The 60,948-nt window shown below is 31.1% G+C and overlaps 4 protein-coding genes across 11 annotated transcripts; 3 read left to right on the top strand and 1 right to left on the bottom strand.

Annotated features, from left to right (window-relative positions):
* The first annotated feature begins 2,807 nt into the window (after positions 1–2,807).
* On the top strand, positions 2,808–7,479 carry LOC124830671 (Tetratricopeptide repeat (TPR)-like superfamily protein). 6 transcript variants are annotated; one of them, XM_088095783.1, is made up of 4 exons: positions 2,808–3,405; positions 4,529–5,802; positions 5,902–6,886; positions 7,016–7,479. In XM_088095783.1, the coding sequence occupies exons 1-3, from the start codon at positions 2,930–2,932 to the stop codon at positions 6,195–6,197; spliced, it is 2,046 nt and encodes a 681-aa protein (XP_087951909.1). In that variant the 5' UTR covers positions 2,808–2,929; the 3' UTR covers positions 6,198–6,886; positions 7,016–7,479. The 6 variants fall into 6 exon arrangements, with proteins under 6 accessions (XP_087951909.1, XP_087951908.1, XP_087951906.1 ...); XM_088095782.1 differs by having other exon boundaries at positions 4,529–6,397; positions 6,684–6,886; XM_088095780.1 differs by having other exon boundaries at positions 4,529–6,521; positions 6,684–6,886.
* Positions 7,480–8,741: 1,262 nt separating this feature from the next.
* Positions 8,742–11,319, top strand: LOC124830670 (chaperone protein dnaJ 6-like). The gene is made up of 8 exons (XM_047304451.2): positions 8,742–8,893; positions 9,544–9,642; positions 9,727–9,828; positions 10,054–10,113; positions 10,204–10,310; positions 10,394–10,476; positions 10,729–10,819; positions 10,901–11,319. The coding sequence occupies exons 1-8, from the start codon at positions 8,810–8,812 to the stop codon at positions 11,106–11,108; spliced, it is 834 nt and encodes a 277-aa protein (XP_047160407.2). The 5' UTR covers positions 8,742–8,809; the 3' UTR covers positions 11,109–11,319.
* A 14,754-nt stretch (positions 11,320–26,073) lies between these two features.
* LOC124830669 (uncharacterized) lies at positions 26,074–34,344 on the top strand. 3 transcript variants are annotated; one of them, XM_088096241.1, is made up of 14 exons: positions 26,074–26,221; positions 26,378–26,675; positions 27,061–27,127; positions 27,972–28,037; positions 28,197–28,243; positions 28,721–28,766; positions 29,017–29,097; positions 29,174–29,216; positions 29,308–29,357; positions 29,550–29,631; positions 29,723–29,772; positions 29,877–29,950; positions 31,933–31,984; positions 32,058–34,344. In XM_088096241.1, the coding sequence occupies exons 2-14, from the start codon at positions 26,572–26,574 to the stop codon at positions 34,140–34,142; spliced, it is 2,847 nt and encodes a 948-aa protein (XP_087952367.1). In that variant the 5' UTR covers positions 26,074–26,221; positions 26,378–26,571; the 3' UTR covers positions 34,143–34,344. The 3 variants fall into 3 exon arrangements, with proteins under 3 accessions (XP_087952367.1, XP_047160404.2, XP_047160406.2); XM_047304448.2 differs by having other exon boundaries at positions 26,088–26,221; positions 26,384–26,675; XM_047304450.2 differs by having other exon boundaries at positions 26,206–26,221; positions 26,554–26,675.
* Positions 34,345–47,240: 12,896 nt separating this feature from the next.
* LOC124830668 (Peptidase S41 family protein) lies at positions 47,241–52,631 on the bottom strand. The gene is made up of 12 exons (XM_047304445.2): positions 52,217–52,631; positions 51,474–51,555; positions 51,171–51,301; positions 50,853–50,939; positions 50,387–50,465; positions 49,936–50,015; positions 49,625–49,660; positions 49,359–49,478; positions 49,068–49,154; positions 48,808–48,957; positions 48,205–48,312; positions 47,241–47,689 (listed from the first exon to the last, which is right to left on the bottom strand). Exons 1-12 carry the CDS (start codon positions 52,505–52,507, stop codon positions 47,435–47,437), a joined length of 1,506 nt encoding a protein of 501 aa, XP_047160401.1. The 5' UTR covers positions 52,508–52,631; the 3' UTR covers positions 47,241–47,434.
* Between the last annotated feature and the right edge of the window lie 8,317 nt (positions 52,632–60,948).

The raw sequence follows: 60,948 nt of genomic DNA, 5'->3' as shown, positions 1-60,948 counted from the left end.
ATCATAAAAATGCATCTAGTATAAGGTACTCGTGATCTACATCTATTATTAACTTATGAAAGACCGTTTGCTGCTTTGATATTTTAAAACATTCATTTTTTCTTTGTATTAACGTAATATGCATCTACTTTACTAGATGTTTAACATTCTAATCTCCTAAATTTCTTTAAAGATAGATGTTTCAATAAAACACCTCGTTTTGAGGAGAGAGAATAGTGTTTTTAAAATTTTTTCCCAAAAAATTTTTTAGTGAGTTTTATCGGGGTTAGACGGTCTGCAATAACTATTAGACGCTTATGTGACTAAAAGAACTTTTTGAAAACATTTATAAAACAAAGTAATAACACACAATTTTTGTACTGGTTTGCTTCAACTCTTTCTGAAGATCTCTTAAGGAGTTCCACTAAAGTTTAAAAAAGATTACAACGAGTATCAACCACTTTTGGTATCAACGAGTATTATCAACCACTCCTAGTATCAACAAGTAGCATCAATCACTCCTGATTTTAACACTAGTCAACCTGACTAGACCATTTAGTTCACCTGAACTTAACAAACAAGTATTTTGATTCACTTTTGAGTTTACAAAAACAGTCAAGGTGTTTTTGAATACAACTACAAATTCAAATAACTCTCGAAGAGAGGATATATTAAATACAATGAGATATGAATACTTGAAAAAACTTTCTCTTTTAAGTGAAAACGTTAGGCAATGTAGAGAGATAATGTAACATCAAGCTTGTTTATATGTACGTATTCTTCTTGTCTTCTCTTCATGAATCATCTATATATAGTTTTCTTTAAGAGAGATTCGTTAGACTGAGAGTTGACTTCCATGTAGACTTCATAGCCTTTTTAGGTGGACATTCAAACTCAGGTATACGTTGTAGAGCTATAGGGCTTTATTAGAGCTTTTACAAAAGCAGCTTGTACGGTTCTTCAGAGCTCAAAGCTTTAAGGAAACATTCTCAGCATTTCTTTTTATCTCTTAACGCCTTTATCCTTCTTGTGCAGGAATTTGAGTAAAGGTCTTGTACTTTCATGATCTGCACACATAAAGAGAGCAAGACATACAAGAAAAAAGTACTTTTTCGTATGCAATAAATGTTTTAAACATTGATAATCGTTTAGTTATATTGCGTGTTTAAAACATATTGGCATATGTCAGCTTGTTTGATAAAAGCATCATTGAGGAAGCAAAGCCTTTGATATATGATCTTTAGACAATATAAAACGTTAAATGTTTACTCTATAAAATTGTTTGTAAGTTTCATTACATCATTTAGCAAACTTTTCATAGACGTTTCTTTTTTTAAAACATTTATCTGTTCAACACTATTTAGATATAAGATCTTAAGTTTCAGTGTTTTATAAAACGAACACTTAGACGTTTTTTTTTGTTAGACGTTGTTTGTTAAACATTGTTTGTTAGACAATATATGCTGGAAAACGTTATTTTCATAAAACATTATAAATGTTTATTTCATTCAAAGTTGTTTTTAATAAACACATCCTTTAGACGCTTCACTTAATGAACAATATTTTGTTAAATATTGTATGTTAAATTTAAAACATGAATTGCTAGATAGTTTAGTCTCTCTAAATAATCTTGTCTTCTTATGATTGACACTTTTGTTTAACTTGTATATATTCTTCTTTAACATGTCTCCATTATGAGTTTGTATGATATATTAACATATTTATTTTAAAAATTATAACAGAATACGATAAATTATATATATATATATATATATATATATATATAAAATCATTTCTAAAAATAATATATATTAAAGTTATTATTAAAATAATATATTTAAATTCAAATTTAAATATTTCATTGATAAATATTAATAAAGTATCGTAAAATATTGGAGGCTAGGCAGTTCATGGTGACAAAGGAAAGCTTTGGCCCCAAAACTTATTTTTATATTTATATAAATTAATATATTTTATATATTTGACATCTCCAAAATATTTTATTTATCTATATAAAAATTTTAACACTCTTAAAACATTTGTTGATGATTTGCCACTATAAATACATTATCCAAATTGAAATATGAGCTCATAGTAAGTTTTGACAATAAATTAAATATTAAAAATATAAATATTATTAATTAATGAATTAAGTGGGTTGACAAATTGAAATTAAAATATATAGAAGATTATTAAAAGCTGAAAAAGAAAATAAAGAACAAAATTATTTAATTATAAAGATTGTTGTTAGTTGTGTCCCATGAAATGTAAATATTTTATATAATTATTACAAAGATAATTGACAATTCAATACATATAAAATTAAATAGTTCAAATTTTAGATTAATAACATGTTAGAGACTCGTATCACTGTACAACTAAATAACATAAAATATCATTACATCATTTTCTATTAACAAAAGAAAGTTATTGTTGTTCAACATGAATTTCTACAACATTGTTAAGACAAATATGAATTAAGTTTTTATAAGATGCACATCTTAATTTTATGGTCTTATTATTGATATAAAAACTTTTAATTATAATAACCAGGATAATTTTTCGTCTAATTTAAGTTATTTAGTGTTAAACATATATTAGACAAAACTAAAAAAGTGATACTAAATTATGAATGAAGCAAAAGGTTTGAGACATGATGCAAGTAAATCTTCAAGCAAAATGCATCACATGAAAACATTAATTTTTTTTTATATTATTAAAAAAATGCGCGTGAATATACACAATATTAACTTAAATACAAATGAATTTTTCACAGTTAAATATTATTTAATCCTCAAAATTTAGTTACAGAAAGTTTCATATTTTGCAAAACATTAGTATTACGAGCATTGTGTTCAAGAGGTTGCATGAAGAAATTGTTTGGTCTGGTTACCATGGTACCCTTCCTTTCCTTCTTCTTCATCGTCACTGTTTCATAAACAAATGAGAAATGAAAGGTCTGCTGAAGCTGAACCAAATGCTGGCAGACCTCATTCGTTCCAACCACCACACCCAATCCTTCACCCTCTTCGTCATCGCCCACTCCACCTCCACACCTGACCACTACACCCTCTCCGCCGCCCTCACCGCCGCCGCCAACGCCCGCCACATCACCTTCGGCGCCCAGCTCCATGCGCACGCAGTCCGAACAGGGCTCTGGGCCCACTCCCACGTCGCCAACTCCCTCCTCTCGCTCTACGCCAAGACCCATGACCTCGCCTCCGTCGAACGCGCGTTCACCGAAATACATTGCCCCGACGCGTATTCGTGGACCACACTTCTCTCGGCCTGTGCCAAACTGGCCCCTGTTACCCATGCCCTTCAACTGTTCGACCAAATTCCCAAACGACACGTGGCGGTCTGGAACGCTATCATTACCGGGTGTGCGGACAAGGGTCATGAAGGTCTTGCTTTTAACTTGTTCAGGTGATCAAAGTTAGGTTAGGAACTCACTTTAGCGGGAAAATAAGCAATATCAATACTTTAGCTGGAAAATATATAAAAGGTATCATAAAATGCTAGATGGATTGTAAAAACAGAGGTTATTGTTCTAATTGGATCACATCTTTTTCAAAATTTTTACATTATACCAAGTTTACTCTAATCGGCAGATTTCATAAGAAGCTACTCTTCTATACTGTTTTCTATTTACTCTTCACTCTTTTACAATTTTAAATTTTAATATAACTTTTGATATATCTATTTTATTGTTAAGACATGACTTGTTGGAATGTATTGTAAACAATGAAATTAAAACAGAGTCATTAGGTAAGATGTCAAACCCGCCAATTTGTTTATTTAAAAAGAAATTAGCCAATAGTAGATGATGTATTAAAAAAAGTGTGTTAGAGTGTATTACTAACCTTTCTCAATAAATAGTCTAGTAGTATGGAATTTTTACACTCATTCTACTTGTCACGTTTGATAAGTATTTTTCTTTTTTTACTGTAACAATTATAAGAGTCATGCTATAATGATTTTTTATTGGTTGAATGTCGAATTTTTTATACTAAATGCATAGAAATTAATCTTCCTATGAAATTAACAAGTGATATTTCATCACATTCATTATTTGCTACATTCAACTCCTCCAAATAACAATAATGTAAATAATATTAATTATTGATGAGAAAATAGGAAATAGATATTACATGCACATACATAATAAATCGTGAATGTGTTGAAATATAAACATTAGCAGCTGGAATTGTTTACTTTTTTTCCTACCTTTTTCTACCATTATCCTCTTACTTATCATGGAACGTGTGGATCAACTTGCACATAAATGTTTCAGCGTAGTCAGTTGAATTTAACCCTAAGGAGGCAACTCTATTGAATACTTGGAGGGAGAGTTTAGTTGCGTATAATATTCCTACTGAATTGGGTAGAATTGCCTCGCACATGGAACATCTCTTTTGCCTAATACAAAAAAAATATTCCTCTTACTTTAATAATTTTTTTCTCATTTTTATTTAAAAGGTTAAAATTGAAAAAAGTGAATGTATGTGGCATGCCGTGATATTATTTGACTGGAAATATTGTGTTTCAGGGACATGCAAAAGATGGGTGTTAAGGCTGATAAATACACTTTTGCCACCGTGTTGAGTCTGTGCTCCTGGGAGCTTTTGGATTATGGAAGGCACGTGCATTCGGTGGTTATCAAAAGTGGTATTTTGGGTTGGACTTCTGTGGTTAATTCTTTGATCACTGTGTATTTTAAGTGTGGGTGTGTTGCGGATGCTTGTGAGGTGTTTGAGGAAGCAGAAGAAGGTGGCACGTGTGATTATGTTACGTATAATGCAATGATAGATGGTTTTGCAAGTGAAGAGAGAAGTGAGGATGCATTTTTGATGTTCAGAGACATGCAAAAGGGCTGTTTTGGTCCAACGGAAGTTACCTTTGTGAGTGTCATGAGTTCCTGTTCATGTTTAAGAGCTGGTTGTCAAGCGCAGGCTCAAGCTATCAAGATGGGTCTTATTGGTTGTGTTGCTGTGAACAATGCAATGCTGACAATGTATTCTGGGTTTGGGGAGGTTTATGAGGTTCGAGATATTTTTGAGCGAATGGAGGAAAGGGATGTTGTTTCATGGAACATAATGATTTCAACGTTTCTACAAGAGAATCTCGAGGAAGAAGCAATTTTGAGCTATTTGAAAATGAGAAGGGAGGGAATTGAACCAGACGAGTATACTTATGGAAGTTTGCTGTTTGCTACAGATTCGTTGCAAGTTGTGGAGATGATCCACTCCCATATATGCAAAAGTGGGCTTGTGAAAATTGAAGTTTTGAATGTGCTAGTTTCTGCATATTGCAGACATAGGAAGATGAAGAGTGCTTTTCAAATCTTCTATGCCGTTCCCTATAAAAATTTAATATCTTGGAACAGTATCATATCTGGGTTTTTGATGAATGGACATCCGTTACAAGGGTTCGAGCAATTCTCTGCGTTACTTCGTGCACAAATCAAGCCAAATGCCTATTCCCTCAGTCTTGTTCTGAGCATTTGTTCTAGCATGTCAGCCATGAGTCATGGGAAACAGATTCATGGTTACATACTAAGACATGGTTTTTCTTCAGAAGTTTCTTTGGGTAATTCCTTGGTCACAATGTATGCCAAATGTGGATCTTTGGATGGGGCTTTGAGAGTATTTGATGCAATGGTGGAAAGAGATACAATCTCTTGGAATGCTATAATATCTGCTTATGCACAGCATGGACGAGGGAAAGAAGCTGTGTCCTGTTTTGAGGCAATGCAGACCACACCTGGAATCAGACCAGACCAGGCTACCTTTACTTCAGTTCTTTCTGCTTGCAGCCATGCAGGTTTGGTAGATGACGGTGCCTGTATTTTTTATACAATGGTAAAAGCTTATGGAATTTTGCCAAGTGTGGATCATTTTTCTTGCTTGGTTGATCTGTTAGGTCGCAGTGGATACCTTGATGAGGCAGAGACCATTATTAAAGATGGATATTTGGGAGCACATTCTAATATGTGCTGGTCAATGTTTAGTGCTTGTGCAGCTCATGGTAATTTAAAGCTAGGAAGAGCAGTTGCAAGACTTATTCTGGAAAGAGACAATGACAATCCATCAGTTTATGTGCTTTTATCAAATATCTGTGCAGCAGCAGGTCAGTGGGAAGAAGCAGCTAATCTTAGAGATATGATTAGAGAGTTTGGGACAACAAAGCAGCCTGGCTGCAGTTGGATCAGAACCTAAGACTTACTGGTTATATGTTCTTGCAAATTATAAGCACCAGCTGAATATGATAGAGGTCCTACACAGATTCCAATTTTGAATAAACTTGGCCATAGAGTATGATGTGATATGCAAGAAAGCGGAATTCATATTGTAGCAGAAAATTTGCTATTAGTATCCCCGGGCATGTGGTTTACAATATTTATTTTCTCCAAGTGAAGGTAAAAATGGCCAAAGTTTGGGTATTTTCTACATAGAGACGGTGCTTAGAGGAGCTGAAAGTAAGATGAGTTTGTAGTATGGTTTTCAAATATCTGGGTGGACTAGCAATGGAAGCTCCTAGATGTAGGTTTCACTGTTAGGAAAGGAAAATAATTTTTTTTTTCCGAATGTGAGATATTTCTTTAAGTCCATATCATAATTAGGAGACCATTCAATTATACCTGTGAAGAGATATTGCGCATACTAATACAGACATTTTTTCTTTTTTTTTGTGCTGCTCAACAGTTTTCTTGATACCTATTTTTCTCTTTTCTCCATGTGTGTGGGAGAACTAAGTGGCGCTAGAGCCTACAAGAGATCATCAAATATACAATTGGAAACAATTATCTACACGAAGAGGAGAGCAGGAACAGGACCATGTCTCTGACCATCCAGAAGATCTGACAAGTTGGGTATGGACCCTGCTTTTTTTACCAGTCAAAAGAAAGGTCTGACAATGGATTTGATAGAATGCATGTTGTTGACGTATGCATCATTTTTATACAGCTTGTTTTGTTTTAAACTGGAGGACTTTCAGCAGCCTTTTAACCAAATGCAGAAAGTTTGGCTTGTTGCAGGACTTTGCTAGTGACAAGAGTCAAGGTCAGGTTTAAGACATCGCCAATTTGTTTGTGAACCTCTGTTATGATGTAATGTCACTTGTTCAAGAGTCTCGAGCAAGTGGCTGTGACTGTTGACTAGAGGATTAAAGATCCAAAGTGATACCTAAGGCTGCTAAGGAGATTGTTGCTTCCTTGAAGAAGTACAAGGCATGGTAACTTTGAAGCACCAGTGACTTCTGCACCAAAAGCAGTAAGTCTGGCCATCTACACTATCAAAGATCACCTGGACTATCAATTCTTAGAGGATGAAGCCTAACAAAGACCCTTTTGTTCTATATGTTTTTTTTTCTGTAGTTTGACACTTATAATATAGTCTGCATGAAGATTAATAATTGGAAGAAGATGAGTGAATCATTGTCACAGTAAACTTATCATGTTTTTGTTATTTTTTTATAATTTAATTTATAAATCCATGTTTACACATATAACAACAATAAATAAAAATTTATTTAAAAAGCACAGTAAGCAGAAGTTAGACTCATTTAGCCAAATCTAGCACTGGTCTGATTGACATTAAGATTAATTTTTTAAAATAGATATGGACCAGAATTAAATGGTTGATGGTAAAGTATAGCTTCAACCAAATTAGGCTCCGTCAGGGTTAATTAGGCTAAAGTTGGATGTAATGTAAACATTTTATAATTTAAACTTTTGTGCGATGATAATGGAGTATTTTTCTTGTAGTGAATTTAAAGAAATTAAAACATGGTATGTTCTATTATCGAAACAGGTAAAATAGTTCTACATAGAAACTACTTAGTCAAAGAGACTCAAAATGAAAGCGTCTAAATAAACTAAGAAGTGAGAATAGTTTTAATCTTTTCTCTTACTCCTAAGTGCATATAGGTGCATAGTCTAACCTTTTATTAGTTTATTAATAACTTACAAAAGAGTTAAACCTTTTTTTCCAAGAATCCTAAGTCGCATTAAAATATCGTTTTCACCATAAATTATTTGTTCTTGAAATATAGGTTATAAGTCATATATATATATATATATATATATATATATATATATATATATATATATATATATATATATATATAGATAGATATAGATATAGAATAATTGACTTTGACGGCGGATTTGCATTTAATATTAGTTCTTTTTTTACAATAAAATAACTATAGAAGTTTTTTATGTAACATTTTCTTAAATTAGTTAGTATAGATGGAAGTGTTGAAGTAAAAATATACTTATGGTTTTCATCAAGTAAAAGAGTAAAATTGACGTACAAAAATAGTAAAACCAGTATAAGACTTGGTCAAATTAGTTTTAAAAAGTTAATAAATTATAATTTAAACTTTTACAAATTTGAAACTTATTATTATTAATAAATATTGATGTATATTATAAAAATTTTATATTAAATATGATACATACATTATGTTTAAATTTTTATATGTATTTCAAATACATATTATAAATATATATATATATATATATATATATATATATATATATATATTTTTAATTGTTTGTATTATAAAATTACAATATCATATCTTTTTTAATTATTAAAATACATTTATTAATTGCAATTGTGTTTGTTTAAATGGGATTGAACAATTTTATACATAAAACAAATTCCGGCCGGAGAAAAGACTGAAACCACAAGGCAGATTAAATCTCGATCTTTTTTTATTTTCTTCAATTTCTAGTTATATATATATTTTTCTTTATTTATACTTAAAAATTCATTTCAACCCGAACTCGAAAAACAAATTGACATCACACGGTTAAAAGGAAATGGGAAAGAAGAGAAGTAGGGTTTTGGAGGATGAGGAATTCGAAACCCTCTCTTCTGATCAGAACGAACACGCCCTCTACCAGGTTCTTTACATTATTTAATGCTTCAATAGTTATCGCTATCTAATATACCTATTTTTTTTATTTTTTTATTTTACTTTGAAGAAAGATTGAATATAATGTTGTTAGTTGAAAAACCAAAACATATCAAACTTATTTATCTATTGAGTTTCATACAACTTAGGTTGATTTTTTTGGTTTGAGTGGAAGGACATGGAATTATTAGACATGTAGTTCAGGTTCTGAACTAATTTTCAGATACTAGTCTCTTACTTTTTCGATGGGATATACCAAGAATCATGGAAACAAGGGATGCTAGCAACACATTCTTATATTATGTGGGTGTGAATGAGTCTCACTTATGATTTACATATTATGAGTACAGTAGTGAGTGTGAATGAAGTTTCCTTCATGAATTTTGTACTTTTTATAACTTTTAAACAATTGTAAAAGGATTTAGAGAGTATGTTACTAGCAATCTTTGAAATCATCCTCATCATCCTATGTAATCACCATTACAAAAAGAAGAAATCCGTTTTTCCATTGTTTCCTATTCTCTTGCGCATTTGACACACTTAAAGCTCATGGGCATTCTTCTAATTAGTGTTCTATTCTTGGTGTTACTGAACAAGGATGTTTTGGGTTAGTGACCTTTTGCTTGATTTTTCTGTTAGGTTCTTGGAGTGGAGAGAACAGCGTCTCAACAGGAAATAAAGAAGGCATACTACAAGTTGGCATTAAAGCTACATCCTGATAAGAATCCCGGTGATGAGGTATTATGTCTTGCCTTCCGTGCTGTTCTAACTGATTTATTAAAATGATAGATATCTTAGGTTGTAATTGGTCATCTTTTACAGGAAGCTAAAGCTAAGTTTCAGCAATTGCAACATGTTATCTCAATTCTTGGTGATGAAGAAAAGCGGGCTGTATATGATCAGACTGGATGTATTGATGACGCTGTAAGTGTTTCAGTAAAGTCATAATATAATTGATTTGTAATTTACAGTGTTTAGATACATTGTTTATTATTTCTAACCCATTGGAGATTTTGGGGGAACCTGTTCTCTTGTTATAACAATATCACTGTATAACACTACAACAAAATAAAAGATTGGAATTTCAGGATACTTTAGCATTGTTCTGGATATTTACAACTTAACTTCTCACTTATTTCTCAAAAACAGGAGCTTGCAGGGGATGTTGTTCAGAATCTCAAAGAATATTTCAGAGCAATGTACAAGAAGGTACATGTTTTAGTAGATGATTCCTTTTCTTTGGTATGCATTGCAGAATACTTGTTTTCATCCATGTAGTTTTGTAATATTTGCCAATAGGTCACTGAAACCGATATTGAGGAGTTTGAAGCAAACTATAGGGGATCTGACTCTGAGAGAAATGATTTGATTGACCTCTACAAGAAGTACAAGGGTAAAATGAATAGGTAAAGACCTTGTGATTAGCAAGAACGTTTTGTCACATAAAGGATTTCAGCTTGATATCTGATAAACTTCCCTTTCTTTGCAGGTTATTCCATTCAATGCTTTGTTCAGATCCTAAACTTGATTCACACCGATTCAAGGATATTCTTGATGAGACTATAGCTGCTGGTAAGAATATCACTATCTATTTTTTGTCCAAGTTTATACCAGACTTCTGATGTAGACGTGGGTTTCACTGATAGAAAAGAACTGTATTGAATTTTGTATATTTGGGATGGATCTTGAAGTTGATAACATAATGGGAGACTGTGCAGTTACCTTTATTTTAAGCAGAGATATTCAGCATATTAATACAGACAAATATTTTACTTGGGTTGTTCACTTTCCTTGACGCTTGTTCTCCTCTCTTCATTCATGTAGGAGAACTAAAGGAAACAAAAGCCTACAAGAAATGGGCAAAGAAATTATCAGAAACCAAGCCACCTACTAGTCCCATAAGAAGGCATGCAAAGTAAGTTTATCAGCAGGGTTTGATTTTATCTTTTTCTGTTGCGCTGTAACTTAGGCATACTGATGTTTAAATCTTCTACAGATCATCAAAGAAACAATCAGAAACAGATCTGGGTGCCATCATATCACAGCGTCAACATGAGAGGAAAGACCGCCTTAATTCTATGTTCTCATCTCTAATTTCAAAGTATGGTGGGGATCAAATGCCAGAGCCCTCTGAAGAGGAATTTGAAGCTGCACAGAGAAAACTGGAAAAACGTAGGTCCTCAAAAAAGTCAAAGCAAAGATAACCAATTCATTGTTATTGAAAACTCTTCTTTTCTGCTGAACGATAGTTATTTTGTGGCTAGTTACTGTCAATGCTGCAACATCAGGAACTTTCCTAAAAGTGTTAGGCTTTTATTTATCGTCTATCAATTTTCTCTGTTCCATTTTATCACTGTTTGATTTAAATGACTTACCTTCTTCAACATTCTCAGAAAATTTTATGCATGAAAACAACAGGGTGTAAAAGCTAGTTTTTGATTCAGTACCCCAGGATAATTTAGTGAGGTATGACAGAGTGATTGTTTCATTATATGATATTGCATCTTCAGGAATATTATAACCGGAATGATATTCTTAGATATATCTAAACTAAATTGTGTTTTCATGGAAAGAGAAAATATCCTATAATTTATTCTATAACCTAATAAATATTTTTACTTTCATATGTTTGAAAATGCAAAAAAATATCAGTTGAATAATTGCTTCCCTAAGTTTGTTTTATACTCTGCTAATTGGAAGTTTGAATGCATTATGGGCTTACACGAATTTGCCATTTCGTGATGCAATTTTTTTATTTCATGAATATGTTTTTCAGGAGATAATCTTGTTCAAATAGGATAATATGATTGAATAGTAAAAGATTCTTCAAATATAAAATATAATTGCATGTTAAAAATTTAAATTTCACACAGAAATTTGTGTTATTTGATCTTGTGCTACTTGATCTAAATGCTTTGATGTAGCTAAAAAGTGCAGAACTCTAATATATTATGGATTAATCTATTTACTGATTCATTTTGGAAACACATGCACAGAGAGGTGAAGTGAAGGGTTGATAAAGGCATTCATTTATAGATAAAAAAGATGGAAGCTATTATTTCATAGCTGCATGTGATGTGTTTGATATCATGTGTCCATTAATTATTTGATGACCGTTATAGATTCATTCTAAATCATAAGTATGCAATCATGTCATGTGACATTGCTGAACCTTTTTCTTTGTTTCTTACCGTTTAATTGTCATGGAGTTTTTATAATGTGTTAAATATCTTTCTATAGTTCCTAAATTTAGAAATTAAATTTATTTTAAATTTTGATATATCTTAATTTTTGAGTTTTGAAAATGAATAGATATAATTTTTGAAGTCAATGAAAATTATTTTTCTTTTTGTGTTTAATGGAATTTTATATTTATATAATTTATTTACATCATTTAACATATTTAACTCAATGTCAATATTTAATTTGAGAATCAAAATTGTCAAAGTTTAAGAATTTTGATTTATACAAGTTTAAGGTTTAAGGATTGAAAGTAAATTTGGTTATTTTATTGTTTATATCAATTTAATGCATACAATTTACTTCTTTATCGATAATACATATATTTAAAAATATCTAAAAGTGATAAATGGGTTTGAAAATTTTGACTTTTACAATCACACATCTGTTTCTGCATTTTCACTAGAAGTCATAGTCAGATGAAGATTTTAGGACTTGTCTACTAAAAATTTAAATATGATTATCATGTTGCATTTTTATGTTTGAATATATTAGGTTAGTTTTAAAAGTAAACACAACTTTTGAAAAACAAAATAATTTAAAGGTTTGGTCCCTAGTTTGGTTAGTTGTGTTCAAAGTGGTCATCTTATTTTTAAGTTGTTTAGAGTTGTCAAAATGGTTCAAGTTGGTTCTTTTTGCTGACTGCGTTAAAAACACTAACAGTGTAATGTCTATCACCTTATTCAATAGTTAATGAGTTGTCCAATTATCATTACGTGGCAAGTTCAGGTCAATTGACCTATAAATGTTAAAAGTTAAACTTATTGATGTGGAAAAGTTAAAATTAAGGTTACATATTCCAAAAACTTCAAAACTGTAATATCATAATACAAATTGCAGATCATCCCAAAACGTGAAATTAGAAAACAAAACCCCAATTCGAAAACTCTAACCCCAAAATCACATTAACAATCTGCAGAGGAGAAACAAGCCACAAGAAATTCCCAAATTAAAACCTTCAATTCCAAACGAAAATCTAAAATTCCCAAATCACAATATCACGAAGAACTCCAACCATTGTGCCACCAACCTGTAGAGAAAACAAAACAAAAACTCAATCCAAGGAAGGAAACCCAACATCGTAGAATCTCAAAAATAGAACCCTAATTCGGAGCCCTAATAGGAACAGAACAAGAAGAAGGAAAGAAGAAAGGTTCCCTACGATGCCAACCTAGAAACAAGAGAGAGGAAGGAGGAGAGTGTCTCCTTACGTGATGACGAGGAACCCACGCTCCTGAGTTTGGTCGAGAAAAAGGAAGTTCCATAAATGGAAGACAAGAGTTTCTAAAACTCTGATTAAGGTAAAAGGTAAAGTAGAATTTGCAATTTGAACTAACAAAAAGAAAATTAATTAGATGACGAAGTTTGCCACCTAATAAATAACTGAATAGATCATTCATTTTTTGTTAAAGTGAACATTACAGGGTTAGTATTTTAACACCGTCAGCAAAATGATCAACTTTAAACAATTTTTACAAAACATTATTTTTTGTTAAACTGAACATTACAGGATTAGTATTTTAACACCTTTCAGTAAAATGATCAACTTTAAACAATTTTTACAAAACATAAAATCACTCTGAAAAACTCAAAAATAGGATAATAACATAGGGACCAAAATTGATATTAAACTTAATTTAAAATATGCTTAAAAGCTAAACCATTAAAATGTAAAAGATATAAAAACAAGAGTTAGTGTTTCCGATTACAACTTCTTTGTAATAAAATACTCTTTCAAACACAATTTACCGACTTTCATAATTTTTAAAACGATATTATTTTTATAATATAAATAGATAAATTTCATCTATTGGTTAAAAAAAACCTCCTAACAAGTTAATTAAATTTGGCATTTGAGTTAAAAACACTGTGGGCTTGTTCTTCATATCACACTATCTGGATCCTGCTGGTTTTGGAAACTAAAAACAATATAGAGATAAAAATAAATAAATAATAAAAGGTCAAATAATACGCATTCATAGAATGGCCTTAAATGTGGGTTTTCGTTTATTTTAAAATATTTTTGAGCAATTTTTTTAAAATATTTAAGATTTGTTTGATTAACTTTTTTATTCATTTATCTGAAAAGCTATTTTTCTTAATTTTTCTTAAAAAAATAGTAATAAATTAGGATAAATAATAATTAGGATAAATAAAACTTAGAAGATTATACTAAAAGATAAAAAGAATTAAATATCGAAGTTTCTTTTATAAAAGAATATTAAAGTATCTAGAGTATAAGTATGCTATTACTTTTAAAAAATATATATGTAAGGACTAATTGTTTTGATATTTTTTTTTTGTTAAATATATTTTTAGTTAGTTAATTTTAAGAGAAAATTGAAACTAGTTTCATTTCAAAATTTTGATTTAATTTAATCCTTTAATTTTAGAAATGTTTTCAGCTAAGATTGAAGTAGAAATATATCAAACGAATAAATAATTCAAATATTATATTAAAATATGTTTGATACGATAAATAAACTTAACAAAATTTGGTTAAAATGACTAAATTCACACATTTATAGATTAAATTGACTAAAAATTTGAAGAGAAACTAATTTTAATTTTCTTTAAAAGTTAAGAGATAAAAACATATTTAAGTTGTGTTTTTCCATATGTTACAATATAAATAAACAAACAGTTACCCAAAAATTAAATTTGTGTAAAAGAAATTAAAATCCAAAATGACAAATAATTAAAACTGAAGTATTAATATTATGAAAAAAAAAATATTGAATCCTAAACTATTTTATTAAGAAAGAAAAATATTATAATTTTTATGAGCTAATGTTGACTATTTGTTTTGAATATTAGTTGGTGGTTTTATTTATTTTTATTTTATTTTTTTGCATAGTGATCTATATTCAATATTTGAGACATCCCTAATTGATTATGTTTGGTTAGCACGTCCCCACTATCACAAACAAAAGGGATTGTCTAAGGTTGTGGTGTCAATGTTATTCTATACTTGCTTAATTTTAATATTTTAGCCATTACATATAAAATTTTATTTCAAATTATAATTTATACGTTTACATGTTTGTACATGGTTTTGGTCTTTTAAATTTTTAAAATTTTAATCTAACTCTCTAAATTTGATGAGTGTATCTTTTAAGTTTGCTAAATTCTAATTTGGCGTGATGACATCATCGTATCGTATAAGTGCGTAAATAAATTTGAACTAAAAAGACGAAATTAGATAAGTACGATACTGAAAAAAAAACTAAATTAGCGTAACTAAAATTTAAAATATTGAAATTGCATATTACAATATATGAAATATTTGTATAATAAAAACTTAGCAGACATAATAAAAACCCATTGTTGAAATCTAACAAGTACAATTAGAACCCTGTTTAAAGTAGTAAATGGTGTCACAAAGAAAATGATATATACAGGAAATAGCATAGTACATTAAGAAAAACTGTACTATTAAAGATAAAAACAAATAGGTATTTTTTTTTCTATTAGGAAAAATGAGATTTTATTACCAATAAGGAAAAATGTTATGGAAAAAAAACTCTTTAAAACATGCTATAAAATTTAAACACTTTTTTAGTCAACTTTGTGACAAAGTGAATGATTTACAAAAATAACCATTTTTGTTTTATGCTTAATAAACTATTTTAATTATTAAATATAATATAAATAGATTGCCTAATAAACAATAAAGACAGTGACATTTCTTTTAAAACCTTCATTTTTGTGAAGCAAGTTCTCTTAATAATTAAGGATAAGGAGTGTTGATATTTTATATTTTATAGTTCAGAAAACAAAATGAACTTTAGCTGAAAACATGGAAAAAAAAATATTGCAAAATGAATTTTGATTTTAGTTTATAAAATAGTAAATTTTAATTATTTTATATGTTTCTCAATTAGAAATTTTTTTTGAAAAGTCAAAAGCTATGGACATTAAGTTTCCAACAAAAGACGTGATATAAATGAATGGAGAAGAAAAGAAAGAGAGAATGAATGTGAGAGTAGTGTTCAAAAAAGTAATTGAAGAAACACATTAAGAAGTTTTAAATGAAAAAACAATGAAAGAGAAAGGCAATAAAGACTAATTAAAAGTTGAAAAACTAATTAAATATTAATCAAAGACATAATAAGATGTAGTGCAATCCACCAAAGAGTTGAACCGTCCAATACTTACCAACTTAGGGTCAACTTGGGAAATTCACTTTCTTCACCAACCCTTGAAACCCTACAACTTTTTTTGGGAAAAAAACAGTATAGTCCAAAATTTGATCACTTTTAATTTTCTTTTAGGATACCAAAAGTTGTCAACATAATTTTGTGTTGTTCTTATTATCCTTTGTTGAACTTGATTCTCTCTCTTTTTTTCTCTTTATGTAAATTTCGTTAAGCAGTTTTAACTATGTAACATTTTTGTTAAATATTAGATATTTGTTTAGTCAACCGATGAACCAAAATTGTATATATTAATATAATAACACTACAAAAATACATGGAATTACCGATGGAATTATTTTCGTCGGTAAATGATGCATTATCGACTGATTTTATCGACGGATGTAAAAAATGTAATTACTGACAGATATTTGTTTTTTGGTAATTATCGACAGACAAAATCTGTCGATAAAGTCTTCGGTAATTACCGACGGCCAAAATTCGTCGGTGAAGCTTTCGGTAATTACCGACGAACAAGTTTCGTCGGTAATCCATCAGTAAAAAGAACGGCAAAATTCCTGCCCATTTTTTTCTCTCTCTGCGCGAAGAAGACTATATTTTTCTATCTCGCAAAACACTTTCGTCATTTTTTCTTTCCTCTCATCTCAAGACCATTTCTCACCTTCTCTGCAACCATTTTTCTCTCTCGTGCAACCATCTTCCCACACTACCACTGCTACCGTTGGAGAGTGTCACCACTGTCGTTGGAGAGCGCCACCGCTGTCATGGGAGAACGCCACCACTGCTGTGGTAGAACCACGCGGAGCGCCACCGTTGTCGTTGGAGAGCGACACCGGTGCTGTTGGAGAGCGACACCGGTGTCGTTGGAGAGCGACACCGGTGCCGTTGGAGAGCGCCACTACTGTCGTTGGGGAGCGCCACCGTTGCCATGGGAGAATGCCACCACTGCCGTGGGAGAACCACTGTCGTCGGAGAACCATGCGGAGTAGTGCTACCGTCGGGATGCTCAAAAACTAATTGGGAATTTTTCCCAATTTTAGGGTTTCTAAAACAATTGGAGAACCTAAGTAGAGCCTTTGATTTTGGTTTTGGAATGAATTGGATTGTTGTTTTGATTTAGGAATGAAGAAAGTTTGATAAAAAAAATTAAAATCTGAGGAAACCGAATAAGGGGAAAGATGAACCAGATCGAGATATTTATCGACGGACTTAGGCCTTCGGTAATTACCGACGGATTAGACCTTCGGTAATTACCAATAGTCATAATATTCTATCGATAAATATTACGGATAACGTTATTATCGACGGACTAAACTCCGTCGATAAGCCATAAAAAAATGACATTATCGACGAATTTTGGACGTTTTCGACGGATTTTGATCGTCGATAATAATTGTTTTTTTTAGTGTAAAGACTCCGTTTTCTTAGAAAACGGAAGAACCAAATATGAGATGTGATAATTCAATAAGGACAAAAAGATATTAAATAAAATAATTTTATACTTTTCATTAATAATTATATTATTTCATTAAGTCGTGATTATCTGAATTGGTGTTAAATTGAGGATATGACCATGTAAACAAATTGATATATATTCTAACGATAAAATTGTTTTTAAACTAAACATTAAGTCAAAACGTTTTTTCTATTAGTAAAAATTTCTATAACTAACTTGAGGAGTCAAATTAAAATTAACGATTCTATATAAGTTACAAGAAGTTTAAAATGTATAATTTCAATTCTTAATGGACAAATTTCATGTTCCAACTATTTCAACCCTTCAGAACTCAATATAAGTTCAATTAGATTTAATCATCAAATCGTACTCTCAGCACTTAATTTTGTTTGATAAAAATATGTTTTTAATTAATGATAGGTAAAAAAAGGTGAAATAATATTTTTATATTTTCAAAATTTAATTCTAGCATAAAAAGAATAAATAAAATACAATAATAATAATAAAAATAATAAATTTTAAAAAGAAAGAGTTGAATTTGTTTTTAATTATCTCATAACTTTTCATTAATTCAATTTTATATATATCTTCACTCTTACTATTTGCTCTTTATATTCTTTATAAGATATGTCACGAAAATCTATGATTTTAGAGAAAGACATGAATTTAATAATTCGAAACAATATTTCTAAATAATAACTACAATAATATCTTGATATTATGTTATAATTGGATTTCTATAATATACTGAATCCAAATTTTTCAGTCAGAGAAAATATTATTCTAATAATTAAAAATAATATTTTTGATAATAATTATAATATTTTACACCTCTTTATGACCTAAATAAAAAATATAGAAAAGGAAGCATAGAGGAATGAGAAAAAAAGAGGTAAAGGAGAAAAGAATGTGCAGTGTAAGAAAAAGAGCGAGACAAATAGAGAAAAAGGAAAATAAGTTTGCATTGAGACAGTAAGATGTTTTACTATTTCTTATTTTGACGTTTTTCATCCCTCTTAATAGTTTAAAAATTTAAGAGAACAATGTTTTTTATTTATTTGTGTCACTATTTTGAAACAGGAATATATGTTTTTCATTCTTTGCACACGAATATGCTATTTTCTCTTTTTTCTTTTGATTTATATGTTCTCTTTTTGCATCATATTTTTGTTTTAATATTCTACACTTTTTGTACACTTAACTTTAATATTTTCTTTTAGATTTATTATTTCTACTATTAATTATTTTCATAATTTTTTATTTCATTTTAATTATTTTATGATAAAAGAGAAACATACTTGTATACATTTATTATTTTTTAATTTTTAGTATTGATTCTTTAATACAAAAAGGAAAATATTTTTTTCTAAAAAAATATACTTTTCCTCATGTGGGATGTATTTTCAAATAATTCAAAAATATCAAAATAATATAAAATTTTCAAAAAATTAAAATCAAACATTTTCTGCTATGGTTTTATTAAGAATTACGTCACATTTATTTCTTATGAAGACAAGTAAGAACAAGCAGTTATTTTTTGGTTCACTTTTAAAAAAATTGTTTTCCAAATAGTTTTCAAAACAATTTTCTTATTTAGAATTAGTTGGTCCATGATTTTTCATTTGATTGAAAATATGTAGAAGCGGGATCATTCTTGTTGTAAGAACCTAGAAAATAGAGTATTAGAATTAGTAGGTGTATTAAAATAATGAGATCGAACATTTTATTATAAAATAACTTTATAGTATAAATAGAATTTTCTAAGCTTGTCTCATTATCTAAAATACAATCTATCTCTCTAAAACTCGTTCTCTTAGTTTTCTCTCGCTTCTCTCTACAATTTCTCACTCTTGGATCATCTGTTCGACGATCAGGAGGTGTCTAGGCGATCCTTGTGTTGAGGGCTACCTATCTGACCGATTAATTGGTTGATTTGAGCAAGTGTTAAACCCATTTTTCCTTAGTGTTTAGGGTTCTTGATCATGTAACGTGGTCTGTTTTGCATTAATCAAGAATCTCTCTCCCTTGATTCTTGGTTCGTTTGTGGTTCTAAGGTTGGTCTTCAATCATCAGTGATTTGTAGGTTTTCTATAAATTCCTTGTGCTGCAAGAAATCTGTGGAGCGTTTAGAGGTTTTGGAGCTGTTGAGTCGAGGTAAGGGAAGCTAGATAATTGTTTTAATTTGAAATATGTAGTGTGAATTTGAGGGTATGTGACAAATAAACTGTTTGGATGAAATATTTTGTGGTATGTTAGTGATAATTGAGATAATATGGAGAAATTCATGAATTTTATGATGGTGAATGGTTTGAAATAATGTTGAATCTGTTGTAAGTAATATTGAGGTTGGTTGTGATGTTGATAAAGTGAATTTTATGATCAACTTGTTGAAGGAAAGAGTTACTCTTGGTTATATGTCAATTTTGGTGTAAAAAGATAAGGTCTAATGTATGTCAATAGTGAAATTGGTGGGTGAGATGATTTGCTGAAGTTGGGATGGGTTATGAACTTGTTTGAGTCACGTTTAATACTGTGAAATGTTAGAGAATTGAGTTAGAAGTATGGAAGGGTAATAAGGTAGAGTTCTACTTAGTTTAGAACTCAATTTGAGGAAGTGAACTAATGAAAACTTGAGTTAGAGGTTCTGTGCTCAAATAGTCAGTTTGAAGAGTTTTGGTAAGTCATTTGAGACTTGTTAGAGCCTCTAAGTTACTTGAAATTGTACCACAAGTGGTAGAATTCAATTTAAGTCTTTAAGTTGAGCTTTTGTGAGTTTTTGATTGAGATCTTGTAGCTACTTGCTTAGATTGATGTTGGTAAGGTATAGAAACAGTTGTACAAGTTAAATTAAGTATATAAAACAATTTAGGAGAGTTAGAAGTTGGGAAAAATAGTTAGAATTGGTAAAATTGGTAAGGGTTGCGCAATTCTACAGATTTGGTGCTGCAGAATTATGCAGACTCGCTAAGCGAATCCACTCGCTCAGCGAGTAGTGATAGAGGTGAGTTTTCTGTCTAAGGACATTCGTTGAGCGAATTGTTGGGGTTTCGGAGCACTGTCAGTTTTATTCGCTGAGTGAACAGTGTGCGCTGAGCTAGTGAGTTGAGGGTCTAATCCACTGTTTTGTGGGTTTCGCTTAGTGAATGGTATGCGCTGAGCGACTGGTCCAGGTTTTAGTTTACTCTTTCCTTCTTTGTCCTTGATTGATTTGAGTTATGTTCTGATTCATTGTGGATAATGTATAATTATTCATGAGATTATATGGTCAGTGATAGTATGCAAATGTAGTATGGAAATAAGTTATGAATGTGATTATGGATGAGATGTGGTGATGATGTTTGAAACAATGTGTGAGGTGTGGATTTCAAGTACCATGTGAGAAAGGAATTCCAAGGAGGAATATCCTAAGTTGGTTGTGTTGTTATATGTATTGATGTAGGGACTCCTGGATTGGGGAATGATCCTGACACTTTCAATAACCTCATTTCATGTAGAGATGAGTGATTATGTCGTGGAAAGTAGTAGGATGTCCTAGTCTATGGTCACTGGTTAGGGCCATAGATGTTTGATGGATTAACCTCGGTGTATGATATTATTTGTAGTGGTTGAGGAGGTGGTTATTATTATTTCTGATCTAGGTTGCTCCACCATACACAGGTGCAGGTTCCCCATGAGTCCAATATCAATGCATCTATTCGGATAGTAAAAAGTGTTTCAAGTGGATTGGACAAGTTGATGTGTTGTTTGATTCATAATGCATATGTATATTGTTATTGTTTTAAACAGTATGTAAAATCTTTTGATACTCTAGCTTACCCTTGCTTTTCTGTGGTTTGTTTTTGTATGTTTGTTTCTCTTTTGCAATGATCACCTTAATGGTGTGAGCTTAGAGATGCAGTCTTTTCAGTTGGAGCAGCTGAAGGTGGGAAGTGAAGCTTATAGTATAGTATAGGTAGTTATTTTTGTTCTTCAGGTGAAAATTCTTTTATTCACTAAATGTGTAGTTATTTTTATATCATTATATATGTAATGTTCAGTTTAGTAGTTTTATATTACTAAATTTGGGATGTTACACTTATCGGGTCCAAAAAGTTAAAAAATATATGTTGTTTCTTTCGTAACGTCTTATTTCTTGGAAAAAGAATAAACATTTAGAAAAATCACATCATTTTGCATATTTAATAAAAGGTATCGTCTTTGGACGAGCGTTATAGAATGTTGACACCTCCTCTACAAGTAACTAACTCCTCAAACCTAAAATATAGTTTTGTAGACTATGTTTTTATTTTTTACATTTTTTATAGTTTTTCATAACAAAGACGACTCCAAAGTGTTTTCAAAATTTAATTTTAATTCATTTTTTTATTCGTCGTCCTGTTATGATTTCGATTGCGACACATACCTCAATTCAAAGAAAAATCTAATATAATCTTCATAATGAGTTTTAAATCTCAATTTAGTAATATTCTTTATGCCAATATACATAAATATTTAATTAATAAGGTGACTATTACAAGAGAGGTTAAACCAATAGACAAAGAATCATCATGTATAAATTAAATATGTTACAACATCGTACTAAATAAATATAAACAGTTATGAACACACAATCCATAAGATAAAGACTCTTATAGACTTAATCATCAGGATAAAATACATTGATTTCGAACAACTTTGAAATCATGCTATCGCGATGGAAAATCTTCCACTCAATGAGGTTAATCCTTTTTCTATCATAAGAACTATAAGTTGTTCTTTCGACTAGGATGTAAGGACCTAGAAAATGATATTTAGAATTAATAGTGGTTTAAAAATAGCGAAACCCAATTATTTTAATATTAAAAGGATTTAATATAAATAGTTTTGTTATAAATGAGTTTCATTATTTTAAAACATATGATCTCTAGAAGTTTTCCCTTTCTATTCATTTATGTGATGATCAAAGATCGCTTCAATGATCAAAGCGTCGATTTTTACAAGGGTTGCTGATCAAAATCTCCAATAAAGTGTTGGTCCTTTACCTTTTTCTCTTCGCTTAAGTTTGTTTTTCTTGCATGTAAGTTTTTTTCCACTTGCATGTGTTCTTTTAGTCTTTTATATGAGTCCCTGCTTGTTAGTGATCATAATAGTATGTCCTGATCATTCTTGTAATGCTTTCACGTGTAGATAGAACATCTTGTGGACTTAAAGATGTTTTGGTGTTTTTAAAGCTATTCGAGCTAGGTCACATGGGAGAAATTCTAGTTTTAGTTATTCTATGTTTTAAATTCTTTAATTGACCAAATGTGGTTGTGCAATTGTAATAATATGATTAATTATCATGAATTGTTGAGTTGAGTTATGATTTTAGAAGTAGGATCTCTATTTGCATATTTATGTTGCATAACGAAATTTGTAATGTTTCATGAATAATATTATAAATGTAATTAATTAAGCTAGTTGGTATGTTATGTGATTTGTATGCAGCATTGAATTGGTTTGGTATGGTTGGAATGATATGAAATTTGTAAGCTTTGGTCTTTTCATTATGCAGACTTGTTGGGTCGTTGGGTGACATCAAAGTCGGAGAGCTCATTGACTTGGTGGTCGTTGGGCGAGTATATTCTCTTTGAGTGACTCAAAAGTCAAAGAATGCACTAACTTGGTTGTCATTGGATGTTGTCAACAGTTGTTGGGTGACATATAAAATCTTGGGAGCTCCAAAGGTGCTTTCACTAGGTGCATACTTGGCTTGCTAGGCAAGTTATTACGAGAATTGTTCCAATGCTAAAGTCGTTGGATGAGACATACAATCATTGAGCGAATGGGCCTTGGTATCACCCAATGAGAAGAAGCCTCACCCATTGATAGTCAACTAAAAAATGTCATTGTTTAAGTGGTGCCCAAAACTATCACTAGTGCTTGACAGTATTAGAAAATCTCAACTTACTCTTTTAATCTTGATTTTTTGAAATTTGATATTGTTTGAGCTAATTCTTAATGTTTAAACATTTCAATGATCACAAAACTTGTGTTTCTTAGATCAATCAATGTCATATTACCCAATTCATTCTCAAAGATGCATTCTCAAGAACAAAACAAACTAGAATTTCATACTTTACATCACTACAATACATGTTAAACAAAATTATCCACATTTTCAACATACAACACGAGCTCAATCTTAACTTAACAGCTCAGTCATACAATTCATCATAATAAAGCATAAAAATACAAACTCACAACTTAAAACACCAATTTTTTAGTTTATAGCACCAATTAACAAATCTCAACATGCAAAAGCTATAATTAGCTTCCCTCACCTTTATAGGGCATCCCCAGACAACTCTAAGAATACCACACCTCTTATAATTTCACATGATTCTCTATCTACACATAGAAACATCACAAAAATGATAAGGACATACCATTATGATCATTGACCAACAGATACTCGTATAGACGATTAAAATGACACATGCAATCGATATAAGTTCATGTGCAAAAGCAAGACAATTTGGATAGAGAAAAGAGACAAAAAAAACAACTTATTTATATTGAGAAATTGATAAGTTAATCTTGAATAGCTCATCACCAAGAGTAATCCTACAATCTCAATTCTTCAAACAGACTAGTAAGGAGTGAGACAAGTTAGAGACAAACGAGAGAGTCTAAAAAAATAGTTCTAAAGAGATAAAGTGTTTTAAAGTAAGAAAACTAATTTACAAAATCTCTTTTATACCTAAGCTCTTTAATATTAAAATAATTGATTTTCATTATTTTTAATACATTATCAATTCTAAAATACTATTTTCTAGATTATTATAGTTTGTCTATGTTTCGGTAAAATATAAACTTTATCATGAATTTGATATGGTCCTCTATATTTTGTATTATTTTATTTATTTTTTTAATAAATTTTCAAAGTAATGATAAATGATTGATAGACTTTGAGATATCAAGATACATGTATAAGTTTATAATAATGCATAACATGACCTTATTTAGAAGTATTAAGTAGATGTGAACTTGATTTTATGAGAATAGAATAGATTAAATCATTCTTAAAATTATTTTTTTGAAAAATAATATTAATATTTTTAATCTTTTTTAATATCTTAATATATTTTAATCACACAAGAGAAAATCTCTAATGAATATGTGAAATTAAATAATTAAGTAAAAAAATTGTTGATGAATTTTTTTAATTAATATATTTCTGGAAATATTAATTACATTAATAAAATAGTGATTACATTATGTTACAATTAACTTAATTATATTTGCCAAAAAAAACGAATTAAATTAGTTTTGGAAATTATATGAATTAAATATAATTGAAATGAAGTAATTAAGCTATGTAAGGAAAAGTCTACCGTTACCAGTTTTATTTTTCCTGTAACATTTAATAAAACTTACTTCAGTGTTTGTGTAACTGTAGTGCGTATTTTGAAACTAACATTAATTAAATAAAACTAAAACGGACTAATTAAGCTTTCGTAAATGTTGGTGGAGAAATTAAAAATCAACATAATGTGAAGAGAAAGTTCAGTTATGCTTTTATTATAACGTATAAAAACTTGACTTCGTTCTTTATGTAGTTTTTATGTGGTTGTTATCAATTAGAAATCAGTTCTACTTATTTTTTTATTATACATTTTGTCTAATTATTACTAAATATAAATAGTTACAGATTAATTAACACATACTTATGATTATATTCTTATTGAAAATATTATCTTACTTTTATATATATATATATATATATAACTCACCAAGAAGATGCACAATAAAAAAAAGTATAACTATTGTATAAATATATTGACTCAATAATTTAATTTTATATTTTCATAAAGATTATAAAAAATGAAATGACCTCGAATAATGCTATTCTAATAAAAACATAATATTATCAATGAAATATACATCTGATTCTACATAGGTCCTATGTTTTTTTTTTTATCCATAAACATGTTGGGTTTTTACCAGAATATTATATAAATATGATTTGAGTCTAATATTAAGTTTAATTCAAAATTTCAAGAGGTTAAATTTATAAGCTTTTTTTTGTTATATAGTGATTAATGCGGTGAATGTAAGACACATTTACATTATTTCCAACAAAACATTTTCTTAAAACAAATAACTAAGAACTAAGAAATAATGATGGTTTATTTGAACTTTAAAGCACGCAATTAATAAAAGAAAGAAAAGTCAGTCTAATTAAAATAATTTTCCATGAGCTTGAAAAAGAATTTATATGGATAAGAAATTTCTAAGCGAAATTAACATAAATAGCATGGCTTCAGTCAGGCCTTAAATTATGGTAGCCACAACTACACTAAATTTGGTCACTGTTACACGCTTATCAACTAAAGTAGTATTATTAATTCACAGCATGTCTCGTCTGCAGCATTTCTTTACTTGACTTTGTTGTCCTTCAACTCTCTCTTCTCTCTCTCTCTCAACTCTCAACTCTCTTTTGGTAAGTCATCAAACTCTAATTTTTTTGGTGTGTCTTCAATCTCCTGAGGAGCTAGTTTAGTTGAAGTCATTGTAGTTGTGGAAAGTTCTTCATGGTTGCTGAAGGTCATTCAATAGGCACCTAAAGCAGTCTAATAGTTAATGATATATATTGAAGCTGTAGGTTTGTGTCCGTTTATAGCATTTGGAAGAAGCAAAAGGGTTGGTGCCTGAAATTCACACTCACAACAGTAAAAAAGCTTTGCCATAAAATAAAGAATCGGACATTTCCTCAATTGGGTTCTCAGCAAATCAGGATCTGCTGCTTCAGTGTTCACTGTTTTTGTCTTGTAGCTTCTTTTGGAGGTTTCCATGGAGAGTAGTGGCAAGATGGAAGACTATGAAGTGATTCAGCAAATTGGAAGAGGGGCACTTGGTGCAACTTTTCTTGTTCTCCACAAGATTGAGAAAAAGAGGTAAGGCAGTACCTTTGCTTTTCTTTCTCTTTTTTTTGTCCTTTTTCTGTGTGTTCTGTGTAATTGTTGGTTGGAACCATGCTACATGAACTCTTCTAGATCTTTTCTTTGGTCGAATTTGGACCACCCCTCAAAGAAATTTTCAATCTTGTTCAGATTTTAGTGGCGGGTTTCGCAATTGAAGCCCTGCAATTTCAGTAACAGCTAGATTTTAACATGGGTACAAGATGAATCCATTTTGAGTTCAGAAATGGACAGTCCCCAGATTTTTCTGTTTTGTTTTGTTTTGAACTGAAATCTATGCTGATTCAATACAGCTTTGCTTTTCAGCTTCAGTTCTTTAGTCATTTTTCCCTATGAAAATTTCATGTCTATGGTATTGTAGGTATGTGCTGAAGAAAATTCGCTTGTCCAAACAAGCTGACAGATCCAAAGTGACAGCACAACAAGAGGTTGGTGTAACCGACCCTTTCTTTCAATGCATATATTCAGTGTCTGTCAGCCGATTATTTATTTGTTGGTATTATTTTCTCATATTTGTTTACTTTCTATCCAATTGATATGACTTGCTAATGTTTCGTGCAAATTATGAACACTGCTGTTTTTGGTTCGGCCTTTAACTTTTGTTGTTTCTTTTTTTAAATGGTTTTTAATTTGTCCCGTAACCAAAGAATACATAGTAATAATGATGGACCCATTTCTTACTTTCTTTTGATTTTTGAGTCTTCCATGCCGCTCAACCTAAACTAGTTATTTTTTTTTTCTTTTTATCGGCAGATGTTAGTTGTTAGTAACTTGTGTTTCTCAATATCTTTTTCTATTTGTCATGATGATCTATGAACATGTTATACTTCGTTTCTGCTACGCATAAACCGGTCATCTGAATGGAAGTAGCATACCTTGTGCATAGAATCAAACAGACTAGAAACGTACTAGTAGACTCAAATTAAATTTGGTTTCATTTAATGGAATGTTGTAGGGCCTCTTCTACTGTACTTGTCATTTTCATTTGAAGTACTGATTAGACTTCTCCTCCATCCAGAGTGGAGGATGTTTGTTTTTTGATTTTATTATGCTTACTCACAAATGATATGAACACCATGTGATGAATCATTTTTATGTTAACCAATTACCACTGAATTCTGAAAGTAATTTTTCTTCTTTAAATATAATATTATTAATAATGGTTTCACTGACTTCATTTCTGAGAAATTTCTCTTAATAGTTTTGAAGGAATGTTTCGTACCTTATTAGTTCTGACGAAAAGTAGTAATATTCTATCTTTTTCTGTTCCAGATGGACCTGATAGCTAAACTAAATTACCCTTATATTGTGGAGTACAAAGATGCTTGGGTGGAGAAGGTAAGATACAATCGTTCTTTCTTTTCCTTTCCTTTTCTGTTTTGAATTTTCAATTGCACTTTCTTATATTGCTGAAAAATAAGTTTGGAGTTCAATAGAATTTATAGGCTTAATTAAATGTTGATGAATCCTTACAAATGCTATTTTTATGTTACGAAGGAGGATTACATATGCATTATAACCGGCTATTGCGAAGGGGGTGACATGTAAGTATGGTTATATCTATTAGCAGCAAAAATTTATTTCAAGCATAAATTAAGGATCTGACGTATTCATTATAAACAGAGAATACCATGTAATGATTAGGAGTAAAATGTGTATAGAATAAAGACTTTTATCTTCTACAGAAGCTACTCTGAACTTTATACTGAATTCTATCCACGCAAAGAAAATGTTAATTTAAAATTTTAATTAGTAGACAGGAGGGACAAGTACTTTTAGAAAACTGTGAAAATAAGGGCTCTGTAATATGTAATGTGGTGATTCTGATAAGAATATTGTTCATAGATGTTAATTGTTTGCAATAGCATAGATGACCATAGGATAAAGGGCTTTGTGATTTGGTGGGTCTCATGTATTATGTAGCATGACATTTACGTTTAGTGTACATTTATATCACACTTGGTAGCATTATAACTTGTTACGTAAACTAAATCATGAAATATTACATTCTTCTGGATCAGGGCTGCAAATATAAAGAAAGCTCGGGGATCTTATTTTTCGGAGGAGGTAACTAATAAGGTTTTATGTTTCATTCCTTAGTGTTTGTGTTGCTCTGGGACATTAGAAGGAAAGGGAGGGGAGAAAAGATTTTAAGTAAACTTCCTTCTTATAGGGAGTCTTGATAAATTAGGAATTATCTTGTAATCCTTGGCCCAAAAAAATGGGGAAAGAAATTTGTACTTCACCTCTCATCTTCCATTTGCCTTGCTTCTCTCTGGATTCCTTACCCATTCTGCGTTTCCATTCTATCCCATAGAAAGTCTGCAAATGGTTGACTCAGTTGCTACTAGCTGTGGACTACCTTCACTCCAATCGGGTACTCCACAGAGATCTTAAGGTACTACTTACTCTTATATCCTGGCAAAGAAATCCTTACATGGTGTTTATATTAATAGAACTTCTTTTTATTTCAGTGTTCCAACATATTCCTTACCAAAGAAAATAACATTCGGTTAGGTATGAAGTTGTTATCCTTTGAATGCTCATCACTATGGGTTTCTGTGTATCATGTTTTCTAAAGCAAATTTGCATTACATGGACACTGCAGGTGAATTTGGTCTTGCGAAGCTTCTCAATCCTGAAGACCTCACTTCTCCGGTAATGTATATAGTAACGTATTGGCCTTATCTGCTTGCAGTTGTCCCCTGATGGTGGATTCTCAGACCAAATATTTGTTGTTTTTAACTAAAAATAAATAGCCTTTGCCTTCTCTCCTTAAACCTTAAATCACAAATGATAATGCTCCTTAATGTCTGTTTATTGTGTGCATCAATCTTATATCTTTTGTAGGCTTTTGGAACCCTTAACTACATGTGTCCCGAGGCCTTTGCTGGTATGCCTTATGGTTATAAATCTGATATGTGGTCACTTGGTAAGAATTACAGTTACTTGATTCTAGTTGACAAAGTCATATGCCATGATATCTGACCTTGTGTAAAATGATGTCTCTTTGTATTGTAAAGGTTGCTGTATGTTTGAAATTGTTGCACATCAACTAGCATTTCGTGCTCCAGTAAGAACAAAACCAAATCATCTATGAGTTTGATATTATTAGTGACAATGAAGTTTCTCCAATATGAGTGAAATAATTTGGTGAATCATGAATGAATCAAACAGGACAGGGCTGGACTTATCAATAAAATAAATAGATGCTCCATTTCTCCGTTGCCAATTGTTTACTCGTCCACACTGTAAGTAACTTTTTCATGTTATTACAAAATATTCGGAATACATTTAGTTTATCTTAGAATTTTCTAGAATATCTTAAGAAGATCTTATGTACTGAATTAGGAATCTGAGGAAGCAATTGCCACAGTTGTTTTTGTTTTCTATTTTTTTATGTTTCCGTATGTAATTAGGGTTAGTAATCCTACTGTATTAGCCAGCTTGGGTTCTTACCAATACTATCTCAATACTTAACCTGTTTTTTTAGTATCTGTTAATCATAGTTAATGCACTTAGGAAAGGATATGTTCATGTATCACGTAACACATGATAAAGTGCACTTGATTGATAGTAGACTACGATTTAGTCTGCACTATTAAGAGATTATATGCATTTTACCAAATAACAAGCATTTCCATTCAGTAAATTATTTCTGTAGTATTTTGTTCTATCTTCCCCTAAACTCTCCCACAAAATTCAACAATTTAAATAGAACCTTTGTGTTATTATGTTGCAATATTTCATAGTAACCATATTGATCTAATATGTTGGTATTCATGGTCTTTGTTCTATCATCAATTATAGAAACTGAAATTCTAGTTTTTCCTCATGCAGTTTTGTTTCATTCCGCTTTGTCTTTATGACAACCTTTTCTCTTCCTCCTTTTTTGTTATACTCCAGTAAATCTTCTTCATATTTGCTTTCTTACCTGTTTGGTGTAAAAATTAATTTTCCAATGCTGGCATTGCATTGATGGAGAATGACAATGATAGACTACTCTCTTGCCACTGAGGTGATGAGTCTGGTGACATCCCTTTTTGTCTATGATCATTTCAATGGTGACATCTCTTCCTGCCAACAATCATTCTGTTGGTGATGTCACCATTTGCTGATGATCATTTTGTCAGTGAGATCTCTGCCCACCACTAACAATCATACAAGTGGTGAGTATTCTTCCCAGAGTAAATCCTCGTACCGTTGGTGATTTCTCGTCTCACTAATGAATTGTCTATTGGATGCAATTTACACCAGGTTCCCACAGCCAAAAACATACTGATGGTGATTTCTGCCCTCAATTGATGAGTAATACAAGTGATTAATTGTCTGTTGGCTTCAATATAGACTAGATTTGATCTTAAACTCTTAATTATGAATGTTATTCACACTCAGCTTCAGTTTTTAAGTTTTGAGGCTACTAATTTTTCTTTGAATTTGAATCTTCCAAATGCTTTTTGTGATGGATTTGAAGTAACTTGGGCCCTGTCCCTTTTCTGGAGTTGTTTCAAACTATTATTACAGCTGACATTATTTTCAGAGTTTTCTTTTGGTATTTTCATTGTGACAGGGTTGAAACTACTAAGCATTAACTTCTAGGGAAGTGTTTGAATGTATACTACCTATCTCAGAATATATTTTATGTCTTAAAATATATTAAATATCTCCAAATATTATCAAAGTCTTTAGAATGATATTATCTCACCAATTGGACATCATATTTGGGAAGCAATCTTGAGAGTAGTTTCATAATTATATTGTGTTTCTTATTTAGTTACTGCAAGCAATTTTATTTTATTAACTTGTTCTGTGCGCTTGGGCTTGTTCTAGTATTGCTACATCATTACTTAACCTGATTAAATTAAGTTGGCAAAAATAGGCAATCATTTCTTCGAATAAGTTAAACTAGATATGCACTAGATAGCATCATTGGATTGGTATTTTTATCAGATAATAACTCATCACAAGTTCACAATACACCTTTTCATTCTAATTTCTTGTAATTTGAAGTCCTTGTTCTTTTGCCCCCTTTACTACCAAAAGCACAATATCTACCCCTAAAACCCATTAGCATTTACACTGTTGTCATATTTTCCCTATCTGAGCTTTTCAAAGTTATTGTATCTATTTAAATCCAACAAAAATATACCAGTGAATCCCTTTGTTTCCTTTAAATATGTCATTGAAATGATGAAACTGAAGCCAGAAGACTTGTGTCGTTTATGTTTAACAGGAAACAACTTATCAAGAGCATGCTGAGGAAAAACCCAGAACACAGACCAACAGTGAGTTCACTGAGCTTTTCTTGTAACTCATTTATGTAAAGCTGTTTATTCTTACATTGCTCTTTTTTGGCAGGCATCTGAATTATTAAGGCATCCTCATTTACAACCTTATGTTCTACGCTGTCGTAATGCTTCATCTATTTATTTGCCAGTACATCTTATAAATAGTAACTCTCCAAAGGATAAAACTAAAAACAAATCTAGTGGTAGCAAAGACCATTGGGATAAGGAAGCAGAATTAGCAGGATTAGTAAATCGGTTGGACCGAATTTATCCATTGGAGGGAAATGGAGATGTACAGACACGGAACCCGCATAATGAGGACAAGCTAGCAATGCCAACCAAAGACAAGGTTGAGACCAAAATGGTTGATTCTACCAGCTATACTCAGGAATTTTCTACGAGTGTTAGTGGCTCAAAAGATGGCTCTACAACATCTGAATCAACTGTTTGCAGTGTGAGCAAGGAAGGAGACTTTAAAAATAGATTTGCAAGGGACCCAGCTGACAGTGAGATCACTTCAAAAAGTACAATAGATTGTGTGCATGAAGAACAAGGACTTACTACCCATAAGTCATACGCATTTGACATAAATACAGAAATTAAAAATGTTGAAGATATTCTTTCCAATGAAGATCTCATTACAGATGAAGCACTCAGCGAAGGTGCCAAAACTGGGGATTACAGTAAATCCACAATATCCAGTGAAGGCAGCGAGGGCAATGATAAAGATGAGTCCATTGATGAGATCATGTCAAAGAGTACCCTTGATTCTGTGCATGAAGAACAAGGACTTACGGTGGATCGTTTTCGGAAGTCGGATGTGGTTGACCCAAGCACAGTATCTACAGAAGTTGAAGATAATTTTTCCAGTGAAGGTTTTGATAAAATGGAAACAGAGAGGGAAAATGGCAAACTTGAGGACTCCAAAAAATCAACAGTGCTCACTGAAAACAGCGAAGGCAATGATAAAGATGTGTCCATTGAAGAGATAACTTCAAAGAGTATTCTAGAATCTGTGCATGATGAACAAGAATTTACTGCTGAACATTTTCCAAAGTCAGATGTGATTGACACGAATGCAGTGGCTACAAAATTTGAAGATAATTTTTGCAATGAAGCATTTTGTGAAACTGGAACAGAGACGAAAAATGGCAGACAGGACTCCAGAATATTAGGGTACATTGATGACATCAGATTGAAGAGTACACTCGATTCTATGCATGAAGAGAAATGGTTTATAGCTGAACATGCTCAAAAGTTAGATCTTGTTGACATAAAAGCCACAGCTTCAATAGATGTGGACAGAGTTTCTAATGAAGGTTCTGGTGAAGCTGAAGCACAGAGTGAAGATGCCAAACTTGAGTGCTCCAGTAAATCAATAATTTCCTATGATAACAGCAACGATAATGATGAAGATGGATCTGGTGGTGAGATCACTTCAAAGAGTATGCTAGAATCTGTAGGTGAAGAACAAGGACTCACTGCTGAGCATTTCCAGACGTCTGATGCAATAGACATAACTACAGTGACTACAGAATTTGAAGATAAACTTTCCAATGAAGGTTTTGATAGAGCTGAAACACAGGAGAAAGAAGCTAAACCTGAGGGCTCCATTAAATCTTTGTTCAGTGAAGAAGGCAGCAGCAGTGATAAAGACGGGTCCATTGATGAGGAAAGGTCATCATCCCCACTGGCACAATCTGTTAGGGTTGAACATGACACTGAAACTGGAAGCAGCTTGAAGGAAGATGAAAAACCTGAAGGATTTAAAGAGGGCTCACACACGAACAGCTTGACTTCTGATACTAAGGATGCGCATCCAGGTAAGGATGAAAACAGAGAAGACACCCACACAATCAGTTGCTCAACGTGTAAAGAAGACAGCAAGGCTGTTGTGACCCAGAAGCCAGCAAATGACATTTCATTAATGAAGCGTCTTTCAAGAGGCAGTAATGCTTCTTGCCAGCAAAGAGCTGATGCTTTGGAATCTCTGCTTGAGTTATGTGCACAGCTACTTCAGCAAGGAAACCTTGAAGAGCTTGCTGCTGTGCTAAGACCATTTGGAGAAGATGCTGTATCTGTGTCTTCCAGAGAAACAGCGATATTGCTAACAAAAAGCCTCATGGCCTCCCAACAACTTAATCCTGAAACGTAGTTTGTGAGAGGTGTTGTGCTCATTATTTATACATTGTTGTAAGAAAAATGTGTATTTCCAAATATTACATGAGTTTGTTTCTGAGACTTTAGCTTGATTGAAGATTTGAGGCTGGAGAATAACATCCCATAAATTCTTTGCTTGTAAACTGTGTATTGTAAATGGATTAAATTATATTTGAAATTGTTGAAATGGTTTAATATTCGTTGGTATTTTCTGTAAACTATGAACATTCATTTTCAAGAACATTGCCTATCCATCCTCATAGTCCCCTCCCCTCTCAAACTAGGAAAGATATGTCCTTGTGCTTCATGTTTTATTTAATTGGTGGACTTGTAAGATATCTTGATCTGGTTGAGCTAATTAGCCTGTGATTTTCTGGTTTCTATGTTTTGGTCGTTTCACTTATTTTTATGATTTCCAGGATTAAAATCTTAGGGTAATTTTAGAGACCAAAATGACATTTTAAAGTACTAAATTAATTGATTGGAATTTGAAAGAGTCTGTTGATCATGTTTTTGCAGTCTGGTAATTTTTCAATCATGTGAATTCAGAATGTTAAGATTTTCACTCTTCCAGATATAAGGAAACACGTAAAAATAAAGAATTCATGAAAAAAAGAAGAAAAATAAACGAACACATGTTCAATATAACTTTTTTTTTTTTTTTCATTATGAACACAGATAATTTACATTTGATGGCACATAAAACATCAAAGCACAAACATATAATAGCTGTGTTCATACTTTATTCCTTAAATATATGTGTATATAAATAAATATAATCAGCCTCTTCCTCTACTGCATGTTTCTTCAATCCTATGCAACATTTCAGTGGAACAAGGCAAAGAAGGACAAGACTGAGGCACCCACCAAGGAGCCAACAACAGTGGCTGAAGCACCACTGCTAGGGCCAGGAGCAGGTGCAGGAACCTCTGTGGCAGCCAATGCTGCACTCATGGAGGCAGCAACAATGAGAACAGCACAGGAAAACTTCCTCATGTCCATGATGATAGTGAGAGTTTTTAGAAGATGGAGAGACCCGCTTGGTTTGTGAGAAAGCAGCTGTTTATTTTTTGTGTTTTGGTGCAGGTCTGAGGAAGAATGAGGGGTTGGCTAGGGTTTTATAGTGCAGGGGTTTGAGCCATTTACGGTAAATGGCTATTGGTTGGTTGTTTTAGGGTTTGCATGTGTGGTTTTGCATGGTTTAAGGTAGCTTAAAAAGGGTCGTGTGACAAGTGTAGGATGCTTGAAATATGTGACACATCAATTTTGTTTTAACTGTTTCCTATGTTTGTGCACAGCTTTTAATATTTTATTTCACCAAATAAATAAATAAATAAACTGTAAATAAATATTTCCTTCTTTAAATGGTTTGGAAAAATTGAGATTCTTTTGTTTTTCTTTTCTTATGGTTTATTTCTAGTTCAATTGTTCCTAACATTATATCAGTGATACATGTAGATTTTTGTTTTCTCTTGGAAAAGAAAAAGTCCACTTTTTCTTCTTTTAGGTTGTGCTTTGATGAAATAAAAAATTAAGAACAAATACCTTCGATTAATGTTATATTTTGATTAATTAAAATTATATGATATTCTTATTATTTTAGAAGGATGAAATTATATAAGGAAAGTTTTAATATTAACATAATGAAGAATACTTTTTATGATCTCATAATTAATAATAGTCTAGATTACTAAGAATTACTTGATTTTTATTTATAATCTCATAATAAAGCATACATTATTATTAGATTGAACATACTGTATCTATTTATATTTTCCATAATTATATTTGTGGAGTTTTTTAAGACATGGTCGGACATTAAATATAGTGTCTTCAATAGAAATTTATACTTAGATTGATATTTATATCCGCATATTGTTGTTAAATATCGATTATGTACATTTAATGCATTTTATTCTATTGATTTAAATTTAATGATTACTGATTTGATTTATGTAAGTGATAAGGTATCTTATTTTAAGAAGGATAATTAAAGTATCGCTTATTATTTTAAATCAACATTTTAGCAGGGATTATTAGTTTATTCCAAAATTGTTTTCCCAACGAAACCTAATTGACAAAATAATTACATAAACAAAAACCTTTTTTAATAAAAATTTACTTTTAAAAGCAGATGAAAACTCTCAATTTCTTTTCTTTTTTCTTTTATTTTAGATAATTTTGAATAAAAAAATCCACATATATTTTAAAATATACAAAGTATGAATAATTTGATTTTTGTTCAATTTTAACAATTTTTTTACATAATAGTAGAAATGATATCAAATTGTAATTTAATAATTTGATTAACAAAATATTTTTTTTAAAAAAATCCAATATCAAATTATTAATCCAAGTTTACCTTCTCTTAAACTTTGATAGTCTCTAAACTTTAAAAAATAATGAATATAATTATCCTAATTTATTAATTTTAATTTTTTAAGTGTTAAATTGAATTTAAGATTAGAGTCGTATTAACAGTTTTTTTTCCTTTTACTTTCAAGCTTATCAAACCAATATTATATATTATCAAATGTTTGTTAAAAGAGTTTGAATTTATACTATTTCTTACTCTCTCTTACAATTTTACCACTAAAAAAATTAGTTAATTGGTATGTGGAAATTAATATTTTTATGTTGTGCCATAGTTTCACACTGTAATATTTATCGAATATACCTGTAGCATTTGAGTTTACCATTATTGTGCAGTAAATATTGCTTCAAAACAGAAAAAGAAAAACAATTTTATGAAAAGTTGGTCGTCAGGTGGTCTTATTTATGAATTTTGCTATAATCAATTACCTTAATTATTCGTTGCAGCATTAATATCATTGTATCTAACAATATTATTAGCAAATTTATAATTTGTGATTTCAAAAGCTTGTAAATAGAGCCTAATAAAAATTAATGATCTCATGGAAAATTAGTCAAGTAGGTCACTTGTTAGTATTTCTTTTTTTAAAATTATACTATAATATTAATCTATAAATAATCATAAAATTTAAAAAAAATAAGATTTCATTGACTAATAATGATTAATAATAAAGGAAAGATATGAAAGATAAAATCTTTTTTCACTTGTTTGAATTTGATGTTTAAGAATTATTAGCGATACAATCGAGAGCTAGTGAGTATAATTTTAATTTTTTTTCTTTGTATTTTTATTATATCCTTTTTAATCAAGCGAGTTCATCTGACACAAGCATTTGAAAATCATAACAAGCATTAAAGGAAATATTAGTTAGTAAACATTAAACACTACTTAATGAGAATTAATGTATAATATAATGGATATGTCATGGTTGTCTAGAATGACATATAAAATTAATATATAAAAAGTGTACTTGATGTAATGAGAAATATATATATATATATATATATATATATATATGAATTTTGAAAGAAAAAAATTAAGTTTTATGTGAGATATTTTTATTGAGTTTTGTATATAAGATTATAAATTTTAATCTTATCAAACTATTTTGTAATGATTAATTCCATTATTTATTACTCATTCTTAATTTTGTTAAGTTTGATGTCAATATTTTTTTCCAATTTGAATATCAAAATGATTCAATTTTATTTTCATATAAGTTATGACATTTGACATGATTGAGTATTTAATAATACAATCAACATTTTGAACAATTTTTTTTTCCTACTGTCCATTTTGATTCATATTATGTTGAATTTGGAGTGTAAAACTTCTTTATATATGTGGATAGGACACCATTTTGACTTTTTAGTGTGATACTTAATAATGGTAATATCTCAATTATCCAAACAATATATCCTAAACGTTTGAAATTTCTTTAAAATAGTACAAAAATGATGAACATATCGTGGTCAAAGTTTTGGTTGTAATAATTATATATGTACAAACTCAATGAGATAAGTTTTTGAAACCTTTTACAATCAACCACATTTTGCTTAGCTTTTGTAAGTTTTCCTGTCAGAACCCTTAAAAACCCTAAGTTAGTAGAGTCAGGTGTCAATGAAAGGATTCGGATTTTCAGATAGTGGAAGACAGGTGTGCAACGCTGAGTGGTCGATCGGTTTTAGTGACGGTAGTATTTAAGGTTAAATTTCAAACTTCGTGCCACTTTATGCATGCACCCTTCTTCTCCAAACTATTGAACTCCATTTTCTCCTCCTTCTCTCTAGATTCCTCCACATTCTCTCTAAGAATTCTTATCTTTTTCTTCTTCCGATCACCAATCAGGCAACGTTTGAACTCTCCTGGCGTCAAAGGCTTTCAGTTAAACCGATCAAGTTGTGGTTTTAACTCAGTGAGTTACTCCTCTTCTTAGAACGTTCGTTTCTATCACATGCAAACCCAGATTCTGGTTTCATGGGTTTATCATCTCATTCTAAGCACATTTCTGGTCTTTTGTTTGGTTTAGTTTCACAAATCGTGACCCGTATGATTCTAAGATTTCTGGTGGGTGAGCTATTATGTTCAAATTGTGAACGTTCGGCTACTTTTAGAGGTAAGGGAAGCTTATATAATTTGATTATGGTTCTTTATTATGAATGGTTGTATGTTTGTTTGATCATTTGATGAATATGAAGTACGAGTGTTATTGCATGTTTGTTTTTATGAGTGGATGATTTATGAATAATATGAATTGGGTTGGTGTAGGGTTTGATTTTGAGTTTACAGTATTCTGCGTAATTCTGTGTTGTTACCGATAGTCATTATTGACCGTTCGGTTTATCCCTGGTTATTCGGTCTGGACTGAATTTCTTCTTATGTGGAGAATTTCAGTTAATGATCGATCGGTTTTCTCTTAATGTGCTTGTAAGTAAGCGTTCAGTCTAAGTATAGTTTCTCTTTATGTTTCCTAAACAGTTGAGATAATGTATTCTATAATACTTAAAGTCGTAGATGTTATCTTTATCCTTCATTAAAAAAATAAGTGTTGTGTAATTGTACATATATATTCCTTCATTTTTATTTAAGCTCAGTAATGCTCGGTCTTGAACCAAGCATTCGGTCTCAGTAATGCTCGGTTTTGAACCAAGCGCTCGGTCTTTATAGTGGTTGGTCTTTAACCAAGTGCTCGGTATTTCTATTATACTCCATTGTTTACTATCTTTGAACTAAGAGTGTTTGGTCCAATTCAATAGTATTTGGTTTAAGCCTGTAGGGTTCAGTTTAAGTTCTTAGGTTTCACAAATATTTATCACAATTTTTAGTTAAATCTAAAATACACTTATTCTTTAGTATTCAGTACATTCTTAAAAGTTCTGTCTAGTAAAATCACGTCCTGTAGTAACTAATGAGTAACCAGTAAATGTCCAAATATTACCGTGAGCGTTTTTATGATGATAGTGTTCGGCTTATGAGGAGTCTCATCTAGAATGGATCGTTCGGTCCTGTTATATGTATAAGTGGAAGACCGCTCGGTCTTACACTAAGTATTCAACTGTGTTAGTCTAGAAAGTATTTAAAACGTTCGGTCTTGTCCCTGGGAAATGTTATTGTTCAGTTTGGTTTCAGATGGGATCTGTTTCTATTGTTTCGATTGGATTAAATTATGGAATGGTATGGAAATGAAAGAGTATTCCAGGGAGGAATATCTCATGAGTGGTTATTGAATGGTAGAGTATGAATATGGTTATGCTTAGCTGGCGGTTATCCTGATATTATGTGATTACTCATTCTCAAGTAGAGAGGAGTAAGTCATGTGTGAGAATGACAGGAGGTCCTAGTCCATAAGGTGAACTTGGACAGAACGGACTAACCTCGGGTGGCAGCTGTTGAGGGCATCCCAGCTATTACATCACCCGGGTGCAAAAACGTCGTAGCTACACAGAATTCATACAGTCCGGACAGTCAGAGTAAAGTGGTCGGTCATTGCATGCTTTGATGTGAAATTTTGATTGGAAGTGCATGATTGGATGTTACATGATTGTATAATGAATTATGTTAGATTTATGTGAAGTATAGGTTTGATTAAATTAATTAAATTACATAAATTTACCCTATTTCTTGTCTTGTCTGTATTGCCTGTTCGGTCGTCCTTTCCTGTTGCAATGATCATCCTGTGGATGTGAGCAGAAGGAGAAGAGTTGCTGGAAGAGGCTCTGGAAGAAGTGGAAGTGAAAGCGGAACCATAGGACCGTTCGGTCATTAGGATTGTTTTTATTTTGTATAACTAATTGGTATGAGCGTAGTGCTGGGAACCGATCAGTCTAGACTGTGGTTTTGTAAATCTTAAAGTCTGTAGTATTTTTGTAAGGTCGTTCGGCCATGAACGTACCCCTTTGCATTCAGAACTGAAATCTAATATTATTAATCTATGAATATTCTATGGCATGTGTATCATAGGATGCCTAAGCTCACCAACGGTCGGGTGGTAACCCGGGCGACCATTAAGAAAACAAATAAAACACTATGCCGAGATATATTACAATCGTAATATAGCGATCGTATGTGGGTCGATATATTGCGATCGTTATATAGCGATCGTATGTGGGTCGACTACACGAAAACGATCATCGATGGACCCGCGATTCACTCTTTTATCATCAATCGTTAAGACGACCGTATTATAGCGATCGTATGTATATCGATGGCACTAAACAGTTGTCGATTAACCAGCAATGTCACGACAATCCAATAAAATACCAGCAATAACGTCCGGTCAAATTCAGTCAACTTGAACATATTAAATCTTAATAAACAAAAGAATAAACAGTTAGTGCCACAAATCACGGGATTAACTGACCCAGTATCGAACACGACCTAACGGTTGTATTTTCCAAATGGTCAACTTCTGTAACCAACCGGATTTTTAGGTTAACGGTTTATTTTATCGTTTTAAATATGAAAAACAGAGAGGAGAGAAAGGTACGTTTTTCCTGAGAGAGATTTACGATTTTCTTCTATTATTGAACTAAAAGAGTTCTACAATTCCCTTTTTTCTGACTTGAGCGTCGGAGTGCCTTCGCAGGTACCCACCCCATTCTCCCTGAAACGTGCTGACTAGGAGAAGAACGAGAAGATAAAGGCATCCTAGGAGGAGAAGACGCGACTCATCAGGTTCATATTTCGGTCCCAACTTTTATACTGAAACAATATGGTTTATATTGTATTTTTGGGATGTTACATTTCCTATGAGTTACACTTCTTGCATTCATGGTATTTTTTCACAAATAGTGTTGTATTCGATAGAAGTCAAGAACTTTATAAGTTTTTGTATTTGATTGTACCTTTTTTATTGTATTTTGTTCTTTCATTTTTTTTTTCTTATTTTTATATTATTTTGGATATATTTATTCTTTTTTAAACTTGTTTTGCCAATTCTAAATTTCTTAATAAAACGACGTTGTATTATGAAAGATTTGCACACATATACTAAGAATAAATCCTTAATCTATTTAAATCGTGTTCTTATTAATTCTTAAACTTTTAATGATATACTCAATGAATTTAATTTTTGTAATTATTTTTCTTGGATTGTGTTGGAAAATAATTGATTTATTTCACATCCAAAAGACAACAGTTGTGTTATGATGTAGATTGTCTCAACTATGTAACATCCCAAAAAATATAGCTTTAAATTATACTTAAGACAATAAAATAGAACAGTTACAAGGAAAAGTAAAGTTAATTTACAGTTACCCTAAAATAACCATAAATTAAAAACTTTACAGAAATAATACTAATACACACCAAAAGAGCTTACCGATTGGTCATACAAGAAGTGTATCGACCGAACGGTCCTACACAAATACAACAAGAGTACAAGACCGAACGATCTTGCTCTTAAACTACCTTTTTCTTCTAGCGCTTGCTCCAACGAGTCATCTGCACCTTCTGCTTACACCCACCGAGTGATCATTGCAAAGACAAGGATGACCAAACGTACCACATGACAAGACAGGAAAATAAGGGTAAGCTAGTGTAATTTAATTAACTATGTAAACATTCATTTCATACAAACACATACAACAATCATACTTCTACAGAAATCACACTAACATATTATAACCGACCACTTTCACTTTGACTGTCTGGACTGTATTATTATGTAGCTACGACGTTCTTGCACTCGTGAAAAGGTAATATGGAAAATCATCAGAATTACCATAACTGAAAACCCAAGCCGCCACACGAGGTTAGCCCTTCATCCCTCACTGTAGCTGGAAACCCAAGTCTACACATGAGTTTAGTCTGATAGCTGGAACCCCAAGCTATACGAAACCAGGCCTCCTGCTATTCTCACCACATGCGCTATCATGCTCTACTTGAGACTCGGTGACCATTAGAATGTCAGGATAAATGCCACCTTAGTCTGACCATATTCATACTTTACAATTTCATAACCATTTCTGAGATATTCCTCCTTGGAACACTCGTTCATATCCATATAATACAAATCACATCATACTTCTTCATATCCATACTATTCCATTCATATCACATTTTAAATACTATACTTCATTAACAACATATTTCCTCATCCAAAACACCTTTAAATAACTTCAAACCGAACATTAAAATAATACCACCATTGAGCCCAACTGACTCAGAAATATCAACACCTATTATGAACAAAACCTGACGGTAGAACACCTCCTATCTGCGAACATGACTGTACGAGATATGGTTTCCCTATGGCGAACATGACCGAATGTGATATTGTTTCCCTATGGTGAACATGACCAAACGGGATATTATTTCCCTATAATGAACATGACTGAACAGGATATTATTTCCCTATGGTGAACATGACCAAACGGTCATGTAAAGAGTGAAACTCAAGCATGACCCGAACGCTATTAGCTTGATCCGAGTACTATTGAATTAGACCGAACACTTATTTATTAATGCCGACCACTAGTAGACCATACTGAACACTATCATCTTAGACTAATCACTATAGGCTTAGGCCGAACACTTAGGGCTTATGCCAAACGTTATAACCAGGCTAAACACTTTAGTTGAACCAAATACTTATTGTGAGACAGAACATTTTCTTATTATTCAAAGACTATAACCGAACTGTAATTACTAGACAGAATCCAAAGAATTGACGAAATACTATAGAACATCTATAATTGGACATAATCAAATACTAAAGTTTGTAATCAAAATTTAAGAGCTTAAACCGAATACTACGAGCTTAGACCAAACACTCTTAGTTTCAATTTCAGTTACCTAATTTTTGTAATATGATGAGACCGAGTGCTTAGTGCATCACCAAACACTACTGAAACCGAGTGCTGACATCTGACCGAGCACTACCGAGACCGAGCGATCACTAACAGTTACAGTATATGACAGACCGAACGCTATATTAAATTAAAAATCAACACTAGACCGAGCGGTCATTAACAGAGAATCCACAATAGTAGAACTCAGTTAAGACCGAACACCAGAGAGAAGTCGAACGGTCAATTAAAGACCTTCAGCAAAATACATAATTCTGTAGAATAATTGCAGAGTTAGGATCAACACCAAACCTTACCAATTTCACTCGGCCACTGAACTAGAACTATGCAAAAACAAAATCATCATAAACACAACATCAATATTCTACACCAACAGCACCGAACACCCAATTCATCCAATTTTACATTCATACAGAATCATCCAAATCAATTTCATACATTAAAACCAAGTAATTAAATTAGTTAGCTTCCCTTACCTCTTAACCGGACCGAACAACTCTACCACTTCAGAAATTTACTCCTAATACCAGAAAATCTCAAGAACCTACAGTTTTCCAATTTGCGATAACGGACCAACCCAAATACCAGAAAAGTGATTAGAAATAAGAAGAAGAAGCTGATGAACACATGCAACCAGAAACTTGGCTTGCATGTGTCCGAAAATAAACTTTTAAGAAAAGGATAAACTTACCAACTCTAAACTTGATTTTGATCGGTGGAAAACAATGATGTTGACTCCTAGTTTGCTTAAGCAGTGGTTGGTTGAAGAAAAAAATAAAAGGGGATGAAGAATTTCTAGAAAGAAGAAGGAAAAAAGTTAGAGACTTGAATTTTAGAGAGATGCAGATTTATGAGAAAACGAGATGAACCATAATTTAAAAAGTTCTATAAAATGTTCATTCTCTTATTTTTGAAACATTTATCACTCCCTTTCAGGTGTCATTGGATTGGGTTTCATGACAACTAAAAAATCAAATACGTATCAAACATATGGTTTCAGTTAACTATAATCAACACTGATTATGATGACGTACGACCACCTCACAAAAGTTGATGAAGATAAAAAATCATTATAATAGCATAGATAGATCAAGATTTTATATTTTTCACAATTCATATATATTACCTAATAAGTATCTCATTTAAATGTTGAAATTTCTTTAACAAATAATATTTGTCGGTTCAATATTAAAGTATAACAATATAATCCTTTAAGAGGCTAAATAATATTAGTCTTTCTATTTTTTTTATTAATTAATTTTAATTTTAATTAAATGAATTCAAATGCTTATTATATTTATTAGTGGAAAAGAGACACTTGCAATCTCTATCTGTTTTACAGTGTATTATATTGTTGAAGTGTCTAAGCACTTCCATGTCTGAATAATTTATTTTTTATTTTTAATATATAATTAAGAACTTTCGTGAATAATTTATTTTTTATTTTTAATATATAATTAAGAATAGAACAAAAACATAAAATGTGTACATCAATAAAAGAAAATCACTTTCATATATTATTATTTTTGTATTTTTAAATATAATTGAAAATAAAATTATAATATGAAATATGTAGAAAATCCCTTTAAATGGATATTAACGAATTTAACTAGTTAAATATGATATAAATAATTATAATTATACCTGTCATGTTATAATAACTAAAATAATTTATTTCATGAATTCTCTAAATTACTTATTTGGATATGCTTTCAACTCAACAATTCATGGTAATATTTTATAATATTAAACTATTTTTTCCAAATTTTTATTATTTATTATTTATTATCATCCAATTTCTTCATAGTTCATAGACAAGCCATGTTTTCTTCTTGATGGTTCTCACGTCTCAACTTTCTGCAACAGAATATGAATTCCCCGCAGCAAGAAGTTGAATTAACTTGGCAGCATACCAACTTCAAATGGTTTTTGATTGAACCTGTTCAAAAGTAGATACATAACGATTCAAATTAAACCATGTCATTCTGATATTTCTTGTTACATCTCTGAATAGCCACATTTATAACTCAGTCAACAAAGCAAATAATGCAAGAAAATGAAAAATCTATCTTTGGTTTATTCTGAATTGCCAAATGAAACTGAACTTCTAGATTGATTGATCTCTCTTGTACGCAAAAAGGGGTATCTGTATGAAAACCAAAGACCAAGCCTTTCCCATCATAACATATCATATCACAGAACCGTTGCTATGTCAAGGTGCTTCAGCTGGGTTGAAAGAGATTTCCCACCAGTTGCAATGAATTCAGAAAAGATAGCCTGCCTAGTAATCCCTTTCACATTCCCTTTTACTCTTTTTTCCCTTCCAAGTAACCAACACCACAAAAATGTTCATCAATCCAAACGTGTCAGTTATCCAAACATTTTCATTAAATTTCTGATTTTCTATAGTGAATGAAAATTAGTAGAAGCAAAACCAGTTCTTGTTTACTTCACTTTAAACAAATATTTTAAGTAATTTTTCAAATAGTGTAGCAGTGTAGGGTGTACCATAAGTGGTAATTACCTGATTGTTCCTGCATAATTCTGATGTAAGGGTCTCTTTGAGGATGCTATGCCACCTTCTCCAACTGGCTTTGATTGGTCTAGAGGGGTCTTCAAAGCCTTAACCAAAAAGGGATAGTAACACATCCAAAATGGTTCATGTTTATTGCACCATTTTACCAACTTGAATATCATGACTTTATGATGTAACAAGTTTTCCCAAGTCCTATATAAGTTCAGCTCTTGGCTCTACCTTTGAACAATTAGTGCCAATCAATACAATCTCTTCAGTCTTTTGAGTCATTTCGTTTGAAACATACAGATTTTATATTCTGTTTAAATGGCACCTTTTGGTAGATTCACTGCTGAAATTTTGATGGCAGTGATGATTGTGGGTATGTTTTGTGTGACCAACATTGTGGCACAGAATTCAGGGATTGCTCCCACTGGGCAATTGGAGGCTGGAGCTGGGTTTTCTTTGCCTGTTTCTGAGGTGACCATGTGTTCTTCTGTGTTGGCCTCTCTTGTGGCATTCATGTTGCAGTGATTTGGAAGACAATGGTTCTGGAACTTTTCACTTTCTGGGGTTAATCTTACTTTGTTTATGGATTAAAATTGATATGTTTGTATGTACTTTATGCTTGCTTGTTGAGAATGGTACTGCATCTGTTGGAATTTTGTAAGATTAGCTTTATCATGAGCTACAGCTACAGCATATAATTTCTACTCAGCTATTGGTGTGAGCTGATATATTAATGTAATTGTTAAAATCCTTGTAATTGATGAGTTTTATTGTTTCAGTTTATCAAATTCTTTAAAAGTCAGTCTCTTTTAGCATTCTTCTTTGATGACTAGTCCAACTTTATCCAAAAGTATAATAACTTGATAAGCAATCAAACCCAATTTTATAAATTTGGATCTTCAATCTTAGAAGTTATGTAATAACACCTGTGAAGGTTGGAATGACAACAATAACTAGAGATATTAATATAAATAACAGAAGTAATTTTTTTAAACTAAAAATTAAATTTACAAACATTTTTTTCTTGGATTTTGATAATAAATGTAAAGGTGCCTTAGAAGTGAGAGAATATTTCAACTCCATTTTTTTTAATGTGCTTTTGCTTTTAAAATTAAATATGAAAATTAAAATCTGGCAACCCACAAGATCTAAGTTATTGAGTCAAAGGCTTCTTTAATCAACAATACATTTAATAGGATGTTTACACATCATTATTAAAATAATATTCTGTTAATTAAACTAATTTTTAATAATTCAAAGTGAATAATTTTAGATGTCTATATTTTTATATTCTTTATCATCTATAAAAAAAATCTCTTTTTATAATATTTCTCACTTTTACAAGCCCCTGTAATGAGATACTTGCTAGATTAGATATGCTTCAACTGTGAGGTAAATTTTCTACTATTCTATTGAATTATATATACAATCTGTTCCACTATTTTGTATAACTTGGGGATCCCAATGTAACATTATTGTACAAATTGATGAATTGGCTAAAACAGCAGCACTAAGTTACCTTTTCCTTCAACTGTTAAACATTGAAAGAAAGTGTGATGATATAAAGAAAATGAAGTTGTTCAAGAAGCAGTCCCCTTGGACTCCTCCATATCCAGTGCATGTTCTGCTACCATTATGCATGAATCTGCTTCTAGAGATGAAACTGAGGCCTTGTCTTTGGTTGAACTTGAAATCTCCTTGGCTGAATTGAGCATTTCTGTTGTGCATTGCACATCTGGTGTTATCCCAACCTGATCTATGTCATGAAGGGCTGGTGATAGATATTTTGCCACTGTGACAAACAGGGCTGATCCATCATGAAGCTCAGTGACACTCTGAAATTAGTATCATATATTCCCAATTAGACAAGGCATGTCAAAAAGTAGCTCAATGTACTTCTAAGTTGATTTTGATAGAAAAACAAACACAGAACATAGATATAGTTCCTTAAGTATTTCTGGTGTTTTCCAACTAGAATTGTTTCAGCTTGAAAATCTAGTCAGACCTTTTGCTACAATAGATATTGAAGTGAAACTAAGTTTTAGCACCATGGTTTTTGACTACGCATTGTTTCAAAGAATTCAGCGTTAACATTTGTTAATATAATTTCAACAGCATCGTTAAAATATCCATAAAATTGGCCTGGATTTTGAATGGTACATGACTTTACAAATGAAAAAAACTCTTATATGAAGATTTGGAGAAATTTGTCCTCTTCATGAACACAAATCAGTAACTCTTGCTTCATGCTTTGGCTTGTGGAAATCTTGTCTAGAAGAGATTTGAATACTTAAGAAATCCTTCTATGATAAACATATATATAAGCTATATAAACGAATCATAGTAGTACCTGAATCTTTCCTTTACCAAATGTTTTATGCCCCACAAGAATAGCTCGACCATTATCATGTAATGCCCCAGCTAAAATCTCACTGGCACTTGCACTTCCCTCGTTGACCTGTTAAGGATACAAAAATTTCAGTTCATCAATCAAGTTATGTCAGCAAAGGAAATCATAATGCTCATGGAAAACTAAGATGCATCTGGCTTATGTTTAGAAATTAAGGATAGATATTGAATGTAGTTACACAGATGAATGAATGGTTAAAGAATCAGGAAATGATGAGTTGTTGATTGTTGATTATGAACCTTCCTCACACCGGAACTTGGTTCGAAAAAAAATACAGGAATTACATAAAACGCATGCAATTGGATGTTAATTGGATTCATATAAGGTTAGTTCTGATTGTTGGACAGACTTAAATAAAAGCAACTGAGCAAAAGTTGTGTTGCCTAACACCAACATACTTGAAAATATATGACAATATGTGTGCAATACACTAGAAGGAATAGCTATATTTTTATGTGCAAATAGCATCAATTACCGAAGTTACTATTACGTAGCATACTCAAAGATTGTAGAATTAAAAGGGCACAGACAATTAGTACTCACAATCACCACAAGTGGATCATGTGTTATAGCATGTCCATTGACCATATTAATCGGCAACATGTTCCCGTCTCTATCGATTGTGTTAACCAGAGTCTCATCTCCATCCAGCCACATCTGTGCAACATCAAGGCCAGCTTTTACCAAGCCACCCTGCAACAAAGATTTAGAAAAAAGGAGGAAAGCACTTTCGAGTTACTTCATTCCAGAGAAAAGATAACAACACTATAAGTGGAAGTTCTATAAAAAAATTAGTAAATTACAGGATTGTTGCGAAGATCTAGTATGTATGAGTGTACTCCTTGATTTTCCAGTTCCTGAATGGCATTCCTCATGTCTTCGGCAGCAGTCTGTCGGTATAGAACGAGATGAGTATGTATAACGGAGAACAAGTTGGTATTTGATTTAGATATTTTCTCTTTTAACTATGTGGTTTGGTTCAGTTTTTGAACAAATAATTTGGAAAAACAAAAAGGGTTAAGAACAAAGTTGTTCATTAACACATACCAGATACAAATATTGAAATGTTATTTGATAGTTGATTCTTTGCTAACCTGAGAGAATGCTGACAATTTCACATAGCCTGTTTTTGTGAGATGACCATCTGGGGATCTATGAGGGATGATAGCACTTGATATTGGAGAGAGCTTGATTAACTCCCTGGGAAGTTTGACCTTCAATTATATTAGATCAGAAATAATTAAAATACTTTGAATTTAAGTTCAATTAAAAGTGAAAGTGTTTGGTAGTTCAATTAAACTAAAATTGAAGGAATGAGTAAACATTTGAAGTATCATAATCACTGAAATGTCAACATTACCTCTCGGATATAAGATCCTGTCCCTGAGTCTTTAACCTGCACAAGAACTGCTAAATTAGTTTCTAGAAAGCTTGTGAAGAATTAAAGGGTTAAGCTATTTTCTAATGCACTCTCATGTACTATTTTTTGAATGAATAAAGGTTGTGATCACCCCCACACTCAGGAAAAGATAAATGATAGCTAAAAATTGAACTCTATCCAGCAATCAACATCCATTGTTTCAAAGTTAGTCCATGAAAATTTGTAAGAGGCATGGCTCACTGATTCAAATAAGGCTTATATTAAGGAAGTATGACAGTTGCATGATGAACCTTTACTGTAACAGTGGTTCCAGCATTCCCTCTAAGCCTTTGTGCTGCAGTTTCACTATCAATGCCATCAAGCCTCTCACCTGCACAATCCAAATATTTTCAAACAAAGAAAATCACACCTGCTTCACCTGAGAGATTACATCTCTATCTCCTGATAAAATCTGACAGTGACACCTCCAGCTGAAAATTTATGAAGCATGCAAACCAGAAAATTGTTTTGAGGACTTGAGGAAGAGACTCGGGATAGTGTTAATATTATGCCTCAAACTAAGATATGATATTTTCCATAATACCTTTATCTACATCAATTCAATCTATTCAGTATTAACATTGCCAACTCCAGCACCTTTGAAAAATTCATAAAATGAATGGTTTTCAATGATAAACTACAGAAAACTAGATGCTAACAGCTTCATATACAAGAAGAAAAATACATATACATGATCAATACCGTTTATCTCAATCAATTCATCTCCTTGATGTATACCAGCACGAGCAGCTGGACTGCCATCTATGCAAGACAATACAATCTGTGATTTCAATTAAAATAAGTAATTAGGAATATCAATACAGGTTCATTATCAGGTGATCTTGAGATATGGTTATTGTTACATGACTGATATAGAATTAATGTTGCTGCCAATAACCTTTGGAGTTTAATTTCGTCACACTATCAATATCGAGATTGTTATATTCTCAATGAGTTAAAAATCATTCTAAATATGACTTCCATATTACTTATTGAAGTGAATAATTGTCAATTATATGACAATGTAATAACCTTTACATATCAAATTAAACTATAACTTCAAATGGGAAATTGAAATTAAAAACTGTCAAAGGGGTAGGGGTCAATATCTAATTAAATGCACAATTAGAATAAAAATTGAAGAAAGTTTTCTTTGCAAGTCACTGACCAAGTGTCCTGTTCTTGGTTCAACATTTATGAAGAGGCCCACTCCTTGTAAGTTCCCATCACTTCCAATTCTAAACCCTTGGTATTCCTGTAAGTAGAAACCACTGTTAAACATTAACAACTAAAAAAGACTTTTAAATAGACTTGTTGATTCATGAATACAGTCTATTTCATATGGAAGCAATACACCAGAATAGGCATCATAAATTACTATAAATTGGACTTCTGATACAATGATATTGGTATATTATAATTCTTTTTATATGTTTTGAAAAAGGTATATTAGTAATCCTGAAAGTTGAAATAATAGTTATAATACCTTTGGGCTAATAATTCGAGTGAAAGGATCTCCAAGGGTAGAAAGCATTCCACGGATTTTTGTGTATGCAGCATCAGCTGAGTTCAGGGGAAACATTTCCACCATGGTTTGCTGCAACTTCAAATCCCAATCTGCAAAAACACTGTCTGTTATTACTGATCCATGCAAATAATATATATATATATATATATATATATATATATATATATATATATATATATATATATATATATATATATATTTATGCAATCCTTTGAGTGAAAATAATCATGAAGGAAAAGGTAAAGTGATGAGAAATAATACCTTGATGATTAAATGTAGGATCAACAAATGTTTCTCGAATTAAACCCCATGCCTCCACAAGAGTTCTTTGAACTGCATTTACCTACCAAACAAACCTTTTTCCACTCAGTACTGTTCATGTTGAAGTTATCACTTTATACGAATTTTTAAATAAAAATAAAGTTATATTTAGACTTTACTAACCAAACAAATATTTTAAAAATATTAATTAAATAATTTATAATACCAATTTTCATAAAAAAAAAATACACTTTAAATAAGTTAAAAAGTTATGGTTATCATTGTTTTTAATTTTTGTACATTAAAATACATACAAATTTGGCACATTTTAATAACATGCTTATTTTTTCTAAATTAAACATGAATCTTTTTTAATTTTTATATTTTGAAAAAAATTTGTTTTAATCTCTTTATTATCTCAACCATTGCTAATAGTTTTAATTATATGCCTAATAATTACTATTCTTTATATAATAATATATCCTAATTTTCTATTATTTCAAATTTTTGCTTTCATTTCAAAATGTAGTCTAACGACGTTCAAAATGAAAAAATAAACACAAACTTAATTCAAATTTTACTAAATCTTTTTAACAATTACTAGTGAAAAAAAAGTCCTCTCATACTTTTTATAACAGTAAAAAAGTAGCTAATGTAGTTAAAAAAGATTATTACTATTACTATGACAGGTATATATAATAAAAAACTATTACAATTTGTAAAAAATTATAAGATTGAATGACCTCAGGCGCCCGTGAAACGGGAAAAGCGACGGTGAGGGACTCCGCCAGCGCCGCGGGGGAGTGGCTGAACACAGAGCAGAAAAGCGCGGCGGAAACGCCAAACCCAAACGCGCTTTTCCCTGCAGACTCAATCCACCCCTCTCTCCCACAGCACTTCGCCTTCAACTTCTTCTCCTCGCATGTCCACGTCGGAAACCACAACCTACGGGGAAACAAAACTTCCCAAGTGGGTTTGCCCAGTTTTAACGGAATCTTGGCTCTGACATCGAAATTCTGAGAAAGATTCTTCATTTTCCTTTTGTTAAAATTTGTTTGCAGGAATGGTAATGTTAGAAAGAAAGTGTTGGATCGGTGTTGGTGGTGGTGACCGTTAGGTTATTTTTGGGTGTGGGACCCACTTGAATCTTTCTGGGTTGTGGCTGTGCTTTGATGGTAGATCCTCTGAGCATGCGTGTACGTATCTCAGTTTCAGAAAAATCAACTCTTTCTTGTTTTTATTTTATTACAAGAGTACACGTAGACAGGACCAAACATTTCTGTATTATACAATGTTCTTGACTCTTCTTTGCTGTGACTATGATGTCTCAAAAATATGAAAAACGAGCAGTTTTGCTAACAAGTATTTTTATTTAAATTCAATTGTGTTATTTGTTTTCGGTATATTTAGTTTGTGAAATAAGTTAGATTCGACTAAACTGTAAATTTATGAAAAGATTTATTTTATAACATAATAATTATATGTTGTAAATAAAATAATATTTTAATTAGATCATTATATTTAAAATTAAAATTAATTTTTTAATGCAACTTAAAAACTCAATATAACATTGAGTTAAACAGAAAAATGTTTAACCTAGATAATAACTAGCTTATTTAATGTTTAACTTTTGTCTTTTTTTTTTTTGTATAAAAAGTTTAATTTAATATTGAAATATTGTTATAATTTTATTTCTTTTTTCTTTCTTTCTATGCTATCATTTTATCTCTTTTTTCTTTGTTTATGCTATTTTTTCTTGATTTTTTTTTTTCATTACGCCTAAACATTGAATAATTAAGTCAATTTTTATTATCATTATTTTTATTATTTTCATATAAGACACGCATAGACATAGAGATTAATACATGCATACACATAAAAAGTAAAACTAGAAATATTTCATTTGACTAAGATATTTTTGCTTGAGTGACTTTTTTTTTCAAACTAAGTGAGACATAGTCACTCGAATAATATTTCTTAACCAAAAGAGAAGATACTTACTAAAATTGTAAAAACATATATTTGAGGATTATTCTAGAATGATTAAATAATAACTATTTGAGGAGAGAAAATTGGTTGTATAAAAAAACACATGTATTTCTGACCAAAATTTGACACAATTTTTGTCAATTTTGATGACTATTGTAACGATATTGACTTATACACGTGAACAAATTTTCTTAATTAAGGTTGAACAAATTTTAAAACAATAAAGAAATTACGAATTGATACGTGAGATACTTATTCACATATTGTTAACTATTTAGACGGCTTTATAAAAAATAATTAAATTGACAAAAATTAATAAATATTAGGACTTTATTAGCTACACATATTGTTAACTATTTAGACGATTTTATAAAAAATAATTAAATTGACAAAAAATAATAAATATTAGGACTTTATTAGCTAAAAAAACTGATTATATTGAATAAATTTAACGAAAATATAGACTGAATTAGTATTTAAGCCTATTTTCTTAGTACGTAGTTCATAATTTTTTCTTCCTTTCGCTACAAATTTTATTTGACTTCTTTTACTGTATTTTTCCTCTTATCATAATCTTGATGGTAACATTCAGAAATATAGCACACAACTATATACAGGTGTCAACATTTAATTATATGATAGAACAGTTACTACAATATTAAAGTCAAACTTACAGTTATTACAAAAATAACCATAAAATTTTTCGAACTTTACAAGAGCTTACTATACTACTATCGAACGTTCATTATATAACCGAACGATTATATTTACAGAACAAAATAGTGAACGGTCGTTTCACCAAAATTATCTATGCTATATGACCGAACGATCATCTCCTATTCAGCAGGAGTCTCACCGTCCAGCTCCTGTTCCAACGTAAGCTCTTCCCCTTCTGCTCACATCCAACAAGGATGATCATTGCAATAGAAAACCAAACGACAACATGGATAAAAACATAAAATAAGGGTAAGCTACTATAATTCAATTAAGCATGCATTCGTACATGAAATAAAACTACAAATCATTATCGATCGAACGCTATAGCATACAAGAGCCAACGTAGATATCACACATAACTTGAATATCATAATTCACGTACGACTAACACTTGACTTGACCATCTGGATTGTATGAATACGTAGCTTGAGGTCGTTCGTGCACTCGGGTGGTGGAGTAACTGGAAAACCAATAGCTGCCACCCGAGGTTAGTCCGTTATAACTCACCCAAAAACCTATGGGCTAGGATTTCCCGCCATTCTCACACAATGACTTACCCATCTCTACTTGAGAACTGGTAATCATCAGAATATCAGGATGAACTCCGTGAATTTCACTATCCGTATTCATACTTTACCACCACATTATCCTTACACTGAGACATTCCTCCCCGGAATTCTCTTCCACATTACTTAAAACATAAACTTTTACTTGAATACCAATAATATTTCCCATACATAGTAGATCATTGTTGTAATAAACAACCAACACCAAGCCATAACATCAGCATTGAAAGATCAAACAACATTTCACATAAGAAGATCGAACGCTCAAATAACACCACCCTTAGTTACCAACGAACGGAAAGGATCTAAACAACAGACGAATATAACCGAACCTTTATTTAATAGATATGACTTTGACATGAGCCGAACACAGCTTAAGAATAGAACACTCTAATTAAACCAAATACTTAATATAAGACTGAACCATATTTAACTATCCTCAATACTCGAACGAACGGTATTTCAATATCCTCAAAGTAATAACGAACGATATTCTACTATACTCAAAACAAGAACGAACGTTATTTCCCTATCTGACAAAACCGAACGCTTAGAGCTTATATCAAACACTTATAACTACTGATCCTTGGTGTAAGACCGAACGATATTTTACTTATTTTACAAAACCGAACGCCTAAAGCTTCTACCGAACACTTATAATTACTCCTACAAACTATTCATCAAACCTAGTACTTTTAAGGAAACTGAACGTTAAGACATTTTAGCTGAAATACCCATAAACTTGTATTTGATCATAAACGAACGTAATTTAAGCCTAGTCTAAGTACGAAGTCTACTAATAATAATATATGAGCTATCACAAACTAAAATACCTAATCCAATAAGACTGATTATAAAGGTAGATAACCATCAACACGTGATATATTAATCACTTCCTATAAACCGAACGATCATACCCTGGTAAGGCTAAAATGCTAACTCTATTGATAACTTATTCCCTGACCATAACCGAACGGTTGAGACCGAACACCCAACTATTCTACATAATTTTGCATAATCCTTATAGACTTATACAGAACCACCCAAAACCCAGAAACATGCATTTCATACACTCATATACAAATCATCAATCAATTCATTCCATACATACACAAAATCATCACATGCATAATTAAATTTAATAGCTTCCCTTACCTCTAATCAGATCGATCGCTCACAAGACAAAATTTGTACCACGACCAAACACTCAACCTCCCAGATTCACTGTTTGAGTAAAACAAACCACCCAAAAGACCAGAAACGTGATCAGAACCTTAGAAGAAGAAGAAGATAAACACATGCAACAGAAACTTGGTTTGCATGTGCCCCAAACTAGACTTTATTAGAATCAGGAAGACCTACCAGTTCAAACCACTAAACGATCGATTGAAAGGAGGATCCTTGCCACCAACAACCTTACATACACTCTGATGGATGATCAGATGGAAGAAAACGTGAGATTTAATGGAGGAAAAGATGATAATTTTAGAGAGAAGTTAGAGAGAAGGAGAAGAAACGAGTTCAGAAGGTTTGGAGGAGAAGATTGCATGCAGAAAGTGGAACCAGCTTTTGAAATTTTAGCTTATATATTCCCTCATAAAACCGATCGTCCACTCTCCTGTAGCCACCTGTCTTCCACTTCCTGAGTCTCGTTCCCCTCTCACTACAAAAAAGAAGGGCATTACCGAAGGCCAAAAGCCCTCGGAAATAGCCCAAAACCGTCGGTAGAAGACATTTACAGACGGCTTATCGACGGCCAAGAAGCCTTCGGTAATTGCCGAAGGGCAGAAGCCTTCGGTAATCAGCGAACGTGTGTATTTACCGAAGGGCTAAAGCCTTCGGTAATCAGCAAGCGTTGGTATTTACCGAAGGCAAAAGCCTTCGGTAAGGTCGAGGGAGATGTCAGAGACATTTGTATTTATTATGAAACCAACAACAAACTTGCATAGCAATTTTCATACACAAACAGACCTGCATAACAATTTTCAAGCACATGCAGATCTGCATAATGTGCATCTCAAAGATGCAATCATTGATCAATAATATCCATAGAACATCCATTAATGCATAGAACATGTATTTATATTAATAACATATAAGAATGTAACATAATGATATTCTAACATCTAAATTATCCAACTGATCTAACATCCAAATGATGTAAACTCCAAACACACGTTTTCCATTAAGATAGGAAATTTAATGGTTCGATCATACATTCTTTTTCTTTGTAGGATTTTATTCAAATAGTGTATTATGAATTTCAATTAATCAAATACTCTCTAGTATCACATTGATTATTTCTACTTTTTAAATATTTTTATTTATTGTTTATTTTTTACTCTAAATTTCAAACGTTCAATCGCATAGGTCTTTCACACAATGGGTAATAAAAACATTTATCTTCTGTATTCTTTTTTATCCTTATTTCATAATTTTTTTTCTATTTTGTTAAAATAATTTTTTTTTATTTCTCAAGAGTTTGATTCAATAGTTAAAAGTTTTTCATATATCTTTAAATTACTTTCTATCTTATTATATACTTTTAGGGTACACATCGGATTACTTTTACTTCTTTTTAATCTTTTATTTCTTATTTACTTTTATCATATAGAACATTATTTTAATGATTTTTGTATAGTTATTTTTATTTTTTTAACTCATTATTGTAAGTGTAATTTTACTATTACAATTATATAAAGACGTATTATTTATTATAATATAATAGTTTAATGTTATTGTAATAAAATTCAAAAGATAAAAGATTTATATTTAAATTTAAATTATTATTAGTTTAATATTTTATTTCATGTGTTTTATTTAAGTGGTATTTTATAATATTTTTACATATAGAGAGAAAGATATTTCATTATAATTCGTAGAGGAGAAGTAATAAAATATTTGAAATATTTTTTAATTTTATCAACTTTGTTTCATGTTTACAAAATTGATAGATGATTTGATTGTTATAAAATTTTATTTTTGTAATTGTTTACTCTTTGATGCAATTATAATTTATTTTTAAAATTTGACATTAAAAAATGTAAATACATCATTTTAATATTTAATATTTAATGATAATATTTTTTTATATCGTATTTTTTATAAAAATTAATTAATTGATATTAACATATAGAAAACAATTAAGAACACATTCACTTGAAAATAAGTGAAATACAAATTTTATAGCAATTGAATATAAAGATGTGTCAGAATGAATTCAATTTTGGAAATGAAATAAAATAAAAAATCGTATCCTTTTGGTCTCATTGTCATATAATATATTCAAAATATATTTTAAATTATGGAATTACCGTTTGAGTTTCGTAATTCCAACTAAATTTTAAATTATGTAATTTTGAACATAATTACATAATTATAATTCAAAATATAATTGTAAGTTATATAAGTTAGAATAATATTAAGAATTATAAAATTTAAAATAAGATTATTTACTTTAATATAATATAATATGAGATATAATTTTAAATTATGTAATTTAAAATATAATTATTTTAAATTTATGAGAGTAGTGGAAGAAAAAAACGTTCCAAACCATGTGTAGGTTCAGGGAGGCCCAATCCATTTCCTCACCTCGCCCATATACGTCACAAGCAGGCAGTTTCTTGCTACACCTCCATTTGTTTCTTTCTGCATCTCCATATAAAAAATACGTTTCTTTCTGAACCTTTATATAAAAATAGACTTCCTATTTTGTGCTTTTTAGATGTACCATTTATAAATAAAAAATTATTTTTAAATTATATGATTTGAAAGTTTTTCAATCATCTAGAATGTAAAATAATTATTTTTAATTTTCGAATAATCTATGGAGAAAATGAAACCTTTTATATGCGGTGCATGTATTTGACATTCTTTTTATGCAGAAGACATGCATTTCATTTCAATATTCGCATGAAATTATCAGGCACTAACACTATTATCTACATCTACATGATAAAATCAAATGTCATTAATTTTCTTTAAAATAAAAAAAAAAATTGAATAGTATCACTTAATTGGTTTGGACCATACACAAACAGTAGTTAAAAATACCAAATAACTTTTCCATATCTGGATAAAAACTAAATCTCATAGCTTCAACACGATGTTACTCATAGAATATGGAGCCAAACCTCTAAATTCTTCAGCATGATAAGTTACTGCAAATAGAAAAATAAGTTTACATTTCCCAAATTTCCACAACCAAATTCCTGTAGCAACTGTAAACTGTATAAACAGTCTCTCCATGAAAATGGATGAAGTCCATGTAGATATTTAGACAGAAACATCATACTCCATATCAAAGTGGGGACACATATGTTTCCTATCAAGAACAAAGAAAGTAACCCCACACAATTACCAGATATTGTAACTACTTTTTCATACCCCTTTCCCTTGATACCCTTATATCATGGAGTAAAATATAATCACACACATCATTATATATGCATGCAAATTTATAATGAAATTAATTCCTTTTCACCCCTACTTCTGTAACCCTATAAAAGTTTCACACACCCTAAGTTCCTTATCAACACACAAACACATCACATTCACAGTCACTGGATTGTTGGCTTTAGTCACACACCCCATATGTACAATGCATGTCAATTAATGTGAAAAATCTCCCATAGAATACCAAATATAAAAGTTAAGTGGTATACAATCAAAACAAAACCTATAAATATTAAGTCTTAAAATTTTATATATTAAAAGTGGTGATAGGTTTTTTCTTGGCAACTCATATATTAGAGGTGGTTAATTTTTCCAATCTATTCACATTAATTAAAGATAAGGTGAGTTTACAATATACAAATGAATGTAGACCTTATCTTATAAATTGATTTTGTAGGGATAAATTAAGTTTAAAGTTTATTTTTTAACATAATGACTCAGAGTCTACCATAGCAAAGTTTATTATTTGTGATTTATATTGTATTACTTGTTATTGGAAAATTTATTTTTTGTTGAGTCTATCATATAATCTATTATTTGACTATTATCAAATTATACATTAATTTTTAATCTCACAGTCGAAATGTATTTGTAGAAATACTAGAGATTTTACATAAACTAAAAATTAAATATAAGGCAAACTTACAAATACAATCCCCACTTTACACGTCGATAAGTTAAGTTATAAGTATGTATGTTGGAGGTGTTAAAAACCACCATGAATCGAAGAGCTAATTTGCTATGGAGGAAATACCCACAATTATCCAATGCTAAGGCATTTAAGGTAAGAAAGCGTCCATTTCCTAAACGATCGCATTTATGGTTGTCATTAAAGGTGGCACATAAATTCCCTAGACATCCCACTAAGAACCAGTTGATGTCAGGGATTGTGATTGAAATGAAAGAACTTGCAATTCACTAATTTCCGTACATATATACAGTTGATTCCCAAAGAGAATGTCAGTTTTAAATTGGTGGCTTTGGGACTGCAACTCCAGAAAACAAGGCCCTTGTAAATGTAAAAAATTTAGTGTAAGTCATTCGGTTGGGAGTAATTTAAAGCTACATGTTTACTCCACTTTCCATCGTAAGGGGAGAAAAAGTTAAGCCTTTGATTGGTGCTCAAAGATTTATTCAATGGGTATGGGAAAGAGCAAGATAAAGACACCTTCACCTGTGGAGCAAGTAAAAGCAAAAGCCATAGAGAAAAAAAGGGGTTCATCCATTCAAGAAACCATACCATTGGACAAGGGTAAAGATATATATATATATATATATAATTTTTTATTAATAAATACAAATTATGTTACATATCAATAACTTCTGGTTTATAAATTGATATTTAATTATTTTTTTCTAAAATTAGTTATAAATGATAGGTGATGTTATGAAAAGGAAGACGAAGGGTTAGAAGTGGTGGTACGTATAAGAGGCACAGAGAGATTGTATTGTAAGGTTGGAAAGCAAAAATGTGTTAAAAGAAAGAAAGATATGAGAGTGCCATTTTCACTTTATTGGGAAGAGGAGGGACCCCCCACTCTCTATTGTTTACACCCTTTTCCAATCACCTTTCACAACTTAATTTCATTCTCATCAAAATAAAACCATATTTCAAATATTGAGGAATAAACTCACACAAGGAAGAGATGAAAACATATAGATATTAGTTTAGTAGATGAGTTTATATCTATCATAATATCAAAAAATTTAATTTATAAAATGAGTTTTATATCATATTTATACAC

This window comes from Vigna umbellata, chromosome 8, assembly GCF_029865625.1.
Source record: "Vigna umbellata cultivar VRB3 chromosome 8, Vumbellata_1.0, whole genome shotgun sequence".
NCBI classification, from domain to species: Eukaryota; Viridiplantae; Streptophyta; class Magnoliopsida; order Fabales; family Fabaceae; genus Vigna; species Vigna umbellata.
This window is presented reverse-complemented; position numbering and strand designations above follow the sequence as displayed.

Bases quoted from the DNA above. Each gene is read 5' to 3' on its own strand.
- LOC124830669 (XM_088096241.1), top strand. From the start codon at position 26,572: ATGGAGAGTAGTGGCAAGATGGAAGACTATGAAGTGATTCAGCAAATT. The intron at 28,038-28,196 runs GTAAGATACAAT...TATGTTACGAAG, and splicing joins AAGATGCTTGGGTGGAGAAG to GAGGATTACATATGCATTAT. The intron at 29,358-29,549 runs GTAATGTATATA...TATCTTTTGTAG, and splicing joins CTGAAGACCTCACTTCTCCG to GCTTTTGGAACCCTTAACTA.
- LOC124830668 (XM_047304445.2), bottom strand. From the start codon at position 52,507: ATGAAGAATCTTTCTCAGAATTTCGATGTCAGAGCCAAGATTCCGTTA. The intron at 50,016-50,386 runs GTATTGATCATG...TGGATTGTGCAG, and splicing joins TGAATTGATTGAGATAAACG to GTGAGAGGCTTGATGGCATT. The intron at 47,690-48,204 runs GTACTACTATGA...TACTAATTTCAG, and splicing joins TTGGTAAAGGAAAGATTCAG to AGTGTCACTGAGCTTCATGA.
- LOC124830670 (XM_047304451.2), top strand. From the start codon at position 8,810: ATGGGAAAGAAGAGAAGTAGGGTTTTGGAGGATGAGGAATTCGAAACC. The intron at 9,643-9,726 runs GTATTATGTCTT...CATCTTTTACAG, and splicing joins ATAAGAATCCCGGTGATGAG to GAAGCTAAAGCTAAGTTTCA. The intron at 10,820-10,900 runs GTAAGTTTATCA...AATCTTCTACAG, and splicing joins CCCATAAGAAGGCATGCAAA to ATCATCAAAGAAACAATCAG.
- LOC124830671 (XM_088095782.1), top strand. From the start codon at position 2,930: ATGAAAGGTCTGCTGAAGCTGAACCAAATGCTGGCAGACCTCATTCGT. The intron at 3,406-4,528 runs GTGATCAAAGTT...ATTGTGTTTCAG, and splicing joins CTTGCTTTTAACTTGTTCAG to GGACATGCAAAAGATGGGTG.